This window comes from Caretta caretta, chromosome 4 (assembly GCF_965140235.1).
Source record: "Caretta caretta isolate rCarCar2 chromosome 4, rCarCar1.hap1, whole genome shotgun sequence".
In the NCBI taxonomy this organism is placed as follows: domain Eukaryota; kingdom Metazoa; phylum Chordata; order Testudines; family Cheloniidae; genus Caretta; species Caretta caretta.
Window position 1 is genome coordinate 71,245,570 of NC_134209.1, and position 72,089 is coordinate 71,317,658.

The 72,089-nt window shown below is 40.7% G+C and overlaps 1 protein-coding gene across 2 annotated transcripts; it reads left to right on the forward strand.

Annotated features, from left to right (window-relative positions):
• The first annotated feature begins 11,005 nt into the window (after positions 1–11,005).
• On the forward strand, positions 11,006–54,152 carry RBM46 (RNA binding motif protein 46). Of its 2 annotated transcripts, XM_048847446.2 has the most exons (7): positions 11,006–11,068; positions 11,609–11,778; positions 12,177–12,195; positions 14,134–14,295; positions 29,150–29,617; positions 30,670–31,452; positions 53,355–54,152. In XM_048847446.2, exons 4-7 carry the CDS (start codon positions 14,145–14,147, stop codon positions 53,552–53,554), a joined length of 1,602 nt encoding a protein of 533 aa, XP_048703403.1. In that variant the 5' UTR covers positions 11,006–11,068; positions 11,609–11,778; positions 12,177–12,195; positions 14,134–14,144; the 3' UTR covers positions 53,555–54,152. The 2 variants fall into 2 exon arrangements, with proteins under 2 accessions (XP_048703403.1, XP_048703402.1); XM_048847445.2 differs by lacking the exons at positions 12,177–12,195; positions 53,355–54,152 and adding an exon at positions 52,225–53,323.
• The last annotated feature ends 17,937 nt before the right edge of the window (positions 54,153–72,089 follow it).

The window sequence follows — 72,089 nt, forward strand, 5'->3', positions numbered from 1 at the left end:
CAGAACTTGATTTAATAAACGTTCCTTTCAAGAAAGCAAGCCTTGTTCCTGAAGGTATGAAATTAGAACTTACTGGGGAGTTGGTACTTCAGAGCGATGCTAATAAGCTATAGAGCCTTTCACTTTTACATCACTAGTTTGAATCCAGCACATGTGAGAAGGGATCAGAAGATGTTCTCATCTACTGGATATTTGGTGCTTTATCATAAGAGATGTGTAGGGTGGGTCCTAGTTTGAGCTCTCACATCTCAAACGCAATACTATACTTTGCAATAACTGGCAGACTCTTCAAAGAGGCCAAGGACTGCATGAGTCATGGAGACTGAACTAACCCTGTTCACCCATGGAGACTGACCTACCTCTAGAGGAAGTCCCTCCTCTGTCCCCCGGAAAAAAGGTGAGGCATGCTGACAGGACACTGTGTGATAGATGGGGGACTTCATTCAGCAGAACTCTCAACTCAACTCCTTCTGCCACTAATGATCAAATAGGCTAACTCTTTTATCAGTACTGAATTCATACAATTTTTTACAGTGAAGGTTATGGTTATATGCAAATTATTTCCAATATGAAAAATTCTCATTACATAATTTGCATAAAATATTCCAGAAGGAACTGCACAAAATGTCAAAGCTGTGCGACAGCAAAGACCAATATTTAATTGTTCTTTCCAATTCCTTGCTTGGAAAGCTGTGCTTCAGCTCCACCTCCTGGCTTCATGGTCCCTCTAGTAACCAGCCTCTGCAGAGTCCTAAACAGATGCTCCAGAGGGTTTGCACAACCCAAAAGAGTGGTTTGTAGACAAAACTAAAACAGCTGGGATATGTGGAAGCAGGGGACACCCAATCATCTGAGCTAGGACTCCATGAGCTATTTCCAATACAGGACCAGCCCAATTAGGGCCCAATCCAATTAGGGCCAGCCCTGTATTGCCATGAACCATAGAACTACCACCCCAGGTCACATAGGCAAGTTTCCCCGCTACAATCTGATGTTCTGCTGCTGCCGTTAACGGATTAGTTATGCAGTACTGTGGGGAATATACCCAGTACTCCTACGCTGAACCACGTGTGGCATTGCAGGGTGTATTACGCTATGGAGGCTGTTCCATTCAGCACTGTGTAGTAACCCTCGGAAGGACATAAGAAAAAAATATTTTAGTAACTAATTATAACCAAAAGAGTAAGGAAATGTGAGGTGTGGGCACAACCAATGACAGGGGTAGCAGGAGAAAGACCATTCACACAAAATGGCATACAGCATAAGAGAGGGGAAAAAGAGCCAAGTACTACTAGAACCAAGCAGGCCTACTTCCCTATTCACCAGGTAGGTAAATATCCTACGAGTTTGTGGCCACATCATTCCCACAGTCTTTATACAAAACTTGCACTGAATTAATTTGGAATTCTGCACATGTAGTAAGTTAGGCTATGTCCCTGACAAAGTCATGGAGACCAAAAGAAATGGAGGCAGCAGTAGCATTTCTTCATACTATAAACTAGCCCTTAGGAGCTAATAATCACAGGATCCAGCATCGTACTATTTTCCCTTTTCTGTCCCACCTCCTGGCTTACTCCTACTGGTGGTGCCTCTGTCACAGGATAGGTAAGCTAAGGGGCCAGATGCCAGAACAAGAGGGGTGGTTCAGCTGCTAGGGAAGGTTCATAATTCAATGATTACTAATTTATTTAATCGACAGACTTTAGATTGGGAATGAGGGCTATTCAAAAACTAGCCTGAAGGAAGCACAAGAACTTGTATTGTAGGTAATAACCTTGCTTTGCGAGTGAGATGAAACTCTCTGAATGTAGACCTTTTCTAGCTGTAATTTCTATGCTGGAACCCATAAATCCAACGGTATCAGAGTGCAGACATTGCTCGAGAAGCATATCTCATCTAGAATTATGAAATATTTTGGAATTAGTCTGAAGGATAAAGCTTTGGGACTTAAAGCTCTTATGGGCAAATTAAAAAAACAACAGTTGTAGAAAACTAATTAATTTCATCAGTAACTTTTTAAATTCAATTTGTCTATTTTGGGGATATTTGTGTTAGAATACAAGGTGTCTCCTTGACAGCCACTACTTGATACTGCAACAAAGTCACAATTCTGTGTTTGTGACAACATAGTCTGTTGCCATGGGAAGCGTTAAGATGTCAGAACTTCAGTATTATGACTTGACTGCATGATTAAGCAGGAAGAGAAGATGGGCTGTGAGGGAGACACTTGTTTGAACACACAACGCCCTCCCCCCCCTTTGGTCATTAGAAAAAATAGCAAGGGGAAGGTATTAAAATGATCCAAAGATTTATTTGATTAGTATGATCAATCTAAAGTGTTCTCCTGTATGAAAGTCCCTCATTAACTCAGCAGATCCATTCAGCTGAATGAAGTGTCTTCATTACTGAGCACACACAGTAAGTGGTATGGGCTTTGTGTTTGTCCCCTTGAAATAAATGGGAATTCTGTCATTGACTTCAGTGGGAGCAGGATCAGAAATTTAATTTTTTTCCTGGACTCTGTTGCTAATCCCTACAGAAATCTTGTTGACATGTCAGAGCTGCAGTCCCTAATCACTATGAGCCTTGATTTAAATTATGACTCACATATTTGTATAGACTCACTCTAATGTATAGATTTAGTAGCTTTATTTAAATGCACCAAGCTGGTGCTTATTTAGCACTCCCCAAATGTCCCCTTCTAGCATGTGCCAAGTCTTCTGTAAAATCTGAGATGCATGTTTTCTCTTTCCTTTGGTTGTTCTGAAGTCCTGATCAGGAATAGCTAGAATTTCTCTGGATATTGCACACACACATGTATAATTACATCCCATATCCCCTTATATTGAAGCTGGGTTTTTTAGTGCCTCTCTTCATGTCAAATATGTTCCTTGAGTTTCTTTTGGACTCAACACAAATGTGCCAATTTGTCACGAAGAGAAAAATTAACAGTGGGCTCAGTGGTCCATTAGGTTGTCATTCATGTAGTTGTGCAGCAGGAAACATGGTTGTATTTTACATGGGATGGAAAGACCTATTGTATAGCCGGAACTGTATTCAGTTGAGTTTCATGACTTGTTTCTTTCTTGGCAACTAGCTTCCTTTATTCCAAGGTGCAGTTACATGTCTTGACCTTTCTGTTTGCAGTTAATATATCTATGAATACGTTGTATTCTTGCTAATCTTTCACTGAAAGTTGGATAATATCCCAAATGGCTAGTCAAAGTTCATGGCTATAGGGATGTTCAAGTTGGAAGTAGAAATTGATGGAATCTAGTATTTTCTTTGATGCAATCTTGTTTTGTTTACAAGGAATGTACAAAGTCCAGCTTCTCTGAATGGAGGAGGACCCAAGAACAAAAGAAGCAGTTTCTTAGCTTAGAGCCTCAAGCCTCTTTAACTTGCAGACCCTAAAGCTCTCTCTCTAGCTTTCTCTAGAGTTACACTGTGCTCACAGGCCACTGTTTGGCTTTCTTGAGTTTTGCCTCTGCCTGTTCTTGTCTGTCCTAAGTTTTTATGTGTTCTCCCCCCCAACCCCATGTGTTAACACATGATATGAAAACTGCAAGCCATTCACTGTGATAATCAAACAGTATGACAGATAAGAAGAATCCAAAGTTGAGAAGTCTTATGGTCCCAAGATATCCATAATTATGTGGTAAGTTTTGGGCTGATGTCAAGCCAAATTCACTGGTATTTTTGTTCTAACAAGATTAACTTGACTTTATGGTAGGCAACACCACAGCATCCATTTTAAGTTATTAGTGTTTAACTTGCAAAGAGCGAAGCTGAATGCAGGTTAAGTTGAACAAGTAGAACTTTATTAAATCCTCTGCACTGCACTATGGGCTAAGTTGCTTCCAGACTAGCTCCCTGTATTCCTTATTCTACTGGTGTTCCATCAATAAGAGTCCCTTCAGGGCACATGGGTCTACTGATTCCAGTTCCAGTGACCAGGAGACAACCAGTATATACTGTACAATTTTTGTTATGGTCTAAAATTTTTCTTGAGGGCCTTCATGTACCAGCTGAAATAAAATACTAAGTACTAAACTACTAAAAAACAATACGACAATTTGTACTTATCTCTGACAAGTAGCCAGGGCAGCTACCAGTGATGGTGCAAAGGATAAGAAAGGCCTTCTACTCCCTCCTGCAGCTCACAATGTACCTTGAGGAACCCACCTGGGGCATGTCATCCAGCAACCTTCCCTAGTCTCCTCTAAATGGGGAACAGTTGCAAGAGCTGGTTTGTGAGAGAGAAGCTTATAAGGCCTCTTGACATCATCATCATTCTCTCAACTCTAATTCTCTCTTATTTATTGTATTGCTATTGATTATTGGTCCTTCATCCCATTTCTCTTCTAGCACTGCAACACTTCAGCTGCCCAATTTCACTGCCCATTATATTTCTTACATTCCTTCTCTTCCCTACCCTCTCTTCCTCCTTCCCTTTGAAACTCCCTGCCCACAAATGCCCTCTTTTTTACTCATTTCCTTCTCAATTCAATCCTTCTTCTCCACCACTTCAGCCTTGAATGTCTCCCCCAAACCCTACATTTTTGTAACAAAATTATATAAACTCATAAACAGATGTAAAATCAACATGGAACTAACATGGTAGATGCTTGTTATCGTGCTGATCATACTGCTTCTATGTTGTATCTATTTTTCTCCACTCTGATTTTGTCTTTTAGACTGTAAACTCTTTGGGGCAGGGACTATGTCTTCCTATATGGCATGGGAATCAGCTCGCTTTTTTTAACATTAAAGTTGCCAGAGCTCAGTCTATATTAGAGCTCCTATGCTTGGAGGAGCAGCATTGGTGGTGGTAGAACAGTGACATTCCCAAAAAGTCGAGAGACAAGGTGGATGAGGTAATATAATTTATTGGACTAACTTCTGTTGGTGAGAGAGACAAGCTTTCAAGCTACTCTTCTTCAGCCCTGGCTTGCTCAAAAGCTTGTCTCTCTCACCAACAGAAGTTGGTCCAATAAAAAAAAATTACCTCACCTGCCTTGTCTCTCTAATATCCTGAGACCAACCCAGCTACAACACCAGTGTTCCCAAAAATGTCTAGTGTTGATGTCAGCTGTAGAGATCCAAAATCAAGTGAAACTCTCTGGTACTGATTACATTTTGCACTAAGGATTTGGACTGTTCCCATGTGCACTAGAGAAACATTTGTGCAAGTCCTTGCAAACCAAAGCACCCTAGTTTTGCACAGTCCTATGCTTTTTAAATAACATAATATCCCCACCTAGTGGCTAGCTAGGAAGTGACATTATCTACTGTAATAATATGGTATAAGAAGCCATTATTTATCATTATAACTTCCCCTCCTTATAATCTACCACTATCCATACAGCAAAAACCATTGTTCTTCTTTCCATTAAATAAATAAGAAACAATTAACTTTGGATCCTACTAATATAACGTAAAAGAAAAGTAGACATTTGTTAAGGTGAAATTAATTAACCACAAAAAAGTACTGGACATTTCAGTTTCTTTGTTTCATCTCTGTTGGATCCCTGACGTAATTAAGGTTTGGAGCACTTCAGTGTTACTTTATGCTTTCTTCATTGGTGCTCCCTATGACTGCTCTTGCTTATAGTTTTCTTCACGACCAGCTTTGATTGCAGGATTAGGCTCTCTATGAGCAGCAATAATTAGGCATAACAGAGGGATTCAAGAATGCATTGATAGCCTTACTTAATGGGGTCTACAAAACACTAACGATGGTAAGTGATGGAAAGCTAATTTATATATATCTTTAGATATAATTTATAGGTTGAGGAACCAGAAAAAGGAGTATGTTACTTCTATACAGAATCTCAGATGAATCTCAGAATTAGCACTATGTCTTCTAAGCTACCGGAAAGATATAAAGAACTCTGCAGGGAAGTGTCATGAGTGGCATAATTATCATAGACATCTACGGTCTGAGTTTTCTGGGCTTCAACACTTGATGGCTAGTTAGCCTCAAGTTTATAAATTGGAAGGATGTCTTTTGGACAAATCAATGGGTTTAAAGAATGCAGAGTTAGCTGGTGCTCAAAGTACTGAGAGACTAAAGTTCACTACATTTTCTAATCATTTCCCAAATAAATATTAGTGGAAATGTTTGCCATTAATGTTTGTCTAAACCACTATCAAGACCCTGAATTTTGGGTTATTTCAATTTAAATGAATGTTTAAATTCTATTCTCCACTTTTTCACTTAATGTATTTTATGGCAGGGTGATTGAACTGCTCCGAGGGTAATGTGATATAAAATTGTTAGCTTCCAGCAAGCTTTTAGTTAAAATCCAAGTCAAATCAGATGTAACCAAAATCATTTTCAGCTGATGGCTGTTTGGTTTGTATGCAATCAGTTGGTAATCTCCATCTAGTTCCCAAAGAATGTAACCACGTTACAATATTTCCACCAAAACTAGCATGAGTTGAATTCCTTGCTGACAGTCTTAGCAGAGAGGTCCCAAACTAAATAGTAATAGAGACTGTCTTCTGTCCCTTAGGGTGTGATTCCTTCAGAGTGAGTGTTAAGACATATTGGTAGGGTATTAGGAGGAAGCTCGTTCTGAATCTGAAGGTGCATATACAGCTCTGAAGACTTTGTGGAGAGAAGACTTTGGTCTCAAAGGCTCTCAGTCTGATACCTTTCACAAACACTAAAGCAGCAAACAAATGTGTTTAATCACCACTGTACAGATATGCAGGGGACATGTCATCTATCACCCTTATTCATAATTGCATTTAACATTTCTGATTTTAAAAAATAATTAGCAATAGAAATGAAAGTATTCTGTGGCCATAAAAATGTGAAAGAATTGACAGGAAGTAGCGAAAGAAAGTTGTTCTCTACCTCCCTAGTCCTTTAGGCCATCTTTTTCCTTTTCTTCCCTTCCATTTTTTGACTTTCATTTCTGTTTCATATTATCATCATTTTCCTTTTTTCTCCCCCACCCTCCCAATACTTCCAGTCAGCTTCTTTACTTCTATGAGCTACCATAACGAAACAATGATTTTTCTTATTGATTGACTGAGGGCACTGCTTGGCCATAGGGGCAAAAGATTTTGGAGGCAGATACACAAGGTGGCAATAACCAATAGGTGCTCTAATCCACAGGCCAATATACAAAGTAGTAGGTGTCTACCATGCTGAGACGAATTTGACTCTGCAGTGCGGGAAATAACACAAACACGTTATTAAAAGTTTTATACATCTGTTTATGTATGGTTTTCTTTTTAAAATCCTTCTTGCGGCTGAAATAAAAAAAGTTACAGGGGCAAATTCTGCACTCAGGTGTATTGGCATAAATCTGGAGTAATTACATTTACTTAATTGAAATTACTCTGAATTGATGCTTGTGTAACTATGTGCAGAATTTTCCCCAAGATCTATGTTTAACATTTATTGTACATATACATGTACAAATTCAGAGTCTACTGACCTATTCTCCACAGATGTATTCCTCGCTCTGAGAACAGGTAATCACATCAAAAGAGGAAGAAAGTGATATAAAATGTTTTCTTCTAATGACTCCTTCAATAGTATCAGAATTCCATAGCTCATAATGAAAAAAATCTACTCTTTTAAAGAAGCAAACTGTACAAGAGTAAATTGCACTCTTGAAAAAGAAAGACCCTTGAGGCAGTATAACTTTACATAGGATGATTCCACTAAACAAGTATTTGCAGCTACCTGATGAAATGGAAACTAAAATAAAATGTATTGATGGACTGAATTGAAAGCTTTTTCTAGACTGTTTACTATAATTAGATTTACAATTACATAGATTACATTTTAGGTCTAGGTTCTGTAGAGACTTTGTCTAAACTTCAAAGGATGTCTGCTTCCTTTTAAACTATTTGCCCTACCTTCACATCAAACTTGTCAGAGTGCAGAAATGCTACATACCAGCTTTTCCAGCTCCGGGACATAGTAAAATTTACTCTGACAAAAAACCTGATGTTTCTATAAAAATGTATTATAACTGTAATAATAGTCTACTCTAGGAAAATATGTGATGAGACTTGCTAACATTCCAACCAAACAAAACAGAACAAAATTATTTACTATAGTTAGTTAAAATAGCTGGCAAAGAAAGGAAAAGCAACTTTCACACTTGACAGAAGTAAGATGAATGGGGAAAGATCTCAAATATACCCAAGGGAATAAATGGAATGATCTATGCAATATTCTACCCTTGTTCTACATGCTTCAGATCAGTGAGAGTTGTGAACAGATCTGCCACATTCATATAGTAAATTAGGGCCCACTGATATTGATGGGTGCAGGATATAGCCCCTAGGCAAATGGCACATTTTACTTGTGATTCCAGATACTTTTTTAGCTAGAACTTATGCCAAATGTATTTTGTAAAGAGCAAGTAACTCTATTGTAAAATGCCCCTTTTACACCTCTTTATTTAAGCCTTTGCTTATCAAGCCTAAAAAGATTAAAACATAGCTGTACTTAAGTCCTGATTCAGAAAAGCACTTAAGCATAGGATTAAGTGTTTTGCTGACTAATGATGATTTCCTCAATCAGGGTCTTGTTCTCCTGTCCTCCAAGTAGTTGTACATCAAAACCAGCAGAGTTAAACCTGGCATTAGTTCGGTGGTCTCAGTTTGGTTCCAGTGGACATGTGTCTATGTCAAAAAACAGTTATCACAGCTGATATTGTCACACTTGTTGGCAGTTTTAGTAGAGGTGGGCATGATTTTTAATTACCCTTCTACTTATATCACTTGTTCTTTGAAGCTTGACTACTGACAAACTCTTGAGTGGAGCAAGGGCAGCAGCTTCTCTTTTAAAGACCTACTCCCAACAAGTGTTACCTAAGAGAAGGAAGGAAGAGGGGCAATAGAATAAGGAAGAGCCAGAGAAGAAGGTAAAAGGAAGGAGAGAGAGGAGAAGGAATGGAGATGGAACTCACTTCTCATGCACATACTGCTGTTTATTTGATACGCTTACACAAGTGCATAGAAGATTTAAATTAACTAGGTTTAAAACTGTTTAATAAAAATGTGTTTTAGTAATCTTCTTGATGAAGAGGTTGGATAGTTTTGACATCGGTGTTTACTGCAAGATAATGACATAGGTTTGGAACATGCTTTCAGCCAATTAGATTTTCTCTTTCATTCCAGCCATTTTATAAAATAAAAGGAAGGCTGACAATAAATTTGTGCAATCTATTGGCTGCTGTGGATAGAAATTGGATAGTATTCATTTACTATTTAAAGAAATATTATTCAGTTTCTGTACACTACAATGGCAGACAGCAATACTCCGGAAGTGTCTGGTACAGCCCCACACAATGAGATCTCACATGCACAGAATCCAGAGAAACCCACTCAGATTTTTTTTAAAGTTAGAAAAGAAATATACTTAGCATACTGTAAAATAGCAATAACTAAAATGGAATTTCTTATTGGGTAGTAACTGATTTCAGGCAGTGGAAAGCCTGAGTTGCTGCCAAAAGGCACTGGCTTGTTAACATTACATACACTCAATTTCCTCATGTTAGAGATGTCATGACTAGTTTGGATGAGGTGAAAATGATTGTAGGCCCCTGCACTGAAAATGTGGTGACACTCCATGAAAAATGATATCACTGGGTACACTATTAAGCTTTTACTGTTAAAAGTATTAAATGTCAAACATATCATTAAAGCACTATTCCATTAATAACAATAATGGAACAAACCATCTCTTTAAAAAAAAACAAACTGATGAGCTGAATTGTCTACCATGCCAAATTAGAAATGACTTAGAAATTGGAACCCATTTAAAATTAGACTAGAAGTACTGAAGCACGTTACTATAGGGACTAGAGTTATAATTTCTCTGATTCACTGGAATATGAAATTAAGCATTTCAATATTAAAGATGGGGAACTTCTTTAATGAGTTAAAAGTTATATGCTTTTTCTTTAATGCCCTCATTGCTGTGCAGTCTGGGTGCAATAAGTACACAATACTTTGTAACAGCAAATTAAACTGCCCACAACCAAAAAACTTTACAGACTTTTGGTGCAGCTGATGGATACCCATCAAATGTATATGACATGGGTATGGTTCTGCAGCCATGCTCTGACCCCTGAGGAATTTTGTTGTGGTTCTGAAAGTACTGTGTACAAATTATGTGGCCTCCAATTGCTACATTGCTGCGGCATTTAAGAGATGCCTAGCTCTATTATTTAATTTAATATAATGGAGAGAGAAAATAATTTTAAATTTCTCTCTCCTGCTATGCACCTATTTTGTAATTTTCAGTGGTTATTAACTGGTACCAATAGAGTTGTATAAAACTGATTCTTTTTGTGAATGTTTCTGTAATTTTGTTTCAGGTAACTTTGCACCTGCTCGATGTGCTACCTTTTTGCAAGGCTGTTTAAGATTGGATTTGTAAATCAAAACCTGTGAAAATGTATCTTAGTCTGATTGCAACTTGACATTTTCACTCAGCAATGGTCTGATTTTCAGAAAAGCTCAACAGTTACCAGACACTCCATCGTGCCCCCCCATTTATGCTGCAATACATTAGTAAAAATGAAGTCACACTAAGCTGAGCAAAAACCACAAACTGCAGAGGTTTCCCCTCACTTTGGCTGTATTTGCAGCCCTGGGGATGCACATGCTGTACCCTAGCAGGCTGGGATTCACATGGGACGCTGGGCCTCCAGCCTGGCTTCAGAAACACGCTATGACTTTTCTCAGCGTCAAGATAAGAAGCCTGCCCACGCGCACTTCACACCCCCTCCCTTCTCTTTCAAAGCCGCACTCAGATGGTAGCACCTCTCTCATTGGCTCCTTCATACCCTCTTTTTAATTGGTCGCACACCCACCCTCAACCTCCAAGGTTTTTAAAAGCTTTCCCCGCCCTGCTCGGCTCTCGACATGTTCTGATTGGTCGCCGGCGCCTGTCAATTTTGTCAGGTGCCTACTCGGGCGGCTGCTGATTGGGGCGCTGGGGCGTTAGATGGTGCCTCGCGCCGAAGAGTGGGAAAGTCGGTCGTGGTGGTGGCGCCGAATATCACGCGCGCGAGAAGGGCGGTGGCGGGTGAGGCGCGAGGAGCTCGCGCTGCCATTTCCCCTTCCCCAGTCCCGGGAGTCGCCGTTGGCGGTAAAACTCTCCCGGGAGGGGGGCTGTTCAACGTTCTGTGTAACGGTCCCACCTCGGCGGGTGGGGCCGGGTATCTTCAGCCTGAGGTCCCTGCCGCGCCGCTGGGATGGGCGGCGGCTGACAGCCCGGCGCGGGTGCGGCCCCAGAAGCCCCGTGGGGGGAAGCGGGCGTAGGGCTCTGTTTGGAAACGCGTCGCTGTGACTGTTGCTCCAGTGACTCCGAGACAGCACCAAGAGACCCGGGGAGCCTCTCCCGTGCCACCCTTCTCACCCTGGGACTTACTCCCATGCCACCTCTGCCCCGCACCAGCGCCTTGGTCCGCCTCCCCTGCCTCTTTCTCACAGCCTCCAGCGCCGTGTACAGCCACCCCAATCCCACAGCTCCCCGTGCCCGGCCAACCAGCCCCTCCCCCCGCATCAAATATAACGTGCCCCATCCCCACCACGTAGGTCTTGATGTGCTCGGTTGTTTCCACAGATATCCCCACCCCCTTCCTGCCAGCTTGATTGGACTGGGTGAAGCAGAGGAAAATCTAATCGTCCCCTGTGGTGTCCCATCAGCAGCGAGACGTGCATCTGCCAAGCCAGGGTCTGCTGAGTGACCACTGTTCCTTTTGGGCACGCGTGACCTGCACGCTGCCAACCACGGTAAAAGTAACCCAGGCTATGTCTACACCTAAACAGCTACAGCTCCTGAGCGCAGCCACTTGCCAGTGGGGTTCTCCCTTTGTTGTAAATAAGCTACCTCCCTGGGAGGCAGTGGGGTGGCTAAATTGATGGAAGAATTCTTCTGTAAACCTGGCACCGTCCACGCTGCGGGTTAGGCTGGCTTAACTATGTCAGGGGTGTAGAGCCCTATAGACAGAGCTATGCCAATGTAAATTTTCAGCATAGACCAGCCCTAACTTAGCCTGTGTGGCAAGCTGCAATCATGTCACCCTTACCACCACCACCACCATCATCATCACTATCCAGGAATTACCGGGACAGAATTATTCCTCTTTCTTTTCCCTCATGCCTGTCTTAATCTCCATTTTATTGCAAAGGAACGGAGGAGAGGATGGGGTGAGCAATAATAAATAGTAATAAAATAATAAATAGACCAATGAATTAAAATGTCTTTAGTTATGTGTGATATGTATTTAAGCTTGTATTTTCAAATAGAAGCCTTGTTTCTATGGTTACTTTTTTCAAACACTTATACCTTCAGATGTGTGTGTTAATTTCAATTAACACAGGCAAAATAACGTACCTGTCTGTAGGTGTTAGCCTAACATTTACCCATGCAGTGTTTTTCTGCTTGAAAAATGTATACATGTAAGTTTGTACCCTTCACACAAGGTTTCCAAGTGGAGGCTGCTTTGGAAATCAGGGCCTTAATGTTAGTGGTTTTTGAAGTAATTCTCTTTTCCTTTATTTTTATTTAAAAAAATATTGTTCCTGGAAATATTCTTCATACAAAATGCTTTCCCTAAAATTGTGAGGTATAATAAATATTCATCTAATTTACTTAATCTATCTAATAGTTTTGTTTGAGGAGTAGGGCATTTGCTTGCTTAGGAAAAAATGACTTTTTTTTTACTTTTATGATAGTATTTTAAAATTGTATATTAAGCATGAGCACATTTTGTTTTTTATGTTTGTTCACTTGTGCAAGCATAGTGTCTTTCTCTGCTTCAGAACTGGTTTGCTCATTTTAAACATTGCTGACATTAAAATTATAGTAGTGAAAGTCTCAAACTTAGTTTGTAAATAGAAATTTTAAAAAAATCATTTGGGTGTTTTTAAAATTGATTGATTGTTAAATTGAAGTTGAACTTTTCTTTAAAGATCAGTTGGAACTGAGCGTGTTTTAAATATTGTAGGGAAACTCTGAAGTCCTGTAGTTTAAATCCTTCTAAACTGAGTTAAGGTTGTACCATGACATGATTGCTTGAAATATTTGATGATAGAATTACTAACCCCGCTTTTTTCAAAGTCTTGTTGATAGCTACAAAATAAGCTATGTTTGAAGAAAGTGAGTAGTAATTAATGTTCAGAGGCAGCAACATGCATCTTGAGGTTTAACAGAGGCTGTCCTGACTCCAGTCTGACCTTGCCTCAATGTTGCTTCTTACACTGCACCCTCTGGCCCCCTTGCAAGTTTCCAGGCCCCAGAAATACCACCTAGTTGTGAACTAAATCACTTTTAGCAGCATTTAATGAAGGATATAAGTAAGGCTGTTTGTAATCCAGAATGGTATTACTAAAAATGTAAGGGTCCTTATTTCATGCATTTGCGGGGATTTGTAAATGCAGCAAGGGCCTGGCAGCTGTTCTATGAGGGATAGGAAACTCCTAAACAGTAGCAGGAAGCTCAGCCTGTCAGGAACTATATGCTGCCCCAGAGAAGAGCTGCAGTGAATAGATCTCGGCAGACCTCTGGCTCTCCATAGTGGCAGGAGTCCTGACTCCAGGAAAGGTACTGAGCTGCGAACCGGGTTGGAAGGGAATGGTGGACCCAGGTGGGAATGGATAAACTGATACTTGACTCTAAGATCCTGGGGTGAAGGCTTACTTAATTTTCATTGGGTTTTAGGTTAATAAACTAGATCCCTCAGAAGGGGCATTGTTTTCTACATAAAGCCTTGGTGAATTTATTAATGACATTAGGGGAAACTGTGGCAGAAAGCGCTGCACTTGGCCACCCTGTGACACTCCATTGGCGAGTAAACAAGGTAAAACAGAAATTTCAGGCTATATCCTACAGATTATTACTGCTATGTGTACTGTAGTCTCATGCGTAATTTTATTGTAATAAATGGGACTATATTTGCGAGAAAATATATGGATGATAATAACATGCTAGTTTAGAACAAAAAAGTTTGTTTCTGCAAGGGAGGAATTTCATGAGGTAAAGTTAAAATAACTTATGCTGTTACTTTTCTGGCTTTTAGTAGCTATTGTACGTGGGTTACTTTGGAATTATGTATTATGAAATTTTATCTTAATGTTTTGTTGAAGATATTGCAAATATGCACGACGAAAATACAGATGTAACAAATGGATGTGGCAAAATCCGAACTGGTACTCAGAATGAGGCTGCCTTACTAGCTTTGATGGAAAAGACTGGCTACAGCATGGTTCAAGAAAATGGACAAAGAAAATTTGGTGGTCCTCCACCAGGTGAGCATTTGTTTGAAATTATAAAAATACCAGGCCAAGTTGTCTTTACTTTTGCCCAGTTAAACCATTGAAATTGACATTTAGCAAAGAAAACAGGGAATTGAGAATACATCATAATGTTAAGGGATTTCCCTTTGCCCCTCCCTTGGTTCTTGTCATGCAGACAGAAAGCAAAAGACCTGAAGTCTGAAGTGCAGGCAAAGCGATGTTTATTGGGGTTAATCAAGCAAGCATATCCATAGCTCTGTATGCCACAGAACCTTTCCTGTCCCCTTTTTTCCCACCTCCTTCTTCTTGGCAGGCTTAATTATACCTGTAGTGCACGCCCCTAGTCCCATCCCTTACAATTTATGGTCATGTTCCGTTTTGGAGGATTGTGAGTCTGGGGGCTTTGGTACCACCTCCTTTGCCCTCATGGGAAGGGTAAGGAGTGAGGCTATGTATTGGCCAGGGTCACCTTTTCTCTGGCTTTTTAGTATTTCTTATGCGTCCCCCCACATTCCCTCTTGTCCTTCCAGACTGGTTTCTTGACCTTGCCTTGAGATAGGAGTCGAGGCAGTCTTCAAGTGTACGCTCGTATATTAAGCTCCCACCATACCCAGCAACACTTAAACTCTCTTCCTTATCTCTTCTCATTGTGCTATAAACGCCGTCTGGTTAGGCAGAAGCAACACATGGTGTTTTGGTTCACATATTAGTAAGGATATAAAAATATTAAAAATCAAACTCAAAATCTTATCCCAAGCTAAGAGACAGGCCTATATACTAACGTGTGGCGGTTCAATACAAGACAGGACACAGCTTTAGGCAAGCAAGCAGGCTGGTCTGCTGATGGGATTGCCCCTGTCAGCTTTTCCACCTCTTTTATTTCTCTCCCCCCCCCCCCCCCGCTGCGCATCACATACCCCAACCGACTGCAAAAGGCATCAACAAAGGAAATAATATGACTTTGATTAATATTCCTATTTACTAGCCTCTATCTACTACAATCTTTATTCTCAGGCCTTGAGCTTCGGCCGAGGAAGCTTCCCACGGCTGATGTCCTTATTTTGGCTTCCCAGATGGTCCATGTTTTCATGGTCCATGTCCTTGGACAGAACAGAGCAATGTGTGCATTGCTCCTACACAACAGTCAGGGTGTGCCCTGACTGTTTCTAGGTGCATGAACGCTACATGAACCCTTCACTAACACATATGTGCAGTGAGACTAAGATAATATGGAAGAAGATACCTTAGGTTGTATAACTTCTTGAATTTAATGCTTCATTTCCCAATTTAATCTAGTATTAATGGAGTTGTTTGTTTTAGAATTTTCCTCTTTTTGTTCTACCGGGGGGGGTGGGGGGAATCCATGTGTAGTTTAGGAATGGTGGCATGGCAGGGCTGTGGAGGTTTGGACTTATTAATACGTGTTATGTTAATAACTAGGGCTGTCAAGCGATCAAAAAAATTAATTGCGCTACCAAAAAATTCATTGTGATTAATTGTGCTGTTAATAATTAGAATACCATTTATTTAAATATTTTTGGATGTTTTCCAATTTTTCAAATATATTCCATTTCAGTTATAACACAGAATACAAAGTGTACAGTGCTCACTTTATATTTATTTTTGATTACAAATACTTGCACTGTAAAAAAACAAGAATGTTTTTCAATTCACCTAATACAAGTACTGTAGTGCAATCTCTTTATCATGAAAGTTGAACTTACAAATGTAGAATTATGTACAAAAAATAACTACATTCAAAAATAAAAGAGCGTGCAAGTCCAGTCAGTTCTACTTCTCGTTCAGCCAATCGCTCAGACAAGCAAGTTTGTTTACATTTGCAGGAGATAATGCTGTCCGCTTCTTGTTCACAACATCACCTGAAAGTGAAAACTAGTGTTCACCTGGCACTGTTGTAGAGCTATTTACATACCAGATGCGCTAAAAATTCCGATGTCCCTTCATGCTTCAACCACCATTCCAGAGGACATGCACCTGTGCTGATGACGGGTTCTGCTCAATAACAGTCCAAAGCAATGTGGACTGACACATGTTCATTTTTGTCATCTGAGTCAAATGTCACCAACAGAAGGTTGATTTGGTGGTTTGTGTTCTATAGTTTCCGTATCGGAGTGTTGCTCTTTTAAGACTTCTGAAAGCATGCTCCACACCTCATCCGTCTCAGGTTTTGGAAGGCACTTCAGATTCTTAAACATTGGGTCAAGTGCTGTAGCTATCTTTAGAAATGTCACATTAGTACCTTCTTTGCGTTTTGTCAGATCTGTAGCAAAAGTGTTCTTAAAATGAATAAATGTGCTGAGTCATTATTTGAGACTACTATAACATGAAATACATGGCAGAATGCGGGTAAAAAGAGTCAGAGACATACAATTCTCCCCCAAGGAGTTCAGTCACAAATTTAATTAACGCATTATTTATTTTAACGAGGGTCATCAGCATGGAAGCATGTCCTCTGGAATGATGGCCGAAGCATGAAGAAGCATACAAATGTTTAGCATACCTGGCACGTAGATACTTTACAATTCCAGTTACAGAAGTACCATGCGAAGTACCATGTCTTCTGGTGACCTTGTAAATAAGAAGAGGGCAGCATTATCTCCTGTAAATGTAAACAAACTTGTTTGTTTTAGCGATTGGCTGAACAAGAAGTAGGACTGAGTGGACTTGTAGGCTCTAAAGTTTTGTATTTTGTTTTTGAGAGCAGTTATGTAACAAAAAAAAATCTAGATTGCACTACAGTACTTGCGTAGGGTGAATAGAAAAATACTGCTTTTGTTTATCATTTTTACAGTGCAAATATTTGTAATAAAAATAAAGTGAGCAGTGTACACTTGGTAGTCTGTTGTAACTGAAATAAATATATTTGAAAATGTAGAAAAACATCCAAAAATATTTAATAAATTTAATTTGGTATTCTATTGTTTAACAGTGCAATTTAAACTGCGATTAATCACAGTTAATTTTTTGAGTTAATCGTATGGGTTAACTGTGAATAATCGACAGCCCTATTACTAACTATTTCTTCACTTAAGAATGCACTTAAAATTCTGGTGTGCATGCACAACATGGTCAACTTTAAACAGATATGATTTTAATTTTGAATCAGTTTTCCTCAAATTTTATTTGTCTTTTTAAGTCACCTTGAGATTTACAGCCAAATTTTGAACTGATATTTCACACTTTTAAAGTTATATGAATACAGAATTTCTGATTGGAACAAATAGGGAAATTGCAATTTTTCTTACTTGGATAATTCAAAACCAGCTCAATGAATTTTGCTCAGACTTTAAGAAAAATTGCTTTTATGCTGAATAATATAATTGAATATTAAGCACAAAGGATTTTATTTGTAAAATTGCAGACAATAGTGGAAACTGCATTTCTGCTCTATAGCAGTTGCAGGTCACTTTTGCAAGTCTCAGTGGCTTTGGGCTTGACTGCACTGCAGTGTTAGTTCAAGTTATCTACCCATGAGTTAACTCCTGTTGAGTTAGCTGAGCTTGAGTGAGAGCAGTCATGCTGCAAAATGTCACTCAAGCAGCATAGCGTGTATGTATTAGCAGTGTAGATTAGCCGAGGCACTTACTTTTAAAGGTATTTAGGTGCTGTGATGTTTAGCTGAATAATGCCTTTAAAAATCTGGACCCAAGACCCTATAGCATTACTAGTTCAAGCATCAGTAGCACTTGGCCTTCAATCCTCCCCCACCCATCCCCATGGGTGAGCTAACTCGAGTTGAGACTTGCGTTGGAGACTTGCATGTGTGCGCACGATTTGGGTTAGGAACAACATTAGAGTTATATCTCAAGTGAATGCTGCTGTTCTTCCTCTTATCATGGCCCAATCTGGAAACCAGAAAAGACAGCCAGGAGCAGGGTGATTCCATACCCCTACTTTTAGAGCACTTCCTGGGATATGGGAGACTCAAGTTCAAGTTCCTGCACCAAATTGAGCAGAGTAGGGATTTGAAAACAGGTCTCCCACCTTCCAGGTGAATGCCCTAACCACTATGCTGTTTGCTATAATGGGGTTGGCGGTATTGCTCTCACTTTTTCTTTCTCTGGTATTTTGTGGGGAATTGCTTACCTGGCGTAGGCGCCTAACTCCAGGAGAGGCTTCACAGCTGTGAATCCCTAGCATCGATATTGCCTAATTAGCTTTCGATGAACAGGAGTTAGGCCATGCCCCTCTCCTCAGCATTTCCTAAGATCTTAGTGACTTGCCACTCAGTATGCTGGCATCTGTGAATCTTTTTCAGGAGCCTAACTCTTCCCTTGCATTGTATAGGGAGCCTCGGGGCTTGACTTTTGGTTGAGGATTCTCCTGGGTGGCAATTGTGGAGCAATAGGTTCCTTCGTGGATCTAAGCCTTAGAAGCTTGTTTCAGAAACCAAATTAAAAATGTATTCCAGGGGCGATGGAAAGGGGTGGTGGTCAAGCGGCCATAGCCCACCCACTTTTCACCACGGGCCTGGTTCCCTTCCCCATCTCTTCCCCACTGCCCCGAGGCCCGGCCCTGCCCCCCAACAGCCAGGCCAGAAGTTGGAGCTTGGCCTGGGTAAAAATGGCCCGGGGAGCATGGGAAGCTGTGGGGAGCCATGGACCCTCCACCTGCCCAGGGTTGGGGGGCCCGAGAGCAGCCCCTGGCCTGTGTCCACACCCCCTGGAACCCCTGCCCAGGGCAAATGGAGGGTCTGCGGCTTCCCACAGCTGCCTGGGAGGCTCTTACCATGGCCTGGCTGAAGCCTGCCCCTGGTCGGGCTGGAAGCCGGAACTGGGTCAGAGTAAGAGCTGCGTAGGGAGCTGCAGATCTTCCATCTGCCCTGGGCGGGGACAGAGGCTGGGAACTGCTCTCGGGGGCGGGGGGTCCCCCCAGCCCAGGCAGGTGGAGGGGCCTGGGCTCCCTGGCCTGCCTTCCGGCTTGGCTGGGGGCCAGGGCCTCAGGGGAAGAGGTGGGGCAGGGGCGGGGTCATGGAGGGGGTGGGGCCTTGTGCTCCCCCCTTCACTTTTTGGAAGAATCAGTCACCCGTGTTGTATTCTTTAATACAATAAGCATAATTCAACAGAACAAAGGCTGTTTTTTATAATTTGGAGATGTTAAATATAGTCTCAAACAATTTGTATAGCACCATTGTTCCCAAACTTCTGAGTACTGCAACTCCCTTACAGATACTGTACAATTTGGTGGCTCCCCACGACTAAATACCATTTTTTTTTTTTACTGTCTCAGGACACTAGCTTCAAGAGGGACCACTACTTCGGTTGGTTTGGGGCCTTCATTTAACTGTTCATTTGGTTTAATTATATAATGTGATCTAATCCAGATTATTAAAACAATAATTTGAAAATTATGCATTTTTTGACATGTTTGGACACAGCTGAAGATTTTAATGAGAAGAATGGTCCTATTTCGAGCTGTATGGTTGCACAGTGTTTTCCAAATTTAAATGATTTCTGTGTTTAGTTTTCACAGAAATCATGGGTAAAAACCTAGACTCAAAGATAACTGGAAGTGAATGGGAGCAGCACTTTCAGAGTTTCATCACTGAGTTCTTTATACTGTCTTTTAACAGAAATCCAGAATTCCTGGATTGTTATATTTGAAAACTTCTACAAGTGATCACTTGACAGTGTGATACTTAAGGTTGGTATGGAGTCGTGTGTTACCAAGAATCTGTTTTTAATCCAATCAGTAACAAAATTAATGTTCAAATCTAGGAAAATATTAATCAAAATGGGATTACAACTCAGACAAATGAGTCAATATTTAGACTTTAGTGGCATTTTGATTACTTCCACTCTGTTCTGTTAAAAAGTGTGGTAACACTGGAAACATCTTGGTAACTCCCTTTTCAATGTGGCATTTCCAAAGAAAAAGTTGCTTCATGAATTGCCTGGTTTCCTTTCATATCTAGTATATTTGCTTTCCTCCTTGAAGTTAGGTTCAATGCATCAGTCTGTCAAATATTTCCACTTAGGTAAGCTAATCTAGTCAAGAAGTCAGCATTACACATGTAATCTGCAAGGTCTGTTTTCCCAAGAAGGAAAATTCTGATTTTTGTCGCTCAAAGACATGTAAAGCTTTCCCACGTGACTTCTCTGTGAAACAATTGTGGTCAGAGCCCATCTGTTCTCACATCATAATAAAATGTCTGTTTGCTGCCTGGAATTAACAAATTTGGTAACTGTTGAGGTCCTGACATACTTCACGTTGCAGCTTCTTAAATGTCAAAGCTTGGAGGTGAATCATGTAGTGAGTCCAAATTGTTGCTGGTGCCACTTTCTTTACTCATTTTGCAACCCTACTCTTCTATCCCGTCATGGCTGCTGCCCCATCAGTGCACAGCCCCCCTTTCAAAACTTTCATCCAAAACTTTCATCCACTGTGAATTTATTGAGGATCTTGTTCTTCACTTGTTCTGTCCGCTGGTTCTGGATGTTTTCTGCAAGATCCATCAGCAAGTTGACGGATTGTGGTATTTAACATAGGAATGTTTTTCAGTGTTATAGTTTCTTGTTTCCTAATCATAATTCTATTCATGTCTATTGCTCGTAGAAGGGTCTTGTTTATGTTTTTCAGTTTGCATGGTTACAACATAAGATGCTTCTAAGACTTTTTGAGGAACAATTGCTTATTTAGACATTGCTCTTTTGCCTCCTTAATTCTTCTTGTTTCCAAAGGAAAAAGTCACAGCTCTTATTTACAAATTCTAGGTGTTTGCTTTCTAAATGTTGCTGTAGTTTTCCTGGCCTTGTGCTTTCATTTACTAATGCTTGAAAACAAATGATACATTGTGGCTGTGGACTTTCCAAAGTAGTATCAAGATCTGAAACCCCAAACATAATGTAACTATCACCATATTATCTACTTCCTTCCTTTTCTGTTTAACTTTATTAAAATCGTCTTTAGCTGAATGTTTGCTTACATGTATGCTTAGCACTTGGTAAAAATTTTTCCATTATAAAAATAAAACTCACCTGTCTCAGCCTCAGCCCCCTACCGCTACATGCTAGTGCAGTGGTGCTGCTGCTGCTGGCGCTGGGAGCCTTTCTGTGCACTTGGCTTCAGGAGGGGGCCTTCAGCAGAGATTTCTGGTGAATACTTCCCACAGCAGGAAATCTCTCTGCTGAGGGCCCCCTGCAGGAATGGAGATCATGGAGATGCTTCCAGTCATGGTGGTAGCAGCAGCAGCAGCAGGACAAGACCCAAGTGATTTCTAAGCTTAGTTTAATAGTCTCTTAATTAGGGAAAAACCCAAAATGGGCATATCTGCTAAAAAAAAAAATTTTTTTCTCATACACTCGTGGCTCTCCCATGAACCCTTCATGATTCTCCAGGGGAGCCATGGGTCACGGTTTTTGAGGCATTGGTGTAGCACATAAAAATTTTGCCAACATCTGAAAAAAGATACGGAATCTCACCATGCTGGAAATACACCATTCACAAATCGCATCAGCAGTGTGTCTGATGACAAAAACTTCTGAAGACAACATAGCCTAACTGCATTTGGCAAAATGATGTGCTGCTTCAGTCTCTGACTATGGTATGTATTTTGCATGAATTCTTTGACATGTAAGATTAGACTGACCAGTGAAGGTGCTGACAGATACTGCTGGCAATAAAGTTTGGCTTTGCTGATTTAATGTAACTTTAACCCCTTGGAACTAACAGATCTAAAGTTGCAACCATTAAGTGCCTAATGCACTTTGCATAAACACTGAGTATTTGGTAAACCCAGCTAAACTAATTTTGAATAGCTGTGAAAGAAAGATTCAGTATATATAACTTGAATTTTTTGCAATATTGAGTGTATTGAGAAATGCAATTAGATCAGTTCATTGTCTTAGAAGAGATGGGAACAAGAGTTTTATTTCAGATGTCTATTTAGGACTTAATTGGTTAGTAGATTGAGAGTGACCATAAAAAATCAAGTCATGTTAACAAAATCCATTATTGTTTAACTTTATGATTTCCTGATCATACAAAGCATGGGCTGTATAGTCTTAATATCTGCACGTGTTTCTGCCCCTTTTTGTGAAGATTGAAATCTGTGCTGTCTTCTGTGTCCCCAAATCAGGCATCTGCACATAGGAAAGGGGCCTGCTTGTGGTAAGTAATAGCAGTGTTAGATTGCCAGTTGTGTTAGCTACCTTGTCCTGTGATCAGTCCTCTGAGGAGAAGTCTTAAATGTTAATAAGGCTTAAGGCTTTATTAACGTGGAAGTGGTGCACTTCCATGCTATGGACGTTTGGGGACAATGAAGTGCTATGTAAACCCTGGTGATGTGGCTCCAAATGGATGCTGATAGCCCTGGAGGATTCCCTATGTACTGTGCAGTTCTTTGGCAACCCAGCAGGCAAATCTGATCATTCTGTTTGGAGGCTAACCTCACCCAGCCAATCTGGCCTAGCAGAGTTTTCATCTCTGCTGCAACTTTTCTGCAGATGAGGGTTACCTGGTCCACTAAATGTTATGTTTGTACACATTTAATCACTATAACATTATTTACAAAAGTTATTGTAGTGTGTGTCTTATTGATAAACTTTCACATAAAATGTAGGCAAATTCTTATTCACCTTCTGGAGGCTCGCAGGCCTGCCTCTTTCTTATTTTCCCCTGTTTTATTTCTTTCCTCTTTCTCCTATCTCTCCATGCTGTCTGTCATCTCATAATTCTCAAATCTGCTCTTTGTTTTGCATGTAGATGCAATTTAGTTTTTAAAGCTTTTTTCCTCATTCATTCTAAGTTGTGAAAGAGAGTGCAAAGAGGAAGGATATGTTAAAGGGGGGTGTTCAAATTGGTCTGCAAAATTCATCCTATAACTTTTAAAACATCTGATATTATATTTTGTATGCAGTGGTGAGAGATAACAGATATATCAGATCTGTTGTGATACCAGGTAATCAGTGCACGTGAAGACTTAGCTTGGCTAAAGGAGAGAGACATGGATTTGATGGGTACTTTCAGACACAGCTAAAGATTTGTCTGGTTTCTCTCTTCTTCAGTGTTAGGAAAGACTGTTCTTTAGTCTGGGGCACCATTGATTCAGATTCTTTTGTTCTGAGAGTGACTGAAATGAGGGACAGTTAAATCAGAATGGTTATTCCAGTCTTAATTTGAAATAACTGATATATTGAAAGTAGTATGAATACTTACATCTACTAGTGTAAAGATCCTAGTGCACACATTGGTACTTAGAAAACAGGGAGTACTTGTGGCACCATAGAGACTAACAAATTTATTAGAGCATAAGCTTTATGCTCTAATAAATTTGTTCATCTCTAAGGTGCCACAAGTACTCCCTGTTCTTTTTGCGGATACAGACTAACACGGCTACTACTCCTGAAACATTGGTACTTAATATGCTATGGATTTGAATCACTGTATGATTTTAGTTGCATATTCAAAATTTGACAGGATACAAATTTTTAATATTTTCCAAAGGAAAATTCACCTATACTCTTCAAACATGCTCAAATTTATAAATCACAGAATCCTAGAATATCAGGAACGGCTCTCAGGAGGTCATCTAGTCCAACCCCCTGCTCAAAGCAGGACCAATCCCCAACTAAATCATGCCAGCTAGGGCTTTGTCAAGCCTACCTTAACTTCTAAGGAAGGAGATTCCACCATATAAGTAAGACACCTCTTAGCATAAATAAACTTGGACATGAAGTGTATATGAAACTTAATTTGGCATCAGCTTGTGAAACTGGAGAATTATGGGATGAGCAAAATGGGTACAATTTTCTTGCAATTTTTGAAGTTAATGAGAGAAAACAGACTGCAAATAACAAAATTCTGCATCCTTTGCATATTTGATAATGTCAACAAAGTGAAAAATATGCCATGTGTTTGTGTTTTGGCAAGGAGAAGCCTTTTGTTCTGTTCCATACCGTGAGCAAGATATGGTATAGCACAACCTGAGGGCCCACAAACCTGTTACCTGACATAGCACATTCGGATCAGTATAATGTTTACAGGGTTGAGCAACAGGCATTGTATTTGAAAATAATGAAGCATATTATTGCTAATTTTGAACCTGTTCTCTAATCAGAACTTCAGTTGAAATATTGAATAAGTGGAGAATGTGCCATAGGGATGTGCATTAATTTTGCAGCACAAATTGGAGAGGAGAATTTTGCAATTGTTTTGGAACTTTACATCTTTGACAGTAAAATGTATTGATCTTCAGCACAAGAGAGATGCAATATTTGATCTTTTTGTGATAAATGTCGTTTTTTGAATACGCAGTCTGGGTTACTTTATTTTGGAATAATCCTCCAGAGTTTTAAATCTGTTGCATAACCATGGTGTGTGTGTGTGGTCTTTTAAACCCTTTGAAGTGCTTTAATAGGCTTGGAAGCGCTACTGTGCTCAGCTCAGATGCTAGCTTGAAGGACTTGTGAGCATGGGAGCAGTTTCATGGTGCTGCTTAGCCATTCCGAAGGAGAAGCCAAGTTTGCAGAGGGAATAGACCACTCCTGGAGTGGGGCTGGTTAGTCTGACCTCAGATACTGCCGCCTCCCACTACCTTCAAGAGATGGAAAAGAATTCTCCCTGTGGTTTCTGAGGATCGGGTAGGCTCACACTAGGGTGACCAGACAGCAAGTGTGGAAAAATTTGGAGTGGGGTGAGGGGGTAATAGGAGCCTATATAAGAAAAAGACCCAAAAATCAGGACTGTCCCTTTAAAATCAGGATATCTGGTCACCCTAGCTTACACCATACTTCCAGTAGTGAAAATCTATTATGGCAGCTCAAATTAAGGTTGTAGCTAGTCTCCCACATTAGATAGAAAACGAAAGAAGAACTAAAATGTGTATTTCTGGGGGGAGGAGGGATGGGGAAACAGAAGGAACACCCTAAGAACTGGGAAGCTGAAAAACAGAACTGGGGCCTAGGGGAGGAAGAGAGGTATGGAGAAGCAACTTTTATGGGTTATGGTGTGAAATTTAAGTTTCTTTCACTGCCCGTACAGTTAATCACTATTATATTAAATATCTGAAATGTAAAAATCTAATCCAACCTTAGCTTTGTCTGTACTACACAGTTTTGCTGCCGAAACAGTGGAGGTGTACACACAACAATGCTCCTCCCACTGATTTAACTCCTGCTACGCTGACATAATAAAACCATCTCGATGAGCGGCATAGAGCTTTTGGTGACAAAATTTAGTGACACTGTGTCAGTGTAGACACAGGGCAACATAAGGAATTGCACAGTGCCCCCAAGGAGGCGTTGCACAATGGCTATCATTGCAGTTTCTACTCAGCTGCTCTGCAGCCAGATATACATGTGCGCCCCCTTTCTCCCTCCACGCCCCACTGCCTCAAAGCCTTGGGAATTTTTGAAATTCCACTTACTGTTTACTTGGTGTGGACAGCACGCATCACATCTTCCCAGCTGACCATGCTGACTTTCTGCAACAAATGGCTCCCTTGTGGAGTACACCCGAGCTATTGGGTCTGGGGAGAGAGGAGGCTGTGCCCTCGCAGCTCTAATATAGACATAGAAACTTTGACACCTAGGAGGAGCTTGCTTATTTCATGGATGAGGAGGGGCACGAAAGGGACATGCAGCATTGCTGTGCTAAGATAAAGGAGCTGAGGCAGGTGTACCAGAAGACTCCTCATGCAGCCCATAGAGATGTGCATTCCTTGCCCTCCCCAAATTCATCCCTCCCCCACATTTCTTTCATGTTCCCAGCCCATCACAGTACCTCTTGCACTCCACCCCATGGCCATTTTCCATAAAGACAGGTGGATTTACATGCAGCTGTGAGATCCTCACTTCAGTGAGTGTTGCTCACTGCCATGTCCGTTGTAAGAAATGTTAATCTGTGTATTGCTGTTTCATAAAAATTGAGACTTACAAAGCCAGTGATTCTTTATTTGTGACCTACACAGGGTGGTTACAATGTAAATTCAAACACAGTGCCAATCACAATGTTTGCAGATTATAATTAATGCTCAGGCAGGAATCATTGCATGGGTCATTCAAGGTGGCAAGTAAACAATGCCTGGCTCAGTTCATTACAGAAAGACACAGGGCCTCATTGTCAAAATGCTGCTTCAGAGCCTCCCTGATTTGAATTGCCCCCTATTGAGCCCCTCTAATAGCCCTGGTGTCTTGCTGTTCAAAATCAGCTGCCAGGCGATCCGCTGCAAAGTTTCACGCCTGGGGAAATTTTTCCGCCTTAGCTTCACAAATGTTATGAAGAGCACAGCAATCTGATATGACCATGGGAATATTTTCCTCAGTGAGGTCTAACCTGCCAAAAAAGAAGTGCCAGCGACCCTTTAATCTGCCAAATGCACATTCTACCGTCATTATGCCCCTGCTGAGCCTGTTGTTGAAGTGCTGCTTGCTGCTGTCAAGGTTTCCAGTGTATGACTTCACGAGCTACAGGAGTAAGGGGCAAGTTGAGTTTCCCAGAATCACTATGGGCCTTTCCACATCCCCTATTGGAACCTTCTGGTCTGGAAAGAAAGTTCCTGCATGCAGCTTTCTATATAGGCCAGCATCATGCACCTTTCCTAAGCAGCCCGCGTTGATGTTAGTGAAATGACAAAGGTGATTCACCAGTGCCTGCAATACCATAGAGAAGTAGCCCTTTTTGTTGATGTACTCTGTCACAAGATGGTCTGGAGCCAAAATTGGGATACATGTGCTATCTATTGCCCTGCCGTAGTTAGGGAACCCCATTGCCGTAAAGCCATCTTCTATTTCCTGCACATTGCCCAGAGTGAAAAGAAAAGGAGTACTTGTGGCACCTTAGAGACTAACCAATTACACTTGCATCACCATAACCCCTATGGTGGCTTTCCCAAGTCCAAACTGATTTGCGATTGGCTGGTAGCAGTCTGGAATTGTCAGCTTCCACACAGCGGTTGCCACTCGCTTTTCCACCATTAGGGCAGCTCTAATTTTGGTGTCATTGTGCTGCAGGGCAGGGGCAAGCTCTGCATGCAGTTCAAGGGAGGTGGCTTTGAGCATACAAAAGTTCTGCAGCCACTGTGTGTCATTCCATATCTGCATCACAATCTGATCCCACCACTCTGTGCTTGTTTCTCAGGCCCAATAGCGACAGTCCACCAAGTGCAGCTGCTCCGTGAATGCCAACATCAATCTTGAATTGTTTCTTTCCATAGCACACAGCAGGGCAGGCAGCATGGATTTCTATTCACATTTACAGCTACTGAAATACTGCAGGATCAGCCACATTGTATTCATAACACTTATCACAAGACTGGCCCCAGCACAGTGATGAGTGCAAAGCTTACAGGGACAGTTGAAAAACAGCATGAAATGCATTTGGAAGCCCTTGGAATTATGGGATGGAGAAAACTGCATCATGGGGGGCAGTGATCTTGCCTCATGATGCAGTGCAATCCACTCCCAGAACTAGCAGGAGAAAGTGATTTGCACTGCTCTCTGTCCATGCTAGAGTACCAACTGTGGACGCATTCCACCGACACAAGGTGTGTTGTGTGAACACGCACAAGTGACGTAATTATAATTAAGGCTTTGTGTTTGTCATGGATATCGCAGAACTCATGGATTCCGTGACTTCCTGCAACCACTGTAACTTCTGCAGCAGCCGGTGTGGCTGTTCCCTGGGCGGCCCTAGGGTCAGCCACACCGGCCACTGCTGGAGCAGCTCTGCAGCCGGCTGCTTGGATGGCCCCACAGCCATCTGCACTAGCTGCTACTCTGGCGGCCCTGGGCAGCTGGCCCTGGGGACGGCCTGAGCAGTGACCAATGTGGCTGGCCCTGAGGACCACCTGAGCAGCAGTCTCAGGGGCAGTGGGAGCAGCCACAGCTCAGCGGCTCCTGGCAACGATCCCGGGGTGGCCGGAGCAGCTGCTGGCCCCCCAGGACTCCCCTAGCCATGGCAGGAGCAGCAGCAGGTGGCAGTCAGAGTGGCAGCGCCCCCCCCCCCCCCGGGGCTCCCCACTTTGGCAGCTGGTGCCGTAGGCTCCTCCTCCCTACAAGGCCCCCCCCCTTGAAGCACCCCTACTCAAGATTCAATCGGGTATTTATGGTATAAGTCATGGACAGGTCACAGGCCCGTGAATTTTTTTCTTGCTCATGACCTGTCTATGACTTTTAGTAAAAATACTGTGATTAAATCGTAGCCTTAATTATGATTGTTGATGTAATTTAAGTCAACTTAACTCTGTAGTGTAGATATGGTCCTAGACTCTTCCAATATTCATAAAAGTGCTCTAGATAATGTTAATATCAATTGGATGCTATGTATAAATCCAGGTAAGAGAAGCTGAAGTTGTAATTTCATGAAGTATGACACTCTTGCAATTCATAAACACAGCACCAGGAAAAGAGCTAGCTTTTGGATGAACACATTCTGTATGTTTAAGCAGTATGTATCTGGAAACCTTTGCCATAACTATATCTCAGTTGTAGTCCGGGAAGGATTTGGATTGATTTCCACCTTCCATTTTATGCAGAGATATGTGCAGTTTGGAAAGCTGACATATCCCTTACAGTAGAATGTCACTGACTCTTTTTGGACAAAGCATTAGGGATTTACTTTTGAAAATTATTTGTGTAACATGTATTTTCTTTAACTTACTTTCTGTAACTTAGTAAAAGTTCTTAAAAAACAAACAAACCCAAAAGCTGAATGGGGTTGTCTTGTTTTCAGAACTGTAGGGAATCAAGAAAAGATAACATAAATCAATACAGTAATAACCTTTGTAACATACTGTACAGCATTACCAATACATCAGAAATGTGCTTACAAATTCTGAAAAAATACTGTTTGAGAAAGTTGTGGTTATGGCATTCATACTTACTGGTTGCTGGACAATTTTTTTAAGGTTGGGAAGGTCCTCCCCCACCTCGTGGCTGTGAAGTTTTTGTGGGAAAGATTCCTCGTGATATGTATGAAGATGAATTAGTCCCTGTTTTTGAGAGAGCTGGGAAGATTTATGAATTCAGACTGATGATGGAATTTAGTGGCGAGAATCGAGGATATGCCTTTGTGATGTACACAACTAAAGAAGAAGCCCAGCTGGCCATCAGGATCCTTAATAATTATGAAATTCGTCCAGGAAAATTTATTGGTGTCTGTGTAAGCTTAGACAACTGCAGATTATTTATTGGAGCTATTCCAAAAGAGAAAAAGAAAGAAGAAATCTTGGATGAAATGAAGAAAGTTACAGAAGGAGTGGTTGATGTTATTGTTTATCCAAGTGCTACTGACAAAACTAAAAATCGTGGCTTTGCCTTTGTAGAATATGAGTCTCACAGAGCTGCTGCTATGGCTAGAAGAAAACTAATTCCAGGTAAGCCTTTAATTTTATTATTAAATGTGAAATTTTAAAAATCAAAGCATTTATAATAGATTTCCACTTTTGGATCTGTGCTTACACCACCTTTATCTTACTCAGTTGATTTCAGTGGGACTTGACACACACTTAGTTCTATCCTGACCAGGGATTTTTTTAAATTGAGGGATGAAGATACTGGAATTGGGAAAGGGAGAGAGAGCAAAAGTTTCAGTAGCAAGGGAGAGAGTTGGAAGGAAAAGGAGAGAAGAGATCGGGGAAGCATAGTTGGAGAAACAAGAAAGAAAGGCCAAGAAAATGTCTACCACCAAAGACAGGGCGTGAAATCCTGGTCCCATTGAAATGATTGACAAAACTTCTATTGACTTCACCCAAAGTCTTATATTGGTCACAGACAAGAAGCATTGACTTTAAAGAAGCTTATCTAAGCCTTGAAAGGTAACAGGAGAAATAATAAGGCCAACTCAACAAATGTAAGGAAAAAAATGGTATGGCACTCAAATTTGAACTTTTTTTAAACATAACATGCTTTATGATATCCAGTGAACTTGTTTTAATGCATATTGGGGAAATACATTAATAGGGCTTATTCTAACATGGACACACATTATTTTGTGTTTTGTTCCCACCCACACACAAAGTATGACTATTTTAAAAATACTGTACATTGCATCACCAACTGGCAAAATATTTGACTACTTGAAACCACATAGATTTCACAAAAGCAATCATCTTTAGTAAAACTGGCACTGGTTGTGGTTTAAGCAGAAGCAGACTGAGTACTTTTTAAACAGATAAACATTGCTGAAGAATTTTTTGCAAAGTTTTATTTTTCTTATTGACCTTTATACTTTCAAGCAATGTCTGTTTAGCAAAGTGAATGCAAATAAAACATTTCATAGTGGTTTGTTTCAAATTTAGTATTATAAATAACATAGGCTTATTTCAGTGTTTTGGTTCCTGGAATTGTTAATTAATATTATTTTTCACTTAGCTTGCTTTTTTCAGTATTAGGCATTTTACTTAAATCTAATACTTCTTTGTCCTAGGAACATTCCAGCTATGGGGACATACTATTCAAGTAGACTGGGCAGACCCAGAGAAAGAAGTTGATGAAGAAACAATGCAGAGGGTTAAAGTATTGTATGTAAGAAACTTAATGATCTCTACTACAGAGGATGCAATTAAGGCTGAATTTAACAAATTCAAGCCAGGAGCAGTTGAACGTGTAAAGAAACTGAGAGACTATGCTTTTGTTCATTTTTTCAACCGAGAGGATGCAGTTGCAGCTATGTCAATTATGAATGGAAAATGCATTGATGGAGCTAGTATTGAGGTAACACTGGCAAAACCTGTAAACAAAGAAAGCACTTGGAGACAGCATCTTAATGGTCAAATTAGTCCCAATTCTGAAAATCTTCTAGTTTTTGCTAACAAGGAAGATGGTCATCAAAAATCGTTAGGAAAACCAGGAAATCTTTCAGTTCGTCTTAATGGTCAGCACAGTCCAAGCCCGCCTGAAATTGAAAGGTGTACTTACCCATTTTTTCCAGGGACAAAGCTTACTCCAATTAGCATGTATTCTTTAAAATCCAATCATTTCAGTTCTGCAGTAATGCACTTGGATTATTACTGCAACAAAAATAACTGGGCACCACCAGAATACTATTTATATTCAACAACAAGTCAGGATGGAAAAGTACTCTTGGTATATAAAATAGTTATTCCTACTATTGCAAATGGATCCCAGAGTTATTTTATGCCAGACAAACTCTGCACAACCTTAGAAGATGCAAAGGAATTGGCAGCCCAGTTTACACTGCTACATTTGGGTAAGTTTAATAATTATTTTTAATTAGTTCCTAGGAATTGAAACCAGAGAAGGTTACTTTAAATTTGTTCTGTGTATACGTAGCCTACGTACTTGCTGCCTGTGGGCTAAGTACATCTTCTTTCCTGTATTCTCAGTTCACCAGTCTTGATCTGTAGGGTGGTGTCACTGTTGTTCGTGATAAACAAGAAGCACAGTGCTAAAGAAATCTTCAACTTCACACATCAAGAGCCATTTTTCTGCTTTAGTTCCTTCACATGAATGCAGGTTGTAACAATGCATCTCTTATTTTTTATCTTTTTCCTACTTCTGTTTTATACTTTTTCCCATTTCATCTTCTCTTTTGAATTGAGTACAAAGTGGGTTCCAATAGGAGTTTCATCATATGGTATTAATTTTGCCCACAGGAGATGATTTAGACCATAGGCTACAGGAGAATTACCAGGAAGAAGAAATAGTTACATGTTAGGAAGAGCTATAGCTGCTTTCAGGAGGGATTGACTTACCTGTTTTTTTAGAACTGAGGACTGTGGCAATAGAAAGGTGGCTTTACATCCGCCTACCTCGTCCTGGGTCCTGTGCCACAGGCAACTTGGCTAGACCAAAAGGATAGAGCTCTATATGAAGCTGAGAATCACGGTGGATTTGATTTAAATCAAATTGATTTAAATCATGATTTCATTTTTAGAAGGTACACACTATACATTTTTAAAGTTATTTATTTTGAAAACTTTTCAGATGAGTTTTACAGCTATATCAGAAAATGAATGACTGGTTATTTAATTTACTAAAGGTAATTGAAGCAGTATTTATGAAGTCATTGGGAGGTGAACTATCTCCAATTCAACAGGTTAATCATTAATATTTGGAGGATTTTTTTGCCATGCTGTATTAGGAGGAGAATATCACCAGACAGACATTTAAATTGTTTTATTTAACTAAAACAATAATGTTATGTATTCTTGATTTTTTCTTCAACAGCAAACATATAATATTTTAACAAAACAAGCACATGAATTTTTGAATTTAGTTAAACATTGAAGTTTTTCAAAATCAGGTTTGTTTTTGTTTAAATTGTTTTTAACTAAAATATTTAAATGAAATATTTAAAAAAAAATTGACTATGTCAGTCAGGTCAACATGAGAAACTTAAAATATTGGCTTCTGCAGCTAACTCAGTCATCTTCACCTTCATTTTCCTGTTTGTTCATAATCTGGAAAAGAAAAACAAGCTTTCCTGCTTTTTCAGGTCCCAAACAATTTGGAATGAATTAGTCCAAAGGAAGAAAATATTCTTTCTACACCGGTAGAAGAAGCGACTGCTCTTAAAAGTGAGATTATCACTTCAATGGTCTCTGAATCCAAGTCCTTAAGTGACTTACATCAGTTCACTGGTGTGACTTTCTTTAAAACATCATCAGCAAACATATGTTTCTTGAATGGTTCACCCTTAGCTCTAAAGTTTATTATAGTTGGCATTACAGAGGGATGATTGCTGGATGTCCATGACATAGCCAACTCCTCTTCTTCAGCAGTTAAGGTTTGACCCTGGTACCGAGTATTGAGAATGTTTGCAAGAAAATGAGCTAGAGATAGTGCTTTTCCCATTTGTTTTTTTAATGCTTGTAATTTAACTGTCGTTGCATATTTCTCTTTTTAAGATCTCACTCAGTTCCTTCGAAATTTCAACAGTATCAGCAATAAAACAGCTATTTCCCTGCATTTTGTTCAAGGTTACAGAAATAGGCTTCAAGGTACTCAGCATGTGTTCAACATTTCTCTTAAGCCCAGTGTTGAGAACTTTGGCTGTGGCAGTGCCATCTATTTTTTCCACAGTTTTGTTCACAAACTGTCGTCAGATTAGGCCAGTTCTTGATATAGTGCTCAAAAAAGTCCACTACTGAGTTCTGTTGCACGTCTTGTGGGAGAGTTAGCTTGGTTCCTCCCACTTTTTTTCAGAGCAGCTACTGCAAAGTGGTTGTTACGGAAGTATTTTGTAATTTCAACAACATTAGCCTTTATTTCTGGAACACTGAAGTCTTAGGCTAGAAGGTGCATCAAATGAGCACTGCAGCCATATGTTAGCTTGGGACTCTTCACTGTCTTCTAAATTTCTTCTCATTTTGGATACATTTGCAGCATGGTCTGTGACCAAGCTACGTACTAGACATTTGAATTTTTTCATCAATTACCTCTTTTTGTAATCTGCTGGTTCTTATCACAGACTTATCTATGGTTGTTTCAGGATGATGGAGATTTTTTTTCCTTTTTGCTTCAGGTGATATACTGTGGCTATGTGACATACATGATGTGACTGAAACACTATTGTTGGCAGGTATCTGAAACTACATAAAATGATGGAGATCCTGAAGATGGATGGTCTTCAGAATCCTGTATCTTGAGGATGGATTCTCCTAAACAAAATATGTTAATGCAGTTATTTAATTATTATTACCATATTGCTCATTTAGTATTACTCATTGCATTCACTGACACTCAGTACTACTTTAAAGGTGAAATTGTAAAAGGAAGGTCTGCCTATTTCAGCTATTTATTTTTCATTACAATTGCATCTAAAATGATAGTACCATAGAGTAACAACTATATTTTTTGCTCAAACATGAGAATTCAAGAATAGTCCAGAAGGAAGACAGGAAGTCCTTAAGAAAGAAGTATGAAATAAAAAAGTTTACCAACCTGAAGATCCTGCATGTTCAGATATGTTCCTTTCATCATCTTCAACGCAGCTTCCTCCTGAGAAGGAACACTTCTCATGATGTTGTTCCATGTGGGCAAACAGGCCTTGCATTTCTTTGTTGCACTGTTTGCATGCATGTCTGTCTTACACACAGGTAGAGGAACTTAATTAAAATATTCCAAAGCTAGATCTCTTTCATGTCCTGCTGCCATTATAGGTTTTCTCTTCTAGTGAGAGAATAGTATGGTAGATCTCAAATCAATGAAGGCTACACTCAGAAAGACCTCAAGGCTTCTGGAATATGCTGCTCAGACAGTTCTACTTTTGTTTCTACTCCCTGTCCCTCCCATCTCACATTTATCTCCAGACTTCTTCTCCTTGTCCAGATCTATTCCGCCCCCAACAATCTTCTATTCATTGAACTTTTTGAAAGTTTGCACTTTTAGAGAGAGGTAAGGGATTGACTCTGTGTACACAAATGTGCAGAGGGACAATAGGGTTGAGGTCTGTTATTTCTCACCTCTATATAGTATTTATTTTAAAACATTTTTGCTGTTAACAAGCATGTTATCTCTGGATACACAAATCCACAGTCTGAGAACTGCAAAACTAAACATCTCTGATGGTGTCTTCTTGACTGAGCACTTAGTCCCATTGGGTAGATATAAAGATTAAACTAAATAATCTATAAAGAAGGCTCTGGAACCCCATAAAATTGGGTCCCTAATCCATGAACTATTGTAACTCATTTACTAAACTTTCCTTAAACATTACATGACTATATTGTCTCATACTATAGAATTAGAATTTATAATCCCTATTCCATAATGAGATATCTTTGAGCTATAATGTATCTTAATTAAAACTATCTTTAGTTTTAGTGTTAAAGGGCTAGTAATGTAGAATTATTCTCTGATGGCCATACAAATTCTCTGCTTTGTCATTCCTTCAGTGGATAGGGCCTAATTCAGATTTGAAATGACATTTCTCCTTCTCTCTCTGTACAACACTGTAGAACTTGTGGACATGAGAAATAGAAGAAAAATTAGATTAACCAAAAATATCTTTTTATTCCAGGAAACTACTGAGAATGTTTGTTTGGATTGTTGTCTTAATTCCTGAACATAGCTGGTTGTCACTTGGAGGCTAACAATTTTGCCTTTTATTGCTGGACAGACACCTTGTGTGTGAAGTTTAGTTGTCTCTTCTTCAGAGAAACAGCACAAAACAGTTTCAGGTTTCTTCTTTTCTTTGATTTTAGCCTTCTCCTCCAAAAAGTCTTCTGGAAGGAAATGTCCAATATGTACAACCTATTCATTCCCATCCGTTCTGTACTGATTTGTTTTATTTACATGTTGTTGGTCATCTCTGGGGAAATACTTTTGTCAGAGTATGTATCCTTGGCTCATAATGTACAAAATAGAAAGGCTGCAAGTTGGTTATTTATGCTCATTTTCTTTAAATGCTGTAGACTTGGTCAACTTTGCATCTGCTAACAGCCTTTGGGAGATGTATCCCGAAGGTCCAGTATCTCTTCTCACTGTCCTCAGAACTCTGCAAACCAGGGGCATTCCCACTCCAGATCCAGTTTGGGACTAATCAAAAATTAAAAAAAACACTAACTTGAAATACAGCCTGTGTGTCCACACTGCCCCACAGTTTGGACCATGGAAGTGTGCACCCAAGTGCTGTGCTGTATCTCCCCTATGTGGACACCGTGGGTGCCAACTAAAAGGTTCCTAGTAGGGCTGTAAATTAATCGCAATTAACTCACGTGATTAACTAAAAAAAATCAAACAATAGAATACCAATTGAAATTTATTAAATATTTTGGATGCTTTTCTACATTTTCATATATATTTTATTCTGTGTTGTAATTAAAATCAGTATATTTTATTTTTGATTACAAATATTTGCACTGTAAAAATGAAAAAAATTAGTATTTTTCAATTCACCTCATACAAGTACTGTGGTACAATCTCTGTCGTGAAAGTGCAGCTTACAGTGTAGATCGGGGTGGCCAACCTGTGGCTCCGGAGCCGCATGCGGCTCTTCAGAAGATAATATGCGGCTCCTGCTAGGAGCCAACTCTGGGGAAAAAATGGTGGGTGCTCAGCACCCACTGTCAGCCCTGTCAGCGCCTGCTCTCTCCCCCCATGCCATCTGCCCTCTGTGATCAGCTCTTTTGTGACGTTCCGGAGACTCTGGGGGGGAGAGGGGAGGAGAGCGGATGTGTTGCACAACTTCATCCCTCTCTCCCCCAGCACCTCCTCCTCCCTCCCTGTGCTTCCTGCCCGCCATGATCAGCTGTTTTGCGATGTGCAGGAGGCTCAGGGACTGGGGGAGGAGCAAGGACATGGCTCACTCGGGAGAGGAGGCGGGAAGAGGCGGGGGGGAGGTGCGGGTGGTGACTTGGGGAAAGGGGTTGAGTGGGGGTTGGGGCCTGGGACAGAGCCAGGGGTCCAGCAGCCCCTGGCCAGCACCAGTGTCTCCTTGAATAAAGCACACAGTGACCAGTTGGTGTGGAAATTTTTAATCTAAATTTTTTTTACACCATCTAACAATGGGAGGCAAATGCAAACAGAAAAGAAAATACACAGAGATGAAAATCAAGGCTTTCAACAGGAATGGGAGAATAAGTACTTTTTCATTGAACGTAAATGGTAAGGCCATGTGTCTTCTTTGCTAGACATGTATCTCTCAGTTCAAATCTTCAAACTTGCAGCATCATTTTGCTTCTAGCCATGCACATATAGATCAAGAATTCCCACAAGGTTCTCCGCACTTTAAAACTGAAAACTTTGAAAAAACAAACAGATGTAGAAGCCCAGTTCTTCACCAGATTTGCCAACTGATCGCAGACTATAACGTTAGCCTCCTGTTATGTGGCCTGGCACATAGCCGATGTGAAAAAGCCCTACTCTGAAGGGGAGCCTATAAAAACGTGACTCACTGATGTGATTTCAGTCCTGTCACCAGAAAACAAGAATCTACAGAAGAAAATTTCTGGCCTGCAGCTTTCACACCGCACAACGGAACGCAGGGTCTCCAACCTGAATGGGGACATGGAATCGCAACTGCACTCAGAACTTCAGTAGTGTGAGTATTTAAGCATCACTTTGGATGAGTCATGCCATGCACAGGATAAACCTTATTATCGGTATTTGTCCGCACTGTGTCTGACAACTGTGTTGTAAGGGAAGTACTCCTCAATATCGTGCCACTAAAGGACAGAACTTGTGGACGAGATCTAAAGGAGGCGTTGATGTTGGTAGTTGCGAAAGGCCACTTACCTTTACACAAGTTCACTGCCATTGCAATGGATGGGCTTCATCTATGTGGGGATCTGTGAATGGATTAGTAGGGCTTTGTAAGTTTGACGAGAGCTTTCCCGAATTTTGGACATTTTATTGTATTATTCATCGGGATCAACTGGTATCTAAAAATCTCAAATTTGATCACGTCATGAAACCTGTCTTGCACATTATGAAATTCATTCTCTCAAATGCACTCAATCACAGACAATTTCAAAATCTAATTGAAGAACTGGATGAAGATGACTCCCCTAATGAGTTGACAATGGACTCTTATGCCACACACAGTTTCCCTGCTGCTGGCATAACAGAAAAGAAGCATGGCTGGGATGCTCCTATGCTACTCCAAACCTGTTTAGTTTTCATACTGCTTTTGCAAATACAGCACAAGGGAACTGGTTTGCCAAGAGAATCACCAGTTTAGGAAAATGCAAAAATGAGCTTTAACCACTTGCACACATACCCATGACTTGATGTATACACTTTTGGATACACCGGAAGATCTATCTCTAATTTTACATTAGTATCAGTGTAGAAATCTCAATTTCTCCCATAAGTGGTAGTATTATTATTTAGATCTTTTGGAGTCCACCTGGGAAAACTTTTGCACAAAAACTGAAAAATGCAATTTAGAATTTTTAAAAAAAATCTACTGATGTATACAATATTAAAAAAAATACTGAAGAAATAATAAAAAGTTGTTGAATTCTTAATAAAGTTAAAGCCTGGAGGAAAACAGCCAATTAAACTGTACAGGTTAATTTTTTTTTAAGTAACATTACAATCATTTTAATAGAAATGGTGATTCCTGTTCCCCAAAACAGTTGCTTCAAATTTCTCTTACTTTTTGACTATGAAGTGAGTTTGGTAGTATGTTGCACCTTAATGTTACAAGAAAGGAAAAATACATCTAAAATCAATATTTTAATGTTAAATGGCCTGTGCCAGCAGACATTATGTATGTGCATCATCTTTTTCTTCAAGTATAGGTGCTCCATGTCAGAACGTGCGCACGTTTGTGCGCTCATGATCAGAGATTTTCATCAGCAGGGTCCTTGTCTGAGTGCTAGATGCCCTTGTGATCCAGTATGAGAGTATACAGGGAGGAGCAGACCCACTGCTATTCCAGTTTCTTCTCAGACACTTGCAGCTTGTGATGGAATAGTGCAGTATCCATTAGTTAGCCTCAGCTCGCTACAGCACTTGCTTAAATTTTCTTTCTTTTCTTTTAGCACAATTTGTGCTTTTTCAAAGGTGGAGGGGTTTCCCCATCCCTTCTTCTGTTTTTTGCCCAATTTGGGCCATTGTTTCTGAGGCCTTAATCCACGTCTTGAGTGTCTTGAGTGTGGGTTATGCCCAAAACCCTGGGCTTCAAACCCTGCTAGACTTTCCATAGGTCTTTCCCCCATAGCAATGGACATTCAAGCTGCCTCTGCTGCCTTAAGGACTCTCTTATCCCCTCCAAAATGTAAGATCTGATCAGGCTTTAAGAGTAGATCTAAGAAACTGAGGGAGGACAGGCTCAAACTCTTTTTAAGGGAGCACTTGCTGAGACCTGTGGGATGCCAGGCATACTGCTGTACATTGAATCCACAGGGAGCTCCAGTTACTGTCTATACTGTGATGGTAAGCAAAGACCCTTGGGGCCTTCAGAACCATGTAAACTATAAAAGAAGAAAAGACCACCTTCTCCAGATCTTAAGACCACGGTCTCCAGCACTCCACAGATTCTTAGAGGTCACAGAGACACATTTCAGGCTGGTACCAATTCAGTGTGCTCCCGTATCTTTACACTGTCGATCTATGGTTCCCATGCAATTACAGGATCCATTTTGGGCTCCCATACCAACTCTGTCACCAGTACTGACACCATTTGTCCCTCCCATTGACATGGGCAATGACACTTCTTCTGATTCAAGGGGTTTATACAAGGTTCCCCCTTTCCGCCTCCCTCATTTGAGGTATACCCTGACTATGAAACTTCTAACAGGGCAACCCTGGCAAGGACATCCATGGGATCCTGACCTCTTTTCTTGTGCTCCACCACAGTGATCTTATTGGAATCTATTGGCCTCTTTATGGTGAACAGTTCTACAGCTCCCATTTCATAAGAGGGCCCATCAGGAACAGCATTTGCTACCCTTGAGCTCTCCCATGTGGCAAGCTCTTACAGAGGAGCAAGAGCCACGAGTGGGCGAAGAAATTCTTTCTCCACTGGACGAGGTTATTATGTCTCCCTCATCACTTATGTTGACTTATTTGAGGCCCTTTCAAGAACTTATGAAATGTATAGCGGAGACCCTACATATTCTGCTGGAGGAAATGTAGGATTCCTGTCATAAATATAAAGGGAAGGGTAACCACCTTCTGTATACAGAACTATAAAATCCCTCCTGGCCACAGGCAAAACCCTTTCAACTATAAAGGGGTTAAGAAGCTAAGATAACCTCGCTGGCACTGACCAAAATGACCAATGAGGAGACAAGTTACTTTCAAAGCTGGAGGGCCGGGGGGGACGACAAAGGGACTGTCTGTCTGTGTGATGCTTTTGCCGAGAACAGACAGGAATGCAGCTCAGAACTCCTGTATAAAAAGTTAGTAAGTAATCTAGGTAGAAATGCGTTAGATTTCTTTTGTTTAATGGCTGGTAAAATAGCTGTGCTGAATGGAATGTATATTCCTGTTTTTGTGTCTTTTTGTAACTTAAAGTTTTGCCTAGCGGGATTCTCTGTGTTTTGAATCTGATTACCCCACAAGGTATTTGCCATCCTGATTTTACAGAGGTGATTCTTTTACTTTTTCTTTAATTAAAATTCTTCTTTTAAGAACCTGATTGCTTTTTCATTGTTCTTAAGATTCAAGGGTTTGGGTCTGTGTTCACCTATGCAAATTGGTGAGGATTTTTATCAAGCCTTCCTCAGGAAAGGGGGTGTAAGGCTTGGGGGGATATTTTGGGGGGAAGACATCTGCAGGTGGGCTCTTTCCCTGTTCTTTGTTTAACACGCTTGGTGATGGCTGCATAGGGTTCAAGGACAAGGCAAAGTTTGTACCTTGAGGAAGTTTTTAACCTAAGCTGGTAAGAATAAGCTTAGGGGGTCTTTCATGCAGGTCCCCACATCTGTACCCTAGAGTTCAGAGTGGGGAAGGAACCTTGACATGGTGGCAGAGTGGTGGGATAATTTTGAGATTTTTTTTTTTTTAGATCATTTTGAAGCAGAAGCACAGTTGGATTTTAAAAGGACTTTTTTTCCCCCCTTTGGGCTGCTTGAAACAGGTTTTAAGCTGAAAGCAGTTAGAGGTTTTTTTGTCTCTGCCTGGGGGCCAAAGCAGCAAGCATAACAAAGTGATTTGTCTTTTTTGAGCTGGAGTTTTCTCTACCTCAAGGCAGGGTAGTTAACCTCCTGCAGGGAAATTCACTAGTTTTCACAGACCTGAAGAGGTTTTTTTTTTAGCTAAGAGCAACTAGAGGGTTTTTCTGTCTATTTGCCTGGAGACAAAGGATTTTTCTGTAGGCTGAGAATAGGTATCAGAGAACATAGGTGTCACATTACAGCACAAAAAAAATTTTACAAGCCAGTTTTTGTTTTTTTTTAACTCTTGGGTGTAAAGTTAGTGAAAAACAGAGAGGCTAAGATGACAGAACTCAAGACAGAAAAAGCCAAAGAGGCTGCCCAAAGGAGAGAAATGGAGGTAAAGGAAAAATAATGGAAGCATGCTGAGGAGGAAAAAGAGGCTGCCCTCAGGAGAGAGATGGAGGCAAAGGAAAAAGAAATGGAGGAAAAGGAAAAAGAGTGGAAGCATGCACTGGAGAAGGCAAAGGTTCAGCAGAATAGCAATCCTTCTCCAGGTACCACTTCACATCCCAGGAAGTTCCCCACCTACAAGGCAGGCGATAATACTGGGGCCGCCTTAGAAAACTTCGAAAGGGCCTGCCTTGGGTACAGCATCTCTACAGACCAATACATGGTAGAGCTGAGGCCGCAGCTCAGTGGACCCTTAGCAGAGGTGGTGGCTGAAATGCCTAAGGAACACATGAACAAGTATGAACTGTTTAAAACCAAGGCAAGAGTCAGAATGGGGCTAACACCTGAGCATTCCCGTCAGCGGTTCAGAGCCCTAAGGTGGAAACCAGACGTGTCATTTACCCGACATGCCTGCCACATTGTGAAAAATTGGGATGCCTGGATATCAGGAGCAAGTGTTAAATCTCCAAAAGATTTGCCCTTCCTAATGCAAATGGAGCAGTTCTTAGAGGGTGTTCCTAAGGAAATAGAAAGATACATCCTAGATGGGAAGCCCAAAACTGTAATTGAGGTGGGGTAGATTGGAGCCAAATGGGTAGAGGTGGCAGAAAAGAAAAAAACTGGTTGCAGTTGGAGCGGATACCAGAAGGGACAACCTCAGACCACACCCTACTATCGGGGGCAGCCCAAGGCCCCAACTACACCCCGAGCAACACTCCAGACACCTTATCATCCCACCACACCGTTCTCCAGCAACCCATCTTGCCGCAGTGACCCGTCAGCTGGATGATGTTTTAAATGTAACGAGCTGGGGCATGTAAAGGCCAACTGCCCCAAGAACCCCAACAGATTACAGTTGATTGCACTGGAATCACACCAGAGGTCTTCAGGCCCAGATACCTCCCAGATACTCTTGGAGCAGAGGGAAACTGTGAGTGTGGGCAGGAAGAGGGTCACCTTGTGGAGGGACACCAGAGCGCAAGTGTCGGCTATCCATGCTTCCTTAGAGGACCCCAATTTAATCGACCCAGAGATCCAAGTAACAATTCAACCCTTCAAGTCCAACTCTTTCAATTTGTCTACAAGGGCTGGTCAGGAACGTGGACTTTTGCAGTCTATGATGATTATCCCATCCCCATGCTGTTGGGGGAAGACTTGGCCAGTCATGTGAAGCTAGCCAAGAGGGTGGGAATAGTCACCTGCAGCCAGGCTAAGCAAGCTGTCATGCCTAGCTCTGTTCCGGAAACTTCTACTAGGACCCGATCAGAGGTAATGGAACAGGACCCCATGCCAACGTCTGCAGCAGCAGTAGTGGATCCAGTCCCAGAGACCCAGACAGAGCCAGTCTCAGAACTGGAACTGGCGGAACAACCAGCACCAGAACCATTGCCAGCACTGCTTCCAGTACTTGCAACCCCAACACCAGCGAGCCCCACTGAACCTGCACCAGCAGCAGCAGATAACCCTACACGAGAGGCTCAGCCGGAGCCTGAACCCCAACATAGTGCACCAGTGGAGAGCGGTTCACAGTCAACGGAAACAGCCCTATCACCTGCATTGCTTCCAGAGGGACCAAGCCTAGGTCTACAATCCAATGAGGAACTGATGTCTCCAGCATCAAGGGAACAGTTCCAGACCTAACAGGAAGCAGATGAAAGCCTCCAAAGAGCTTGGACGGCAGCATGGAGCAACCACCACCTCTCAGCTCTTCTAATCGATCCAGGTTTGTTGTAGAAAGAGGACTTTTATACAAGGAAACTCTTTCCGGTGGACACTAGGAAGAATGGCATCCTCAGAGACCGTTGGTAGTTTCAACTCAGTACCGGGTCAAGCTCTTGAGCTTAGCCCATGATCATCCTAGTGGCCACGCTGGGGTGAACAGGACCAAAGACTGTTTGGGGAGGTCATTCCTCCGGGAGGGAATGGGCAAGGATGTTTCTACCGATGTCCGGTCTTGTGAGGTGTGCCAAAGAGTGGGAAAACCCCAAGACCAGGTCAAAGCCCCTCTCCAGCCACTCCCCATCATTGAAGTTCTATTTCAGCGAGTAGCTGTGGATATTCTGGGTCCTTTTCCAAAAAAGACACCCAGAGGAAAGCAATACATACTGACTTTCATGGATTTTGCCAGCCAATGGCCGGAAGCAATAGCTCTAAGCAACATCAGGGCTAAAAGTGTGTGCCAGGCACTAACAGACATTTTTGTCAGGGTAGGTTGGCCCTCTGACATCCTTACAGATGCAGGAACTAATTTTCTGGCAGGAACTATGGAAAGCCTTTGGGAAGCTCATGGGGTGAATCACTTGGTTGCCACTCCTTACCACCATCAAACAAATGGCATGGTGGAGAAGTTTAATGGAACTTTGCGGGCCATGATACGAAAATTCGTATATGAACACTCCAATGATTGGGAGCTAATGTTCCAGCAGTTGCTCTTTGCCTACAGAGCTGTACCACATCCCAGTTTAGGGTTTTCACCATTTGAACTTGTATATGGCCGTGGGCCATTGCAGTTGGTGAAGCAGCAATGGGAGGGGTTTACACCTTCTAGAGGAACTAACATTCTGGACTTTGTAACCAACCTACGAAACACCCTCCGAACCTCTTTAGCCCTTGCTAAAGAAAACCTACAGGATGCTCAAAAAGAGCAAAAAGCCTGGTATGATAAACATGCCAGAGAGCTTTCCTTCAAAGTAGGGGACCAGGTCATGGTCTTAAAGGCGCTCCAGGCTCATAAAATGGAAGCGTTGTGGGAAGGGCCATTCACGGTCCAAGAGTGCCTGGGAGCTGTTAATTATCTCATAGCCTTCCCCACCTCCAACCGAAAGCCTAAGGTGGACCATATTAATTCTCTCAAGCCCTTTTATTCCAGAGAATTAAAGGTTTGTCAGTTTACAGCCCAGGGAGGAGATGACGCTGAGTGGCCTGAAGGTGTCTACTACGAAGGGAAAAGTGCTGGTGGTGTGGAAGAGGTGAACCTCTCCATGACCCTTGGGTGTATGCAGCGACAGCAGATCAAGGAACTGTGCGCTAGCTACGCGCCGACATTCTCAGCCACCCCAGAACTGACTGAACGGGCATACCACTCCATTGACACAGGTAATGCTCACCCAATTAAAGTCCAACCTTACTGGGTGTCTCCTCAAGCTAAAACTGCTATAAAACGGGAGATCCAGGATATGCTACAGATGGGTGTAATCCACCCCTCTGGCAGTGCATGGGCATCTCCAGTCGTTCTAGTTACCAAACCAGATGGGGAGATACATTTTTTCATGGACTACCATAAGCTAAATGCTGTAATGCGCCCAGACAACTATCCAGTGCCACGCACAGATGAACTATTGGAGAAACTGGGACGGGCCCAGTTCATCTCTACCTTGGACTTAACCAAGGGGTACTGGCAGGTACCGCTAGATGAATCTGCCAAGGAAAGGTCAGCCTTCACCACACATGTCGGGCTGTATGAATTTAATGTGCTCCCTTTCGGGCTGCGAAATGCACCCGCCACCTTCCAAAGACTTGTAGATGGTTTCCTAGCGGGATTAGAAGAATATGCAGTTGCCTACCTTGACGATGTGGCCATATTTTCGGATTCCTGAGCAGAACACCTGGAACATCTACAAAAAGTCTTCGAGTGCATAAGGGAGGCAGGACTAACTGTTAAGGCTAAGAAGTGTCAAATAGGCCTAAACAGAGTGACTTATCTTGGACACCAGGTGGGTCAAGGAACTGTCAACCCCCTACAGGCCAAAGTGGATGCTATCCAAAAGTGGCCTGTCCCACAGTCAAAGAAACAGGTCCAATCCTTCTTAGGCTTGGCCAGATATTACAGGCGATTCGTACCGCAATACAGCCAAATCTCTGCCCCACTGACAGACCTAACCAAAAAGAAACATCCCAGTGCCGTTCAGTGGACCGAAGAGTGTCAGAAGGCTTTTAACCAGCTTAAAGGGACACTCATGACAAACTTTGACTTTGACAAACCATTCCTAGTAACCACAGATGCGTCTGAGCGTGGTGTGGGAGCAGTTTTAATGCAGGAAGGACCGGATCAAGAATTCCATCCTGTAGTGTTTCTCAGCAAGAAGCTGTCTGAGAGGGAAAGCAACTGGTCAGTCAGTGAAAAAGAATGTTATGCCATTGTCTACACTCTGGAAAAGCTACTCCCATACGTTTGGGGACGGCGTTTCCATCTGCAAACTGACCATGCTGCGCTACAGTGACTTCATACCACCACGAGAAATAACAAAAAACTTCGTCGGTGGAGTTTAGCTCTCCAAGAGTTTGATTTCGACATCCAACACATCTCAGGAGCTTCTAACAAAGTGGCTGATGCACTCTCCCATGAAAGTTTCCCAGAATCAACTGGTTAAAATCGTCCTTGAGATGTGGAAAATATTGTTAGTCTTTATATACTTGGTAGTATATTTAGAGGTGCATATGTCTTATTAACTCTGTTTTCTCCTAGAGCTTCAGGAAGAAATCACAGCCAGCGTTTCACCCTATCTGTGATTTGGGGGGTGGGTGTCATAAATATAAAGGGAAGGGTAAACACCTCTAAATCCCTCCTGGCCAGAGGCAAAACCCTTTCAACTATAAAGGGGTTAAGAAGCTAAGATAACCTCGCTGGCACCTGACCAAAATGACCAATGAGGAGACAAGTTACTTTCAAAGCTGGAGGGCCGGGGGGGACGACAAAGGGACTGTCTGTCTGTGTGATGCTTTTGCCGAGAACAGACAGGAATGCAGCTCAGAACTCCTGTATAAAAAGTTAGTAAGTAATCTAGGTAGAAATGCGTTAGATTTCTTTTGTTTAATGGCTGGTAAAATAGCTGTGCTGAATGGAATGTATATTCCTGTTTTTGTGTCTTTTTGTAACTTAAGGTTTTGCCTAGAGGGATTTTCTATGTTTTGAATCTGATTACCCCACAAGGTATTTGCCATCCTGATTTTACAGAGGTGATTCTTTTACTTTTTCTTTAATTAAAATTCTTCTTTTAAGAACCTGATTGCTTTTTCATTGTTCTTAAGATTTAAGGGTTTGGGTCTGTGTTCACCTATGCAAATTGGTGAGGATTTTTATCAAGCCTTCCTCAGGAAAGGGGGTGTAAGGCTTGGGGGGATATTTTGGGGGGAAGACATCTGCAGGTGGGCTCTTTCCCTGTTCTTTGTTTAACACGCTTGGTGATGGCTGCATAGGGTTCAAGGACAAGGCAAAGTTTGTACCTTGAGGAAGTTTTTAACCTAAGCTGGTAAGAATAAGCCTAGAGGGTCTTTCATGCAGGTCCCCACATCTGTACCCTAGAGTTCAGAGTGGGGAAGGAACTTTGACAACCCCAATACTTGTTGGATATTCTTCACGCATCTCCTTGGCAATATTGCCTTGCCCATCAGTGATGCTCTCCTGATCCATGCATGTTCTGTGTAGCAAGTGCCAGCCACTATATCACCTACATATAAATGGGCTGATAAGAAATACTACATCCCACCCAAAGACACAGAATATTTCTTCTCCCATACGACACCCAACTCCCTGGTTGAGACAGTCAGTGAATGGAACAGACAACTTCAGTTCCACTCTGCACAATACAATAAAGAGCTAAAAAGACTGGACCTCCTGGGATGGAACAGCTACTCCTCTGCCTTGCTACAGTTCAGAGTAGCCAGTTGCCAAGCTCTGATGACAAAATGTAACTTTACAAACTATTCCAAATTCTCATCTTTTATTGAATACCTGCCACAGGATCAGAGGATGATTTTAAACCCTCATAACAGAAGGACAGACAATCACCAAGGCATCTCTCCAGGCTTCACTAGATGCTGCCAATACAGCTGCACTCTCCATGGCTACAGCAGTAGTCATGTATCAGAGCCTGCAAACTGCGGAGGCTTGCCTGCAACTTCTGGGTCTTATGGCACCCTGTATATTTGTGACACCCTTAGCAAAACTACACTCTCATCGTCTTCAGGCCTGGCTCAGAGCCATCTACACTCTCAACAAAAAGCATATCCAGGTGCATGTTAGTAACCCCAGGGTTTCTCAGTTCTCTAAATTGGTGGACTATTTTTCCATGAAGTAACTTTTTTTATTTAAAATTTTGATATTCTCATAATTAAAAGATCTTTACATGCATGGCAGTTATTGAGTAATTCATGCATTAATAATAGTCTTCTTTTGTCTTTTTAATATCACAAAATAAATTATCCCATATCATTGTGAGATACCTGAATAATATAAGGGAGGTGAGTTTGCCATTTTTCAGTATTTGAATGGACACTGTGTGTCTGAGACTTCCTTGAATTTCATAACCAGGTTTTCTGAAAATCTAGTCTGGTAATATACTGAATGTGAAGTATAATTAGACAGAAGTTTTGAACCATTCGTGGTTCAAACTATGAATTTTCCACTAATTTAAATAAATTAAAGTTTCTGTGTAAACAGCAACACAGTGCTTGGTTATGACAAGATGTTACTGGACTTCAAGTGCATTGCAAGGCATGAGGCCAAAGCCAAATATTGTCCTGGAAATTTTGGTGGTATTGTACAGACTAATTGCTTAATGAAGGTGACTGCTTTTATCTTTTTTAATGTCAGAAGTGGGTAATATTTTTAACAAGTCTCCCTACATATGTGATTTACTGAAAATTGTTTGGAACTCTTTGATGGATATTCTCTGTTAATCCTGTCAGAATCTTGTGCCATGGGTTTGTAAAGCAATTTTAGTGATAATATGAAAGGGCCAAATTTTGATATCATTGTTCATGTTTAGTCCCTGGTTTCAGAATTAGCCCAGGGTGACTATTTATGGAGTTGAGGTACTGCTCAACATGAGTAAGGATATCAAATTCTGGCCCTTATTGATATCTCTCTTTTTTTTAATGGCAGCTATGAAAACGTTTACTGCAGATATAATTTTTTGTAAATAATTGTCCTTTTTATGTTTTATTATAGAATATATGTAGAATTCTTAAAACATATTTCTCTTTCATTCTCTTACATAGGTCTGTTCTGAGGGGATGATATTCCTTCTATGAAAGTAGTGGAGACAGAAAGAAACTGAAACTTCTGGAAACTTGCCTTAGAATGTATTGGAAATCTGATATATTTAGTTATTTGCTGTGTTTACCAGAGGAGACAGCAGTCTTGTAGTTCTGGCATTTGTTTACAGTTAAAGAAAAATATTTTCCATCTTATATGTTGGCTTTCTTAAACTTTTATCGAAGCCCTCCCTCCTAGGTCCTTTGTAGTGCAGTTTTTGAACTCCCATGTTCACTGGCTTACTAGCAGTTGATGTTTGGATCATCAGATTTTTTTTTATATCAATCAATCAGGCACCCAACAAGTGAACCGGATAGCAATCACAGAAAAGTGGAAGTCAGTGTAGTATTTTAACATACTGCTGGGTATCGAGAATAGACACATTATCTTAGAAATGGGATTTCCATTTCTCTGTGGGCCACATCATCTTGAGAGCCATGTGTGGATCTCCCTGTTTGCAGAAGAGGTGCTCAGTCTTCCTGTAGCAGTGCTCCGAACTGCCCTCCCACAGCCCTGCAGAGTGATATGTTTGTGGTCAGAGATTCTTGCAGGGAGAAAAGTTGGGGTGGTGGGTGGGTAAGCATGCCGCTATCGCCCAACACCCACACCATTTACTACAGATTGCATGAACTCTCTTGCAGAACCTTTGGTGGTCCTCGGGAGCCTCCACAGCTGGAGGTGGAGTCCCTGGCATTGTGGCTGTAATGAAGCTTCACTTCACAGGGCAGATGTGCAGAGGGTTGGAGCTGCTGTGAGCATTTGTGTCCTCCTGTGAATCCTAGGGGATCTAGTAGGTTTGTGGGTGGCTGCTCCATGGGGAAGGTATACCTTGTTCCCTTCCTCTAACATGACAGTGTAGGGTCACCTCCGTGTGAACATTCTTGTGAATATTCCATGACTCATAGTTGCTGCCTATGGTTTTTAATGTGGGAACAGACTACCGAGGTCTGTGTCTTTTCATCCTAATTCAGAGGAATATTCAGAAACATAAACGCTGCTGACTGCACAGATTTTGATTGTTATGGATAGGTTACAGGGATCCTAGAATTTATCTGCAGTAAATCTTTTAGTGATTTTTTTCAATGCTTTTTATTTTTTCTTTTCCTACTCATTGTAATGAGTATATGAGAAAGTTTATCTTCATTATAATTTCTAAATGACTGCTTTCTTATTTTTAATTCCAGTTCATCATATTCTCATGTTGTATGGCAAGCTATATAAATTCTGAAGCATGGAGAACTGAAGCACAGAGAGGCAATGACTGTGTTCAATATAGTCCTTATAAATCAAGAACAAAATAGATAATTTGCCCAAGAAACTTTTTGCTCTTGGTCTGGCTTTTAAAGCAGTGATTTCAACATAAATGTTTAATCCTATTGTTTCCTCAAAGATACCAGTAGGATCCATCTTCCTACATATTATTGAATAAAGAAACCTTTTATTTCATGGTGCCGTGATTTAAACACCAAGCCTTTCATTTTACCATTTAGTTGATTTATACTTTTTTTCAGTATGGTCTGGTCTCAGTTTGCTTTATCAAAATTCAAGATTTATTTGTTGGAGCAATTAGAGCAAAGTAGAGAACCTTTTCCATAGCCTGAAATCCTGATACCACCAGACTTTTTAAGATACTAACATTATCCAGTGCTATACTTTCTGATTCTTCCTTGAAACATTATTGTTAGAATTTTTCAAAAAGATTTGAAACATTCTGATTGTTGTTGTTAAAATTACAGGCTTAACTGAATTGCTTTCAAACTCATTATTCTTTTTTCTCCTGAAGGTAATTTAATCATACACTTTACACCAGAAAATGATTCTTCTGTCTTTTTTTCATAAAGTCTCTGTTGTAAAGAGGAGACTTAGTTTATTTGGAAGGATTTATATTGTTACAAGATGCTCTTTACAGTGAGTACTAGTGATCTGTAATTTAGACACTTGTGAATATTTAGTAGGTGAGGGCTAAATTGTGGCTTTGTCACAGTTCTGAGCAAAGGGCAGTTTATAGTTGTGCACCAGAAATCCAGGAGGCAAATAATCTGCACCAGTTTATATTTGGTACAGATTACTTTTCCCAGTGCACCAACTCAGTTGCACTGGTTAGTGTGTTGAGGGGTTGAAGCCAAGGCTGCTTCCCACCCCTTCCCACAGAGATTGCTCTCCATCTAGTACTGCTACTTGCAAAGAGCCCCATTGCTCACCTGTGCACCTGCCTTAGCTAGTCTGCAGTCTGGTTTTGAATATGTTAGGTGCTGCACAGGTGAAGTTTATGTGTCTGATTTTTTTAAAAGGACCTTAACCCGACCTCTAATTTTGAGTGCATTTTGTAACCACAAAAATTTTATGCTCAAACTTGGAGCCTCTCACTTGAAAATCGGGCCTTATACATACAGATGCAAAATACTTTCTTGTGCTATGAGGCTTTCATTGTACTAAGAAAATCTCTGCCTTCCTTTATGGGCATAGAGTGCTAAAGTTTAATGGTGACGTGAAAGAAAAAGAAATTGGGCTTTCTTGTTTCTTTGTGATATATAAAGAAAGTATATTTTTTTTAAAAAAAGTCAAATCCTGCCTCTTACATTAGAAATTAAGGTCTTATCTTCTCTAGAAGACTGAATGGATTATTAATAATTATTTCAGTTTGAGTTGTGAGAACCATGCCTTTAACTTCTTTGCCTCAGTTTCCATTTCTGTGTAAAGGGATATCCTTGTACCTACTCAACTGAGTTGTTGCAGGGTTAAATAGTCAAATGTTTTTAAGGCATTTTGAAAATATGAAGTTTTTTATTCATTCCTGAGTATTAATTATACTGTTGGGAATTTTTTTGTAACTGAGTCTCCTAGGGTTCCATATACTTCAAGTAGGGATCACAGCATTGTCTTGAAGATTCAGTTATTCTCTGTCTCCACTGCTTACAGACAGGGAACATAATCTCATCAGTCTGGATCTGTGTAGGAGAATTTGGAGAAAATAAATAACAGGTAAGAAATATAAACTTGGCGACGTTGGGTCAAATTCATCCCTGGCATAACTTGATTCACTTCAATGGAGTTTTCGTAGAAATGAAAGGTTTCAGAGTAACAGCCGTGTTAGTCTGTATTCGCAAAAAGAACAGGAGTACTTGTGGCACCTTAGAAACTAACCAATTTGTTTGAGCATAAGCTTTTGTGAGCTACAGCTCATGCTCAAATAAATTGGTTAGTCTCTAAGGTGCAACTAGTACTCCTTTTCTTTTTTCGTAGAAATGAAGTTGCTCATTTTACTCTGCTGCCAGATGGCCAGGTTATGTCACCCTTATGTTGAGTAGTACCTTACTCTGAGTAGTCCCACTGTGAAATCAGTAGGATAGTTCATGAATAATTACTCAGTGTGGCAGAATATGACACCCCAAAATGTGTTATTTTCAGGATGTATATTTAATGTGTTTAATAAAAACAAGTAAAATGAAAAGGCTGATAGTACAAAATTGATATATATATCACATGAAATATATGAATAACTGGAATAATATGACATAAAGCATGTATCTTCTGTACAGCATAAACAAATTATATTCTGTATTTATCAGAAGATGTTATGGGCCTGATGTTAATTTACATGAAGGCCCCGTTTCAGAGACAGAACAGTGTAAAGAAATGTTTCTGGATAATTTAGTAATAACTGGTAATTGGATGTCATAAAGATGCTTTTTTAAAAATTGCTTGATGAAAAGTATCTTAATTTTTGACTTTCATCTTGCACTGGAACTCTGGTGCATGGCTCTGCCTGCACAGTTGTCAGTGAAGGATCAGAGCCTTTGCTTGCAAACTCATCGCTTACTGATGTGTATGCGTCTTTGCTAATTTCCACCGTGAATGTTGTTTATTGAAAAATTAAATTTTGAAAAAATATTAACTTTTTTTAGTCTCAACACTGAAAAATAAACTATCTTTCTAAATAGTTTCCATTTTTTTAATTTCTCCCAATTTTTTTCTTAACTAGGTCCTTTCTGATGATGCTTGTGCTTACACTACGGCTGTTGGTCTCATTCCTGTTGGCTAAACATTTATTCTCATTGACTTCATTAAGTTAATGCTTGCCAAAAAATTGAGGTATAGCATTTACAGAATTATCAGGATACTGCAGTGCAGACCTTAACCTTCACCTTAAACTGACTTTATTTGCAATTCACTCTGGAGATAGTGTACAGTGCTTTTTGGAAGCCAGAAGGTCTCCTTTTTTCTAGAATCAACTGCGCACCTTGTTTGGCTTGAACTACCATGAAGAGCGTAGCTGCATGTTTGAAAAGTTCAGAATTTATTATTTTGGAGAAAAGGATAACACTGTATGGTGTATGAGAATTACTGGAAAATAAAATATGTGTTTTTATTGGGAAACAACAATTCTACAGATAACATCTCTGTATTTTAAATGGTTTACTTTAAAGATTAGTGAAATTTATTACGTTTTATTTGTCTTTTAGCTGATGTTTGATTAATATAGTTTTTGTTTTAAAGAGATGATTTATTTAAAATTGTATTTACCAGTAATACTTTAAATTGGTAAGTAAACTAGACGTTTATAAAAGGTTTGGAGTAATATGTAAATCGGATATTGGCAAAGTAATCTAGTTAGAATACCTCACCCTCCACATTTCTGTAGTTTTAGAGAAGATTCTATCAGTTTGTCTTGTAAATAATAAATCTTAGAAAAAAGCAAAAATGAACTGGCTACACCTCTTCTTTCATAGATGAAATCCCTGTATTTCAGTACGAGATCTAATTTGGAAGAAAATTAATATCTTGTGGTAGCAAGATAAATCAGAGATTTGTTTCTGCAAAGGTAGAAAGATGCAAAACAAAATTGTTAATGGAAAGATACCTTTCCAGTCAAATCTGTGGTATCTGTGTTGGTATACAAGTATATCAGTGAAGTATTTTTGTGTCACATACTGGTAAAACAGGATTTGCAATGCGACAGATCGGCATAGTCTCCATTGCTATCATCAAAATATTGAGGTTTGAAACATGTTAGAAAATTATTTTTTGTGTAGTAGTCCATTTTGTCTCTTTGAATTAAATTTGTATCTATAGACTTACATGCAAAGTAACTATTCATGTATTTATTTACAGACTACAATTTTCGTCGCAGCTCAGTAAATAGCATTTCCCCTGCTAGTGCCACTCTCTCTTCTGGGACACCCAGCATGCTTCCATACACATCAAAGCCTTATTTTTATCCAAGCTACCCCTTATTACCAACAATTCTGCTTGCTAATGGCAGCCATGTTGGACAGCGAGTATATATCTCTAATGAGGCCTCATTCTTTTGAAGAAAAAGTTGTACAGCATTAATATGAAAGTTGTCATTTTTAGTTTTTAATTGGGTCTACACTATTAATTTTCGTGAGTAAAATATATTTATTTCCATATAGGGAACTTTTCACATTTCAGTAAATATAAGCATTTGTCAAAAGATAAAGTTCAAAAACGTTACTTTTCTTGGCCTGAGTACTGTAGATTGATGTTCTTTTATCTGTTTATGGTTCCTGGTCAAAGTGTGGGCAGTAGAACCCAGTGGCTTATGTTAAGAATTTTTCTAATAATTACTTTGCTGAATAGTATCTCTTTAATTTAATCTGTGCAAATATTGGTTGTAATCTTGTTACCAAGGATCGCTTTTATGTTGAAGATTAGTAGTTATTTAGCCAGAAGGCAACTATTATGTGGCCGGAAAATGATGCAAAAGGAAGATTTTAAGACACTTTTTTTTTTTAAATTTAAAGAAATATAATTTACTATTGTGGTCCTTTGCATAGTTTTAGTAATAGAGTAAATTATCTTACTTTTTGTGCTGTTAATTTATTCAGAGTTAAAATTGTTAAGCTTCATCTGTGTTTTGGTATTACCTGTATAGTAGTTCTGTTTTAAAAAAAGAGTTGTCCTGTTTTTTTAATGTTGAAATCATGTGTTAATTTCTGTACTTGAATTCAAATATTTTGACATTAAATTTATGCTGTTCTTTAAAATATATTTGTGGGGTTTGTATATATTGTTGAACACTCAACATTGTTTACAGTAATTTTAGAGACAAGTGGATAGAGTTTTAGGGCCTCATTCTCCCCCAATAGAGTTCAGTGGCAAAGCTACCTTTGACTTCAATGGAAGCACTTACATATGAACTTAATTTTAAGCACTTGCTTAATGCTTTTGGTAAATAGGCGGCTTTGAGGGTAAAATAACTTAATTTTAGAGATGGTGTGTGAATGGGCTGGGAGTTCATAAACTAGCTTGGCATGTTTCACTGTTACATAAGAAAATTCGATGTGGACCAACCTTGGGACTCTTGTTCCTTTGGTCAGTGAAACTTAAACACGAAGCAAATATAATCAGAATGCTAATACTGTTTATCTGTCAGTTCAGGAATAACATGGATGGCTGGTATAGCAGAATTCAAAACATCAGTCTAGCACACTTTTGCTTTTGATACAGGAAAAAATTACTTCAGTTTTTATTATATTGTACAATGTTCAATCAAAAAGATTCCTTAAAACAGAGAATCTTAACCTGAGAGTGAGGCACAAATTGCCTGGTATAGTCTGCAATTTTGAATTTGAGGTATCAGAAATCCTTTATCTTCGCTCAAATTATTTTTGAATAATTTTCATGATGATTTCTTTAATATTAAACATTCTTTAACCAGTCACTTGTGCATATGTGAAAATATGCTGAGTTTTGTACATATACAAGAAAACGCACTTCATTTGGTATTGATAGTATATTTATTAATAACCTTTTAAAACCCTTCCCCCAGGATTCGCCTTCCATGACACTAGGGTTAAACATAACACTAGCAGTAGTCAGGTTTCAGAGGAACAGCCGTGTTAGTCTGTATTCGCAAAAAGAAAAGGAGTACTTGTGGCACCTTAGAGACTAACCAATTTATTTGAGCATGAGCTTTCGTGAGCTACAGCTCACTTCATCAGATGTTTACCGTGGAAACTGCAGCAGACTTTATATACACACAGAGAATATGAAACAATACCTCCTCCCACCCCACTGTCCTGCTGGTAATAGCTTATCTAAAGTGATCAACAGGTGGGCCATTTCCAGCACAAATCCAGGTTTTCTCACCCTCCACCCCCCACACAAATTCACTCTCCTGCTGGTGCTAGCCCATCCAAAGTGACAACTCTTTACATAATCAAGTAGGGCTATTTCCTGCATAGATCAAGGTTTTCTCACATCCCCCCCACCCCCATACACACACAAACTCACTCTCCTGCTGGTAATAGCTCATCTAAAGTGTGAAATATTCCTGTAATGCTTTTGAGGGAATCTTCCTTTGTGGGGTAGACCATGCAATGCCCTCTGGAACTTTAAAGCTTGTTCTCGATGTAGAGAGATCACAAGTGTAGAGGACATGTGGGGCCTCCATGCCACTTACGAATAGGCCTGCATGGAGGGTTTCTTGGGGCCGGCTGTGGGATGGTTATGGGATTTCATGACTACTCATCTAATGGGGCAGGGTGGGGTATCAGCCACTTTGTATGAAGCCTGTAGGATAGAATAATAAATGCTGGGACTACATTGCAGTCATGCAGTCTGCATGCACAGTGGTGGTTTTAATCTGTGCACCCCCACTTCATACTCTGAGCAAAGACTACATGGGCTTTGCAAAGGGGAATAAATTCAATCCTTTTCAGATTATCATTATGACTTTAGTAACCAGATTCATAATGATTTTCCTGAAGGTAATTAAAGCTACTGTTGCTGTACCAAATACTGACTGACCAAAAGTAAAAAGTCTTACAAAGAACTTGTTAAAATTGAATTGTATTAGCAATAGTTGGCTGTATGTAAGCTGGGTTGGGTCTAAATACAGAATGTATTCACTCCTGGAAATTTTAGTTCCTCTGAAAGGAAAGTTTGTCTGATTATTCTGGAGTTAACAGTGTTGTAAGGAATAAGCTAAAGAAATGGCTGGTGCACAGTGAATGTTGACCCACTTGTGCGTTTGAAGCTCTGTGTAGCATGTGTATATACACTTTATATAGAGTAAGCAATTTAAAAATTCTCAACAAATGCATCTGCCTGAGTGTCTTCTCCTTTGATACATTACACAAATGTGCTGGTTACACAGTCTTCAGATAATTGAGAAATCTCTCAATGGAACCTGTTAATCTTCAGGAAGGACAGTTGTCACAAAGCTTTACTCACTGAATTTTGAAAAATTATAGGAAAAAAATTGAATTGTGTACTGTGATTTATACTAATACTGTACATGCTGGTCAAAAAAATTGGAATCCATTTACAAATCTGTGATACAATAAATAGTTTAGTTTTGAGGGGGGACACCGTAAGGATATATAACAAATCTTGGAAAGATTCTTTATTTTTTTGTGTAGGTCATCCTGTGCTAAGCCCCCTTTGTTCCAATTAACTATTAAAGCTGTGCTAAGTCAGAGGATTTCCCCAGCATCAGGGAAGTTGACATTGGCAACTCTGTGCCCTCCCCATCTCCTACTAAGGTGTATGCTGGGAGCCACAGAGGTATGGCCAGAGTTTGTGGCACTCAGGCAGTCCCTGCTAGTGGGGCTGTTACAAGCCACCACAACTTGAATCAGTCCCAAGGCCTAAAATCTGTGGTTATGGCTGAATAGCTCTGGGGCTTGAGGTGTCAGAGTTAGTTGTAAAATACCCTTTTCCCATTCTGCCCCTGTCTTGTGCACTGAATACTGTTTTGTCACTTCTGAAGATTGGGGGCATTGCAATTAATTAAATGACCCCTTCACGATTTGAATCTTGGTGCTGAAAGCTGGCACTCTAACCAACAGCATCATGCTACTTATCAAAAATATTGCTCCTTCATAAAGAATTTCCTAACGTATTTGCGGCCAGCCTGCTACTGCAGATGCAGTATTATACTAGGGTTCTGTGGCAGAAGCAGGGAGAGCAGCTACCAGAGTACTCCAGATAGTTAATTCCTTAATACTAACTGAATATTTGTACCTACAAAGTGTTTTCTATCCAAGGAACTCAGAGAGTTTTACAATAATAGTCTTACAGAACTTCTGTAAGGTAGCTATTATCCCCATTTTAGAAATTGGGAAACCAGGGCACAGTACAATTAAAGGACTGGCACAGAGTCAGACAGGGCCTGATTTTTAAAAAGGCATGTAGGCACCTAAAGCTGCAGATTGATGCTTAATAGGACTTTCAAAAGCACCTAGCGGTCCAACTCCCATCTTTGTAAAATACTTTAGAGCATTTATACATGCTACATAAGTGCAAAGTATAATTATTTATTACTGTTTATTAAATGGCATCTCCACTATTGGAAATCCCCAGTGGGAGTTAGGTGCTTAGTGGAATTTTCAAAAATGTCTATAGCCAACTACTACCTTTATAAAAAAAAAAACAAAAAACCCAAAAAACCAAACTGTTCTACAAATCTGTGGCAGATAGAACTCAGACCTCTTTATTCTCCGTCTTGCACTTTAACAGCCAGGCACTGCCTAAATGAAACTAGGTAATATAGACTTACCTAGCAGCCATAAATTATGAGCCAGAACTTAACTAAAGTTGCACAGCAGGAAACTTGTGCTAAATTTAACACCTTTTAAGCACAGTACTGGTGCCAGGCTTGCAGGCAATAGTAGGGATTTAATAAACAAAATAGTATTAACTAATGATACTTCCCCCAATATAACATCTAAAGGCTTGAAAGTACTTTAGAAAGATGGGTTATATCACTGTTTTACAGATGGGGAAATTGAGGCATAGAAAGCATTGACTTGCCTGACATCACAGATTGAATCATTGAGCAAATCAGAGCATGAGCCTAGATATGTTATGCCATTAATAAAGAACTAATTAAGTGGATTCTCCTCTACTAATTATATTATCTTGTTTCTTGGACATTTATGTTCTATGCTGCAACAGGGTGTAGCTGTAATTGACTTCCAATTTCCTGCAGAGGGAAGCATTTGCCAGTACAAGAAAACAAGGACTTCAAGTTAAATGATCCTTTTAACAATGGAAGGGATAGCTTTATACAGCAAAAGCTCTAAACCTTTCTCCTTAAACCAAACTATGGAATTCAAATAATATGTGTCACCCAAAAAGGCTTTTTTATTCATTTATTGTGTAAAAGTCTATTTTCTATGTAAAAAGAGTATATACTGGATGATGGATAATAGCTCCAGTTCAGCACAGTTATTTCCAGGAAAATGAAATCGTGTCATGGTAAGAAACATTTATTTTTGCCCATAGCTGTACTACAGAAAAGCTAGTTTTCTCTCTCATTTCTACATCATCAGCAACTGGATGATTATATAGGAGAAAACTCCTTTCATCCCTGTAAAGTGAATAATGCATTGTGAATAACACTTCTAGTGGAACTTTTTCTATCACAGGCATATTGTTTTAAGCTACCAAGAAATCAGACTTATTTTCTTGAGTGCTACAAGGGAGCATTGGATCATCTAGTTTGATTTGCAGTATAACACAGGCCATAGAATTTCAAATGACTACCCAAGTCATGAGAGAAATAATGTATTTGACTAAAGAAAGGCATCCAATCTTGATGTGAAGACAAGAAGAGAGGTGCTGTAAAAGGTCTGCCCTTCTTAATTTATACATCTGCCCCTCTCCAGCTAGCCTTCAAGCCTCGCTGTAGGCTGTGCCCAATACTTTAGGAAATGCTGCTGTATATAAAGTTTCTACAAACATTCCACCTAATTCTAAAATGTGACTAGATGCTACTGTGAATTTACATTATAACCCTAGCCAACTTTGTAGTTATTTCCCATTTCCTACTGGTTGAAGCTGTAGGGTAGATGGGCTCACCCACCACCTTCTTCAGGTTAGAGTGCATGATAGAGAAAATACGCACGTCCTGTATGCACTGCTGCCTCCACCATTGCTATCAACAGGTCCTTATTTTCTAGGGAAGAAAAGGCATCTGTGGTCATGTCCAAATTTTCAAGATTACTGCAACAAGTATTTTGATTTCTTATGCACTTTCTGAAGAGTTGTACTCTCATAACAATGTTATTTAAATCCTAGACTTAGAAAAAAGGAATGTACACATCTAGATAAATACAAGACATTCTCAAGGATATTAAGACAGATACGCATTATGATCAGTGCTCTCTCTGTGAGGGCTGATGGACTGATCGATCACGGTGATGAAGGCAGATATTGGCACTGGGATGGGGTGCGCGTAGATCCTCAGCTGATACAAATTGTTATAAGCTCTGTTTCAGTTTGCACTGGGTGAGGACTTGACCTCCGTATGGTAAGCTGAGTGAAAGATACTAAAAAATATATAAATAAAAATATAAAAATAAAATATAAATAAAAATATAAAAATAAAATCCCTAAAAAAGTAAATTCCTAAACATTATAGCTTATGAAAATAATGTATAAATAGCTTCAAGTACTCTTGAATCTTTGCAAACAGTTCTCATGCTGCCCCTTATGCATACACTAAAGAATCTCTAATGGTAAAACAAGAATGTCCATAACAGTTCACAACATTCATATTTTATTAGCTCATTCTATTTCAAAGCAAGCTAATAATTTAGTGCAGTGGGGTATTTCTGCCCATTTGATTCTCTAGGAATACAACATCCAATTGTTTTTATTTTACATTGCTGCCCAAAATGACATAGCTTGCTTTTTGGTTTAGAGAAAGAGTTGGCACAGGAATGCTGCTGTGGCTGAATCTGGGCAAATCTCTTACATTCCTAGATACACAGCACTGTAGCCTGTCATGATTTGTGATGATAGGTAGCATTTCCATTTCATACTAGATTTATACTTGTCTGATACATTTCAATCTCATGATATACCCTTGTTCCTTATACCACACTGCAGAATTTTTCTACTGTATAAACCCAACGTGATAATTCAAAAGCAATTCTATTTCTTTCTTGTTTTCAGTGTTCCCTTAGGCCTAGATTCTGCTTAGATCTTATGGGGTGCTCATTGTAACATGAATGTGGTAAAGTGTAAGCAGCCTCCACTTTGCATAGCCTGTATAATGGCTGGGATTGCAGAAAATGCTTCCTAATTACTGGATTTATTTTTTTAAATTAAGTGTTTACAAAGATAAAGAAGAAAAATCAGGGTTTTGGAAAATTTTGATTTTTTGGCAAAAAATTCTAAATGAAATGTTTTATTGATTTAAAAATTAAAAGTTTAGATGGGAATACCGCCCACTCTCACTTTTAATTTTTTTTCCACTTGAAAAAGTGGAAGGTAAATAAGTGAGAGTGGATTTTTTTCACGTTTTTTACTTTGCCCCCCTTGTTTACAAGTTGCTAGAAAATTCTGAGTCATGAGCCAATCATAGTAGAGAGATTTGCATATTTACAAGGTTACTGATAAATTAACTGTTTTGTGATCATTTAAATCCCTAACAATGTCTATGAGCCAATCTGAATACAGAGGATTACATATCATAAAATTATTGAGAAATAACCACACAATAATTACAAAGTAGGACTATCCGCCAAATCCAGGATGCAGAGAATTGCAAAGCTGGGTAAAAACTAAATAGTTACTCAATTACCTATATATGGTTATTGGAGACAATTCCAAGTATAATGTTTAATCATTATAGAATTAAACATTTTTAGTTTAGTTTTTTTTTTTTAATTCTGCTTTACAGGTACAATAGCTGCTTTATAAGGAACCATGGCAGTTAATTAAACAAAGCACGAAATGGGCAATTTGTGCACTTGATAATTAACGTGTTTCTTTGATTTTTTGGTAACATTTCTGTTAAATCTAAATAAAATTGCTGATGGACAAATTCTAATTGCATTTAAGCAGATATCAATTTCATAAAATTACGCAAGCTTTTACAAAAATCAATGTAGTGATTAATAATTATGCATATATAAGCAGATGTCCTTTTGTAATGGGAATGTTCTCTCCAAATAATCTTAGTGTAGATAAAGTAATAAAGATACTTTACAACTTTTAAAAACAAGTTAAAATAAATTTGTTTTCTATATGTATTTCAGAAAGAATATTTCTTATAATATGTAAGATATAGTAACAAAGTGCACTCCGTTCATTATGGACAATAAATAACTGCATGGTGAACCAAAATATATTCATATCCTACCATTAAAAGAGTTATGACAAAATGTCCGTTATAGAATCTCTAAACTCTGCTAGTGTTTTGAAGCATTGCTGAATGTTGAGGTGGAAGAAGAGAGAAGGTGAGGACAGCAAGACCAGCTAGACAGATTGTCAACTGTTGAAATGATTTAAAGTTGTTATACAGAGTTTTCATTATCTTCAAGTTACAATACATATTGTCAGTTTAATAAATTTTCTAAGACAGAGACTTTTACAATACAAGTAACAATACCTATGTTAGCACTGCTTGAAAAAACTCAAATAAACAGCTGAAGTAGGAGATTTTATATAAAAATCTTGCTCTAGTTGCATGGGAGGTAATTGTTTGGCTATACGCAGCACTGGTGAGGCCTCAGCTTGAGTACTGTGTCCAGCTTTGGGTGCCATACTTTAAGAAAGCTGTGAACAAAGTGGAGTCCAGAGGAGAGCAACAAAAAAAGATAAGCGGTTTAGAAAACATGACCTGTGAGGAAAGGTTTAAAAAACTGCATGTTTAGTCTTAAAAAAACTGATAGGGGACCTGCTAACAGTCAAATATGTTAAGGGCTGTTATAAAGAGGATGGTGATCAATTGTTCTCCATGCCAACTGAAAATAAGACAAGAACTAATCAGCTTAATCTGCAAAAAGGGAGATTTAGGTTAGATATTAGAAAAAAATTATAACTATAAAGGTAGTTAGGTAACTGGAATAGGTTACTCAGGGAAATTGTGTTATCCCATCCTTGGAGATTTTTAAGAACAGGTTAGATAAACATCTGTCAGGGATGGTCTAAGAATACTTGGTCCTGCCTTCAAGCAGGGGGCTGGACTAAATGACCTCATGAGTCCTTTCCAGTCCTATATTTCTATGTTTTGCCTTTTTATCACATGAGCTTCACATCTTCTTTCCCAATGAATTCAAAGAAGAAACAAAAGAGTTAATAGTTCATTGAATCCTTTATTAATGTCTTAAGAGCTGCTTCAAAGCTCATTAAAATAAATGAAAGCTTCTATATTGACCTCCGTGGACTCTGATTCAGCCCATTGTGGTTCTGTGAAGACACCTGATAAGAAGTGATCCAGCTTGTTGAGAATTCGGGGTGTACCAAATGAAGAAATTGTGCTTGAGAAAGGGTTAAGGTGGTGACTACAGCTATGGAAGAAGTAAGTGAAAAGAATACAAGAAGCTCTTATGATATACCATACCACCAGCATAAAAAAGAGGTAAGCCATCTCAGGGAAAAGGAGTAAGTGAAGTCAGCTGGCAAAAGAAACGAGATCTTGAGCTGTATGTTAAGGTCATGCTCCCATTCTTAAATTCATAAGAATAAAGGACGACCAAAGGGAAAACCCACTGCATACATTGAATACTCTTCTATCAAGTGTGGTCAGGATGGGTGAGCTCCTCTTGACTGACATATTTGCATAGGGCTAGATAAAGGATAGGCATGTGGCCTGCCAGGGTAAGCCCCCTAGCGGGCTGGGCCTGTTTGTTTACCTGCCGCGTCTGCAGGTTCAGCCGATCGCAGCTCCCACTGGCTGCAGTTCGCTGCTCCAGGCGATTGGGGGCTGTGGGAAGCAGTGTGGGCTGAGGGATGTGCTGGCTGCCACTTTCCACATCACCCATTGGCCTGGAGCGGCAAACTGCAGCCACTGGGAGCTGCGATTGGCTGAACCTGCGGATGCGGCAGGTAAACAAACCGGCTTGGCCCACCAGGGAGCTTACTTTGGTGGGCCACGTGCCAAAGGTTGCCGATCACTGGGCTAGATTCACAAAGGGATTTTAGGCATTGCAGTGCCTAACTCCTAGTCACCAGGTGGAATTCTCAGCCCTGAGGTAGGCCTCTAGGCATCCCATACAATGCACAGGGAGAATTAGGCACCGAAAAAAGAGATTATCCGAAGCAAGCAAGCTGAGTGGGGAGCCACCTCAGCAAGACAGGAGTTAAATGCAGTGGTTTAAGGCCAAGATTCACAAAGGTACTTAGGTGTTTGTTGCTTATCTCTGCTTGTGATTCTCAGCTATGAACCCTCTTGTGGAGTTAGGCATCTAAGTCAGGTCAGCCCTTTCTCATGAAAGACCACAGAGCCGTCCATATTGTAGTCAATAGTCCATTGGTTAGGGTATTTAACTGTAAGCAGTGTCAGGATGAGCTCCACCCTGACATCTGGTGGTGAGGTGTGGCAAATTGTGGAAAAGAACTTCAGGGGCCGATCTCATTTGCATAGGCACACCCACCCCGCCTAGAATGAGGCCATAGCTGCCCAAATGGTCACTTTGGCTGCTGTGGGATCCCCAGTGTCTCTGTTATTGGGGCAGGAAGAATAAATTTCTATTACCCTGATTATGGGAACTGTGCTTGGAACTGTACTTGGCCTTTTGTTATGATGGAGGGACTCACCATCAACTAAGTAGCACTCGCTAGGCAAGGGTCATGGGTTCCAAAACTCTGTGAATTGAGAGAGGTTGGGGACAAGTATTAATAGTTGGTGGCATAGGCCCTATGCTAATTGCACTTCCTCCTCTCTCCACTGTAGAATATCAGAGCTAATTTTGATGTCATTAGAAATCTAGTTACAGGCTGCTGAGCTCGCTTTGGGCTAATGGTCTACTAGCACTGAGGCTCCCCTACTACAAGTTGAATTCACCAAAGAGCTGAACTGACTAAGAGTTGAAATCACTGACGGTTGTGTTAAGTAGTGGGGGAGCCTGAAGATATATTGTGGAGCAGTTTGCAGGACGGCTGGAGTGCCTTGTGGACAGGCTGATGGAGCAGTTCATAGGACAGCGGGAGCTGCTTGTAGGACGCGACGCGGAGCAGTTCGTGGGACGGCGGGAGCTGCATGTGGGCCGCAGAGCGGAGGTGAGTAAAGCAGTTTGTGGGGCGGCTGGTGGAGCAGAGCAAAGGCCTATGGAGCTGTGGGGCGGTCAGCTTCAGATCACGTAAGGTGCCTCTTACCTCTGCCCCCATCTCCACCCAGGTTGGGAGGTAAAGCTCTGTAGATAAACTTTTGAACTCTGGGGCTGCCCTGACCAGGGACAGAGACTTTTGGGTTATTGGACTTTTGGGACTTTGGGTGATTTGGGGTTGCTGGACTCAAGAACCAAAGGGAAAGGGCATGCCCCAATTTGCTTGGGGTGGGTTTTTTTTTTTGCTCATGGGTTGTGTTATGAATCCTGTTGGTGGTGTTTCCCCAACATAATGTCACATTGTTTCTCTCTGTTATTAAAAGGCTTTTTGCTACGCTCAGACTCTGAGCTTGCGAGAGGGGAAGTATTGCCTCGTGGAGGCGCCCAGCAAGGGTGGTATATATTTGTCCCAGGTCACTGGGTGGGGGCTCAAGCCGGTTTGCATTGTGTTATTGGAATGGAACCCCTAGATATTGAACCCGGCTCTTGTTGCTGCCAACTCTGATGGGCAGAAGGGTTACATAACAGGGATGTGGGAGACATGTTTTCAAATCCTTGCTGTACCTGAGTTGGAGCAAGATCTGGACTCAGCTCTGCTGTATCCCAGGTGAGTGCCCTAACAGTCAGGCTGTTTTAGGGTGGGGGCTTTTTCAATCTCTCCTGGTGCAGACAGTGGTTAAAGCACTCACCTGAGATGTGGGAGACCTGAGTTCAACACCCAGCTCCAGATCAGGCAGAGCAGTGATTTGAATTTTTGTCTCCCATATCCTAGGAGAGTGCCTGAACCACTGTGCTACACCCCCCAACCAGTTCCCCAAATGCCTGACCTACTTGCCCTCTGGCTATATTTTGCTCCGGTTAGGTATGCTGAGAGCACGCCTACCAGATTGGGCCCCACAGGTGAGAGAGACAGGGAAACACCTAGTTTGAGAATCCCACTGAAGGTTTGGCTTGTGCTGCAAGCAGCTCATTAACTGTGGGTGGCATCAGGACTGTGGGTAGCTTTGACCATGCCTTCTGGGTAGTAATGTAGGCACCTAGAGGACTTTAGGCACCTACAGGTGAGAATGTCACTGGTGCCTAAAAGTTGGACTTTAGGCACCTAAAGAAGCAGTTAGGTACCTTTGAGGATCTGGGCCTTAGTTTCCTGTGAAAGATGGGGTATTATTTGATGTTGTGACTAGATTACTAGTGCCCCAGACCTTTTGAGTCTTAATGTTTTTTTAAAAAAAGCACTAAATTGTATTAAAATGTCTTCACCCTTTTTGCAGGACCCTTTAGATCCCATTTCATTATTAACCTCTCTCAGTTTAATGCCTCTTGCAAATATTTATACAGTGCTATACATTCCTTCTCTTAAGATCGCTGACATAGTGTGAGCAAGGTGCCTAGGCTGTTCTTATCCCTCTAGCACTGTTCTCTGATTTTGCTCACTAAATTAACTTTTTATCAAATTAAAAATGTTAGCTCAATAAATCACTTATTAACCTTACACAATAGTCTTCAATTTGCTTCCATAAAAAAGCTATATTGAAGTCTGTGTGGATTATGTCCACTGCTTCCTTGCCAGCTCTCATTGTCTCATCTTTAAAGAAATGAATCAGAGTGGTTACGCATGAGCTCCTCTTTGTAAATCGGTGCTGACTTTCCTTGATTAAATTGTTCTGTGTCCAAATGTTCTCCTAATTTATCGCTTACTACTGATTCTAAAATATTTATAAATAAATATTAAGAAGGAAGAATCCCATGCATCACTACAGGCTGGGGGCCGACTGGATAAACAGAAGTTCTGCAGAAAAGGATCTGGGGATTACAGTTGACGAGAAGCTGGATATGAGTCAGCAGTGTGCCCTCATTGCCAAGAAGGCCAATGGTATATTGGGCTCTATTAGTAGGAGCATTGCCAGTAGATTGAGGGAAGTGATTATTCCCCTCTATTCGGCACTGGTGAGGCCACATTGGGAGTATTGCATCAAATTTTGGGCCTCACACTGCAGAAAGGATGTAGACAAATTGGAGAGAGGCCAGCGGAGGTCAACGAAAATGATCCGGGGGCTGGGGCACATGACTTTTGAGGAGTGGCTGAGGGAGCTGGGCTTGTTTAGTCTGCGGAAGAGAAGAGTGAGGGGCGATTTGATAGCAGCCTTCAGCTACCTGAAGGGGGGTTCCAAAGAGGATGGAGCTTGGCTGTTCTCAGTGGTGGCAGATGACAGAACAAGGAACAATGGTCTCAAGTTGCAGTGGTGGAGGTCTAGGTTGGATATTAGGAAACACTATTTCACTAAGAGGGTGGTGAAGCACTTGAATGGGTTACCTAGGGAGGTGGTGGAATCTCCATCGTTAGAGTTTTTAAGGCCTGGCTTGACAAAGCCCTGGTTGGGATGTTTTAGTTGGGGATTGGTCCTGCTTTGAGCAGGGGGGGTGGACTAGATGACCTCCTGAGGTCTCTTCCAACCCTAATCTTCTATCATTCTATGTCTGAGCATAGGGCTGACAAGAACTTTCACAGGCTATCCTGCAAGTTAATCAGTTTATTTTTGTAACGTAGTTTTATAATGAAACACTGTGGAGCTGTTAAATATTATTAAACATTAATGTAACAAATAAGCTTTATAACAAGAACTATTATTGCAAAGTGGGATTATTATAAACCTAAAAGATAAAGTAAAAGAGCATCGTTAGAATAAGCTCCTATTGTTATAAACTGTGGGGAAATTGATCAATAAGGTCAAACAATAACCTGCTCTTCACTATAACTTTTTAAAACTTGCATTGGATTTTCACTAAATGTTTTGAAGTATAATTTTCTTTTACCTGAGCTCCTGTGTATAAATTTACTATATTAAAAACAAACATTTACAAGCTTCCTGTATTTTTATGTTGGCTTCTGCTAATAAACTCCTATTTGGATGGTAGTTTAACATTAATTTTTGCTAATGATAGGTGAAATCACAGAATTTAACTCTTATAAGATAAAGCTACTGAACGGTTTCTTTGTTCTGTGACACTGTACACACACATAAAAGTTTGATAATGTTGACGAAAGATAATTGTAACAGGGTCCATGACCCGCCCCTCTTCCTGGGGCCTGCTTGCTGCCCCCCAATAAGGCTCAGAGAGACTTTAGGGTTGTACAACACCCATGTCTTTATTTACCTGCAGTTATCCCACCCCTAGTGTTTATCTATTTACAAGATTTACAGGATTATTCAACCTCTTTTACAGGCAGAATTAGTCATCAGCTAGGAGGCCTCCAGTTCACTGACTGCTCCCTGGCTTCTGGCTCCCACCCAGCCTTTGTAGCCCTTGGCTTGTCAGACCAGCAGGTGTTGCCAATCCTTAAGCCAGCACCAGGCCTTTTCTATCCGCCCCAATCTGTTTCCCCTGATTGGAGCTGACTGGGCAGGGGCTAATTAGGTGCTTTTGCACCAGCACCCTGTTACAATAATATATTCTAATTCTAGCAGGCTCAGCTGTAATTCACATTACTTTTAATAGGAAATCTTGTTCTTGTAAAGCATTATATCAAATGAATGGCTTTATAGTCTCTTTCTAAAAAGAAGTTGTTGTAATGCTGCATACACTTGCTAGCAACTCTGATGGAAATGTGAGTCATTGTCATGCAACACAATTTCAATTTAATAATTATGCTTCTTCCATGTAACCTAGGACCCAATCCAACAGTTCCTACTTAGGCAAAACTTCCCTTGAAATCAATGTTCCATTTAAGTCAATGGTCAAATTAATTTCTTGTGTCCTGCAGGGCTGAGGAAACATCCCACGGTGGTAACATTTCCCTCCCCCATTCTGTGCCTCTATAGCCTGAATTCATAGCTGCAAACTCAGTACGTGAGGAATTTTTGGTGAACATGGGGGTGGGTTCTGGTGGGGAATGTGGAGCACTACTTTGAAAATACTAAGCAACAACGCTGTGTTCTTCAAAGGCCAGATTAACAGGCAATCTCATAGGCACACTGGGTGGAGGGGTGCAATACGGCTACTCACAATAGCAGTACTTAAAACTCTCTGGATTCTCCAGAATGCAGGGTCTGTTTTCTTCTGCTTCCAGGAAAGCAAGAGGCTGGAAAGGGGCAGGGAGGAGGTGACATTTTGCCCCAGCCATCTCCACATCACTCCTTTCAGAGTAGTAGCCGTGTTAGTCTGTATTCGCAAAAAGAAAAGGAGTACTTGTGGCACCTTAGAGACTAACCAATTTATTTGAGCATAAGCTTTCGTGAGCTACAGCTCACTTCATTGGATGCATTCAGTGGAAAATACAGTGAGGAGATTTATATACACACAGAACATGAAAAAATGAGTGTTTATCATGCACACTGTAAGGAGAGTGATCACTTAAGATGAGCTATTACCAGCAGGAGAGTGGGGGGGGGGAAGAAAACCCTTTGTAGTGATAATCAAGGTGGGCCATTTCCAAGAGTTAACAAGAACATCTGAGGAACGGGGGGGAATAAAAAAGGGGAAATAGTTTTACTTTGTGTAATGACTCAACATCACTCCTGTTCATGGAACATGTTGGCTCCACTAGAGGGAGCAATGTGCTTCATTTTAATGTTTGGAACAGACCTATGCGCAAAGAGCCGTGCCAGGAAAGATTTTGCCGTCCTGAGGCACAGCTTCCCCAGAGTTTTTCCTGGGATTGTATGACTCTGTACTGGTCCATACAGAGGGCTGTGGTGTAGATGCCACAATATCATCCTTAATGCTTTTAATGTTAGGTATGTACAAAGCATTGTTTTACTAGAAGCTCTGAGTGTGGGTATACTTATAGCTAAAGCACAGTAAATCTGATTCTCAGCAAGATCTGCATCTAAGCAAAACTTGATATAAATTATGGAAGAGACTTTGCACTCACTAAAACTTATGGCAGGGCCTTCCCTGCCTTCAAAAGCACTCAAGACTAGAGGTGGTTTGAAACTCTTCATCAAATCTTTTTTTTCTTTTTTGTTGTTAGAAAATACTAATTTGTTGAAATGGAAACTTTTCATAGAAGCCTGTCAGTTTGAGATAACCCTTTATCAGGGAAGGTTTTTTGGGTTCAAGATGGAATTTCTGGTCAGAGAGAGAGACCCACTCCAGAATAGGCACTAGTCTGGTGGGAGACTTAGCTTCAAATCATAGAATCATAGAATTGGAAGGGACCTCAGGAGGTCATCTAGTCCAACCCCCTGCTCAAAGCAGGACCAGTCCTCAATGTTTGCCCCAGATCTCTTAATGGCCCCCTCAAGGATTGAACTCACAACCCTGGGTTTAGCAGGCCAGTGCTTAAACCTCTGAGCTATCCCTCCCCCCAGAGGGATTTGCCTCATAGAAATCAGGGACTTGAATCTGCTTCTCTCACATTGTAGGTGAGAGAGGCTTTGCCTCATAGAAATCATAGAGGCTTTGCCTCATAGAAATCAGGGACTTGAATCTGCTTCTCTCACATTGTAGGTGAGTGCCCTGACCACCTGGCTTTTCTGTCTCTCGCTGTCTTTTTTGCACAAAAAATATTGTTTTGTTCTGCATCAGATGGAAACAAATGGTGAAACTTCAGAAGTTTTCATGAAATGGAATTCTGGTGGTTTTTGGCCAGCCATACCCATTAAACAGGGGTCTGTAGCATGAGTGTGTGTGTGTGTGTGTGGGGGGGGGCTGAGAAAATTCTATAGCGCCTGGGACTGTATTTTTTACCCATGAGTGTGTTATACCAATAATTTAAAAACCAGCAGGATCTTATTAAAGGGAAAAAGGCAAAATACCACATTTATTGTGAATACAGAAAGAATCATAGTAATCAGTTAATTATAGTTATAACATTCCATTCAATCTCATATTTATTCACACATTCATTCATACAAACACACACACACACACACACACAGGTTCTGCAAGGTTGTTATCGTAGTTACCAGCCTTAGAGTTGCTCATGCCAAGCCACTGGCCAGCTGGCCTGAACGTGAGGAGGGAGCAGGGCCTTGTCAGATGCTCATCTGATGCTCCTGGAAGTTGGTTTGCAGAATCAGACCCCAAAGTTCTCACTTTCTAGAGTCCCTTTTTATAGGAATTTCTTCCTATGGCAGTCTATGGGAATTGCTTCATCATGCTGTTGCTGAATCAATCAGCAGATGGCACATTCCTGACGGCTCCGTGCTGCTAGATGTTATCTTGTTCTTTGGTTCTCCCATTCTTGAGGCTGTTGGGTGGATTTCAGTCTGCCCTCCAGGGGTCTTCTGGTTATTTCCACTTGACGCCTTCTTCAGCCGATGGACACTGGATTCTTAGGCTGGCACCTCCCTGATCATTCAGTTATTACCCACACCAAGCATCCATCCACATACATCCTCTATCTCTATTTTAATCACAATTGTAATACAACAAAAGGGCGGGGAGTCTCTGGGTGCTGTTTCTGTTGTTAGAGTATTGCTTTGAGTCTCTCTCTCTCTGTGAATTGCTTTGAGAACAGACTCTGTCTTAGAATGTACTAACACAATTAGCAGCTTGCAAGTTTCACAAATAGAGGGAGAGAAACAGTACCAAAAACCAAGAGACCTCTTAATTAATAATACCCTGGAATTTAAACTATGGGGAATCAAACTCATTTGTGATTTTAATACAGAACTTCTTTAATATGATCCAACAAGTGTAGTGTAAGGAATTATGAACATAAAATTATCCTCCCTGCATATTCTTTGCTACCTTGCCCCAGACAGATACTCTGATCTGTGACAAACTCTCTGTGTGGGGTTTTGGTGGGGGAAGAGGAATGTTATCATGGAAACAACATCTGGACAAAGAGAGTTGCCTTCACAGTTGGATGAGAAGATTGGTCCAGGCAGAGAGTGAGAATGAATGACTCTGTAGTCCAGTGGTTAGGACACTCACTTGGGAGATGATAGCTCCTGGGACCGGCTGCCCCTCCCCTTCAGTCACTTTTTCACTATCCACAATGGAACAGCTTCAAAAGAGAGACTGAGGGAGCCCGATGTCAGACTATCCTGTAGCTCAGTTGTTCGAGCACTCTCCTGAGAGGTGGGAGACCTCTATTCAAATCCTTTCTCCAGTAGAGAGGGAGGAATTGAATCTGGGTTTCCTAAATCCTAGTTGAGTGCTCTAACCACGGGCTAGAAGTTATAAGGTGGCTACTGCTACTCCCACCCAGGGGCGGCTCTACCAATTTGGCCGCCCCAAGCAGTCGCTATTGAATTGCCGCCACCGCAACAGAGGCGGAGCTGCCATCCAAAAGCTGCCACGGCGGGAAGAGCGGCAGAGCTGCCGCCGAATGGCCACCGCGGGACACAGCCTGCTGCCCCGTTCTGAATGCCGCCTCAGGCACCTGCTTGGAAAGCTGGTGCCTGGAGCCGGCCCTGCTGCCACCTCCTCTTGGAGTCTGAATGGGAACTGGTCTGGTAAGTAGCATCCAAGCACACCTACTGGACTGGGCCCCCATGAAACTTAGGTAGATGAATATCTGTCTTTCGGCATGCATGTGCAACCTTCCCTGAATTGCTCTGGGTCTTAGGCAGGAGACTGACATCTGGACACTTACAGTGAGGCAGCAGAGCATGTGCACAGAGGCAGGAAGGTAAGTGCCTTAGAAACTTTTTCTTAACAACTTAAATGCTGATGGATTTTCGGTCCCTACAAGGTTTGGGGAGAGTTTTGTGGATCGTAATGGAGCCAAAACTGGGGCTTAGGCACCTAAGTGTTGGATTTTGGTGCCTAACTACTTTTGTGAATTTCACCTTCTTTGTGCCTCCATTTCCCATCTGTATGGGGGTAATAGCCCTTCCCTACCTCATAGGGTTGTGCTCAGATACTA

What these genes read in the sequence shown, in the direction of transcription:
- RBM46 (XM_048847446.2), top strand. Translation starts at nt 14,145, where the DNA reads ATGCACGACGAAAATACAGATGTAACAAATGGATGTGGCAAAATCCGA. An exon ending in ATTTGGTGGTCCTCCACCAG is followed by an intron (nt 14,296 to 29,149) that starts GTGAGCATTTGT and finishes AATTTTTTTAAG; the next exon opens with GTTGGGAAGGTCCTCCCCCA. An exon ending in GTTTACACTGCTACATTTGG is followed by an intron (nt 31,453 to 53,354) that starts GTAAGTTTAATA and finishes ATTTATTTACAG; the next exon opens with ACTACAATTTTCGTCGCAGC.